This window comes from Rhododendron vialii, chromosome 4a (genome assembly GCF_030253575.1).
Source record: "Rhododendron vialii isolate Sample 1 chromosome 4a, ASM3025357v1".
Lineage (NCBI taxonomy): Eukaryota > Viridiplantae > Streptophyta > Magnoliopsida > Ericales > Ericaceae > Rhododendron > Rhododendron vialii.
The window spans coordinates 37558881-37619828 of record NC_080560.1 but is presented as its reverse complement, the minus strand read 5'-3'; the positions used below and the strand labels follow the sequence as shown (position 1 = coordinate 37619828).

Below are 60948 nucleotides of genomic sequence, written 5' to 3'. Positions count from 1 at the left end.
GATTGAAATCCTTAAAGGAAACCAGAAAGTGGCACAGCAATGCTTGATTTCCATCATTAAAACTGCCCCAAAGGTCCACCATGTTCACACATTAGAAGTACCAGACCAACCAACCATCGAGGATGTTGGAAGAAGCCCGGCTGAAAAAGTGCTTGAGGGCCTGGAGAAGATTCAGATCAACGAGACTGATCCTGAAAGATATTTTTTGATTGGGGAATCATTACCAGCAAACGAAAAGGCTGAGTCGATACGATTTCTGAAAGAGTATATTGATGTCTTTGCATGGGTACCTGAGGAAATGCCTGGGGTGGATGCAGATGTGATCTGTCACCATTTAAACATTGATCCTCTGCATAAGCCGATCATTCAGAAGAAACGAAGGGCAGCCGTACAGCATGTAAATGCTGTGATCGAAGAGGTCGATCGTTTATTGGAGGCCAAGGCAATACGTGAAGTCTATTACCCAGAATGGTTATCCAACACTGTTGTGGTAAAGAAGAAGAACGGAAAGTGGCGTGTCTGCGTGGACTTCACAGACCTGAACAAGGCATGTCCTAAGGACAGTTTTCCTTTGCCTAGGATTGACCAATTGGTTGATGCAACCTCTGGCTACGAGCGAATGAGTTTTCTCGATGCATATCGAGGATATCATCAGATTGCTATGTTTGAACCTGATCAAGAGAAGACTTCGTTCATCACACCACGAGGGTTATACTGTTACAGTGTTATGCCCTTTGGACTAAGGAATGCTGGGGCTACATACCAAAGACTTGCAACCATTATGTTCAAGAAGCTCATCGGGAAGACTTTGGAAGTTTACATAGATGATATGGTGGTAAAGAGTCGAGAAAAGGGAGGGCATATTTCTGATCTAAGGGAAGTGTTCGAAATCCTGAGGAAGTATAAGCTGAAACTCAACGCCTCGAAGTGTGCATTTGGAGTTGGTTCAGGAAAATTCCTGGGCCATTTGGTAACTTTGAGAGGGATAGAGGCAAATCCCGATCAGATTGATGCCTTACAAAGACTACAGAGTCCCAAAACTACCAAGGAAGTCCAAAGGCTGACTGGAATGGCAGCAGCACTTAACAGATTCATCAGCAGGTCAAGCGATAAATGCAGACCCTTTTTTCAGCTATTGAAAAAGAGGGAGGGATTTGAATGGGGAGCAGAATGTGAACAAGCTTTCCAGAACCTGAAGAAGTACCTGGCCGAGCCCCCACTGTTGTCAACTCCACAGCCTGGTGAGTCTTTAATTCTGTACTTAGCTGTTTCCGAGCATGCAGTAAGTGCAGTCTTGTTGAGGGATTTGGGGACCGAGCAAATCCCCATTTATTATGTTAGCAAGACATTGTTGGACGCAGAGACGAGATATCTGCCTTTAGAAAAACTTGTCCTGGCACTTAGGACAGCAACCAGGAAATTGCCACACTACTTCCAAAGCCATAAGGTTGTGGTTTATACTGAGTATCCGTTAAAGTCACTGCTTCGAAAGGCAGATTTTTCGGGAAGGATCTCGACGTGGTCCGTGGAGTTAAGTCAGTATGATCTCGAGTATCAGCCACGCATAGCAATTAAAGGCCAGGTGTTGGCTGATTTTGTGGCAGAGTTTTCCCCCACTGTTGCTCCCTTGCCTCCTACGAGAAAGGAACAGGCAGTTAAGACATCATCCTTGAAGGATCAACCCGTAGCCGAACAGGATCCAAAAGAATGGAAGTTATTCGTTGATGGATCAGCGTGTAGTACTGGTTCTGGAATTGGAGTTGTCCTCTTTCCTCCTCAAGGAGTTCTGATTGAACTCTCTGTTCGGCTTGGATTCAGTGCATCGAATAATGTGGCTGAATATGAAGCACTCTTGGCAGGATTGAGAAGTGCGAAGACCCTTAAAGCAGAACGGGTCAGGGTGTATTGTGATTCCCAGCTTGTTGTGAATCAACTGTCCGGCGAGTACGAGACTCGGAATGAAAAGATGGTAGCCTACGTGCAGGCAGCAAAAGACTTGGTTGATACTTTCGAGAGGGTATATATTGAGCAAATAAGTTCTGGACAGAATGCTCATGCAGATTCTTTAGCTTGGTTGGCTGCAGCAGTACCAACAGAGTTTAAAAGAAGGGTGGCAGTAGAATACCTCAATGAGCCGAGCATTGGGAGGAGTGTAGACTTGGTCTTGGACGTGAACCAAGGACCAAGTTGGATGGACCCAATAATGGAGTTCTTACGAGACGAGATACTCCCTTCTGATAAAAAGGAGGCCCACAAGATAAGAGTCAAATCTGCTAGGTTTTGGCTGTCCCCAGAGGGTAAGTTGTATAGGAAATCCTTTACAGGTCCCTATTTGCTATGCGTACATCCTGAGATGGTACAGAAGTTCCTTCATGAAATCCACGAGGGAACATGTGGGAGCCATGCTGGGGGCAGATCTATTGCCCACCGAGCAATTACTCAAGGCTACTGGTGGCCACACATGCAAGAAGATGCAAAGGTGTATGTAAAGATTTGTGAGAAGTGTCAAAAGTTCTCACCAATGATTCGAACACCCGCCGAAGATCTGGTGCCATTAACAAGTCCCTGGCCTTTTGCTCAATGGGGGATGGATATCGTGGGTCCATTGCACAAAGCAACTGGGAATCGAAAATTCCTGCTTGTTGCAACTGACTATTTTACAAAGTGGATTGAGGCAGAACCACTGGCCAAAATCACTGAGCCTATGATAGAAAGGTTCGTGTGGAAAAACATCATCACTCGTTTTGGGGTCCCTTATTCATTGATTACAGACAATGGATCCCAATTCCAGAAGAAATTCAAGGCTTTTTGTGCCCAATATGGAATAAGAAATTTTTATTCCACCCCAGCCTACCCTCAGAGTAATGGGCAAGCAGAGGCGTCTAATAAAACTATCCTAAATGGGATAAAGAAGAGGCTAGACAAAGCAAAGGGAAAATGGCCTGATGAGTTACCATTAGTTTTGTGGGCTCACCGCACAACGCCTAGGAGGTCTACGGGAGAGACCCCCTATTCGTTGGCATTTGGAACAGAGGCTGTCATACCTCTGGAAGTGGGTCTGCCGACCAACAGGACAGCTTTGGTTGAAAGTGGAGGCAATGACAGGGCCCTTGAAATCGAGCTTGATTTTGCCGAGGAGAAGAGAGAAAAGGCCTTGGTACATCTTGCTTCATACCAAGAACAGCTGATGAAAAGCTACAACAAACATGTTCATCCTAGAGAATTTGGTGTTGGGGACCTTGTGCTACGAAAAGTACTCGGCAACACCAAAGTTGCCAATGAAGGCAAGCTGGGGGCCAACTGGGAGGGCCCATATAGAGTAACTGAGATTATAGGCATAGGAGCCTATCGATTGGCAGATTTGGATGGTGATCCAATTCCAAGGCCTTGGAATGTTTATAATTTACGAAAGTTCTTTGTTTAGAAGTATTAAATCCTGTTTTGGATTTACACTACGTGATTGTGTGGGAATTACGAATATAATTTCTTTGTTCTAGTTTTGATTGTTTTTGCAAAGGGTACGAGTAACGCCCTCTTGAGTTTTGCAGATTATGAATACAATCGCTTCTTAGTATAACTGTTGTGGTATTTGTTTTTAATACGAACTGCGAGTTTAGTTTCCCTCATTCGTATTGGGGAGCAGGGTCTACAGTTATACAGTTCAGTACGTGAAACTGAAGTACAAGTATGAAACACTTGTAAACTTGTAAGATTTTACAAGAGATTTTACAAGTATGAAACACTTGTAAGATTTTTAAACCTTTAAGTACGTGAAACTTAAACACAAACACTTGTGTGATGTTCTAAGTACGTGATACTTAGGCGTTTTTGTGTGAGTACGTGATACTTAACAAGTATGAAACACTTGTATGGACGTTCAAAGTACGAGATACTTATATGGTGTTTTAAGTACGTGATACTTGAGAACCTATATTGGCTTGACTTAAATGTAAGCCACATTTAGTTCAGTACGTGAAACTGAAACACAAGTACGAGACACTTGTGTGATGTTCTAAATACGTGATACTTAACAAGTATGAATACACTTGTAAAGTACTTAAAACAGTACGAGACACTGGGAAACAAATGTTTTGAAGTACGTGACACTTAAACAAATTTAAGTATGTGAAACTTGACAGGCGTGAAAGATTTGCTAAAAAGTACGAAATACTTATGCAAACAAATGATACGACATACTTAGATTGAAACATTGCAGCTGCAACAACAAAGGATGCCGAGCAAAACATAAGGTTATGCCACGAAGGGCCAAATACCTGTGTTAACAAAGTATTCAAACTGAACAGGTGCCTCACAGGGCCAAAGTATGCTTATGGTCACGCAGGACCAGCAACCAAAACAATTCTTATACTTACCAAATCAATCCACATTCTGGACCTCAGGAGTGTTAGTGTTGATGTCAGTATTGGCACCATCTTCGACTACATTTTCTTCCAGGTTAATGGGCTCAACAGGTACATCCCGAGCAGGAGCTTCAGTAGGGACCACATCCGTGGGGATATCTTCCTCAGCATTAGCAAATTCTTCAATTTGCTGTTCAAAGTCTTCCTCTGGATGTTCTGTTGGCTCTGGAATATCCTCGATGTTCTGAACACGGGTGCTAGGCAGCTCGTTCTCAACCCAGAAGGGTGAATCCTCAGCAACCCCTAGTTTTGTAAGACAGGTTTCCCAGCTGGCAATCCAGACCTGGTCCTGTAAAGCTGGCATCTGTTCCACGTAACTGGCGGTTGTGGCATCATAACCCTTCTGGTAGCCATCTTCAAATGAAGCCTTCTTGGTGCTGTCTATTTCAGACAAAGCTTGATTTAGGCTCTCTTCGGCAACTTGCAGCTTGCCTTTAGCACCATTAAAATCTGCCTTGGCTTTGTCTCTTTCTCTTTCAAGCCGAGCAACTGTCCGAAGAAGTCGAGTGTTGTCATTTAGCAACCTGATTTGTTCGGCCTCAGCTTCTTGGTACTTTTGCCCCATGGTTACCATTTTTTGAATAAACTGGCAAAAACAGCGAGTGGTGAGTGACAAGTGTAGCAGTATATGATATATGGTATACGAAATATACATGAAGACTTATATGAAAAGATTGAGTCACATTACCTTAATTCCATTAACAAGACCAGTAGACACCAGCCGATCAGGAGACGACAGAGACTCCTTTTGCGAATCAACAGGGAGCATCAAACCTTGGGCCAAGGCTAGAGCAGTCTCAGATGAACTAGCACTATCCCCAACATGGACAAGACGGTCTCCCCTAGTAAAAGAAGGAGTCCATGTCTGGGGGAGTACTTGAGCAGTTGGTGACACAGGGAGATGGGTTTCTGTATCAGCCTGTGGGACAGAATCAGCTGGGTCATCAGACCTCGGCCGTTTGTCCCGATGTGCGTTAGCAGCATCAAGGGAACCTTCCTCCCCCCGAGGAGAAGATGATGATCTTGCTGATCCCCCCCTATTGCGACGAGGTTGTGGGGGCGGAGCGCCAGATGATGCTACCCTGTTGGTAGCACCTCGTCCTCGTGCGGGCACAGTAAGTAAGGAGCTGAGATTAAGAGGTTGACGGGTCATTGTACCTGGGTTACAAGGGGATCGAGAATAACCAGAAGAAGAAGACTGGCTGGTATCACGATATGCAATCAGCTGCTCGGATTGTTGTTGATTAGAGACTGATCCACGAGAAGATCTTCTGAGTCTCAAACGAGGAAGTGGCACGCCTTCTGAAATGGGAACTTCACCAGGTAGGCCAGCAACAGTAACCCCAGTTTGAAGTCTTGAGATACGTTCTTGAGGGGCAGTTGAGGTGGATGCAGCACTGGTACTAGGATGAGCAAGTCTTCTATCAATGACCCCTCTGTACGAAGGATCGTATCCCAGCAGTATATCAGCGTCTCGACCCCGACCAGCTGTTCGGGTTCCTGGTTCTCCTGTATACTTTAGTATCCTGTTAATGTCCCCTGCTCGGATGTAGCTCGGCTCACGTCTAGGACGTTTGTTAACGTTTTCAGCTGCAAGTTTCAAATTGAAAAACCAATTTAGTTCATGAGAAAGCTACGAGAAAGCAGTAAATGAAGAAATTGCAAAAGATAAAAAGCAAGAGCATACGTGGATAACCCCATATGTGGGGGCAATGGAGCCCTATCACCTGGCCATCTTCCCCTAAGGGCTCGAATGCTCCAGTCACATAGAGGAAGTCGATCTCGTGGTCACGAGCAGAATCTGGCAGATTGAGCACGAAGCGCTTTTCTGCCCTTCTAACTTTGAAATAGTAGGTATTATAGTCAGGGTTTAGTACAATACTGTACCACCACTGAATATCCCAAATTCCTAACTGGGTCCCCAGAATCCTATTCAAAGCTATTACACCCATTATCAACCTAAAGACGTTTGTTGATACTTGCATGGGGGTGAGACGATACCAGTTTAGGATCTGACGGAGTAGTGGGTGAAGAGGAAATCGAACTCCACCTTCGACGATGGCAACAATGGGGATACACATTCGATCCCAGGAACCTCCGTCTCTATCTGCGCCCAGGGGGGCGAGTTCGAGACCAACGTTCTCTGGAACGTTATATTCCCTCCTAAATGCCGCCATGGCAGTAGGGGTCTCACATAATTTCCTAAATTTACTGGGTCTCAAAGGATTCTCACCATCGTCAGCCATGGGTATACCCAGGAAAGAAGAAAGACTGAAAAAGGGTGTAATTGAAACCCTAGAAAAACGACCCACGAATCTGAGAGTGAGATCTCAGAGGGAAGCCTAAGAAGACGAAATGGAGTAAGAACGAGAATCTTACAAGAATAAATGTGACGATTCCCTTGAATGCAATTGAATTTGCAGGTGGCGGCAATGGCGGATAGCGGGATGCTTTCGCCTGATTTCTAGAAAGAGAAGGAGTGCGTGTAAATCTTTGGTAAAAACCCAAAGAGAGCTCTTTCAGGGGTTAAGGGGTGAGAGACGGAGACGAAACGTCTCCTCTCACACCGTTACAGGAAAAAGTAACGGAAAGCAGAAACCGTTCTGACGCCGTTTCATAGAACGTCAGTTCGAAGTTAATGCTAGGCACACGAAAACGTGCCACGTGGAGTCATTTACCCCGAAATGGTATAATGACATAGGCGCCAAAAGGCATCAATGAAGTATTGAAATCATGACTGCACGGGATCAAAAGAGTTTGGTCTAGATAGAATTCTGTTTCTAAGCGTCATATATTACCCCCGAACAGTGGTAAATACATGAAGCTGGGGAGCAATTGTAGGGAGGTATTCCCGAGCAGATACATTTAGTTACCAAACACGTGATGTTTGGGAACACGTGGTAAATACGACTGGACTTATCGCCGAGCAGTTCGGTGAACAGCGATATGGACCAGTGATATGAGAAGTCATGGCTATAAATAGACTGTTCGGTTATGATACAGCCGAACAGATGTTGTAAAGAACCTAGCACGTGATACGAGTGATCACGGGTTGAAAGCAATGCAATCGATATCCGAATAAATGGTACGTGGGACCATAGTTTGAATATAGACAGGACAGTCATCATGCTAAACAAGTGTTCGGCAATATGGACCAGTGACATGAGAAGTCAATGGTCCAGGAAGGTTGTACGGGCTCAAGGACCAGTTACATGTGAGGTAACTGGTCCAAGCCGTCTGTTCGGCTATGAGACGGCCGAACAAATATGGAACTCCAATCGAGAGTAGGAGCAGAGAGAATACTCTGGAAGATTCCAGAATAGTCATGTCTCATATAGGGATAAAGATCCCAAGAATATAGGATCTGAGAAAGATACCCAACGAGTATGGGATGTTCGGCTCTTAAAGGAAAAGAATCCTAAAAGGACTCTTTTCCATAAACTGATAAAGGAAACGAGACTCCTTGATATCCTGGGTTTCCTATACGAGTTAAGAAATCCTATGGCAATAAGGATGCTTGGACAGCAAGCATCCATAAATCTATAAATATGAGGAAAACCTAGAGGTGAGAGGTACGCAATACGTTGCATTATTATTGCTTTCCTACTGATAATTAGGGTTTAACTGCTAGTACGTGATACTAACAAAGGCATCGGAGAGCCTTTGCCACGAGAGGCAAAGGTGCACTCACCCCCTGTCTATTTTGCAGATTAGGGTTCAGACGTCGAGCTAGGGTTCCGGTGAAGAGGCACGAATAAGCCGTTGCAATCCAGTTGATCCGAAGCGTCAATTGTTTTCATCCCCCTACAACTCCTTTAGAAATCTTATCGACTCAGCCTTTTCGTTTGCTGGTAGTGATTCCCCAATTAGAAAATATCTTTCAGGATCAGTCTCGTTGATCTGAATCTTTTCCAATCCTTCAATCACTTTTTCATCCGGGCTCCTTCCAACATCCTCGATGGTTGGTTGATCTGGTACTTCTAATGTATGAACATGGAGGGCCTTTGGAGCTGTTTTGATGATAGAAATCAAACATTGTTGTGCCACCTTCTGGTTGCCTTTAAGGACTTCAATCCCATTTGAACCTGGGAATTTCACCATCTGGTGATAAGTCGAGGAGACTGCTCTCATTTTGTGCAACCACGTCCTCCCTATAATCACGTTATAGGAAGATGGGACATCGACCACCAAAAAGTCTGTTCTCAACACCACTGATCCAGCCCGAACAGGTAATGTTACCTTTCCAAGGGGCCAGACTGCTCCTGCACCGAACCCAATAAGAGGTGTTGTTGACTGTTCTAAGTCTGATTGGGCCAGGCCCAGCTTTTTGAATGCATCATAGTACAATACCCTTGTACAACTCCCCGAGTCCACTAGAATTCTCTCGATGTCATATTCCCCAACTCGTAGGGTTACGACCAATGCATCGTTATGGGGTATTTAGACCTCTCCCAAGTCATCATCACTGAATGCCAAGCTCTCATTGCATACATCAGTTTTCTCGCCCTCTCTTGTTTCCCAATCGCATCACGTGCTGATCGTGTTTGACCTGTCTTTGCAACAGCCTCACCTCACTCCTCGTATAAGGTGCAGCCAACCCATGTATCATATGGATCACGCCTTTAGGGATTTGCTCGTAACCCAGCTCCATAGCCTTCCCTTTCTCTTTAGGGTCCTCCTGGATAAACTCCTTGAGATAGCCCCGAGAGACCAAATCATCAAGGTGCCTCTTGAATATCTCACAGTCCTCGGTCATATGGCCCCAATCTTTGTGATAACTGCAGTGCTGATTCGTAGCACGTTTTGCATCTTTGTCTCCGCCTAGACTTGGGGGCCATTTAAAATATGGCTGATTCTTTATTCGATAAAGAATCCTGTAAATTGGCTCCTTCCAAACCGTAGTGATAGAAAAGAAGGACTTGGGGTCAGGAGCTTGCTTGTCCTTGTATGGCTCTTTCTTAGCCTGCCCGTACTCCCTTCTGTCTTTGTATGTCTTGGGCTCTGTCTTATCCACTTTTTTGGCAGGTGCCTTCGGCTGTTCGGCAACCGTCCTGCCATCCTCACGGAGTATGTCATCCTCCATTCTGGCGTGTTGCTCTATCCGTTCCATTAATTTAGCCAAGGTGGCTACCGGATGTTTATTCAATGAACGGCGCAGCTCTCTCCGAACAGGCAAACCAGTCTTGAACGTAGCAATCGCGTACTCCTCACTGCAACTTTCAATCTCGTTGAAAGTTTCCCAGTACTTCTTTGCGTAATCCCTGATCTGCTCGTTTTCCTCCTGCTTCATGGTGGAAAGACTCTGAAAAGTCTTTGGGGCCTTTCTGCTCGTCAAGAATCGAGCAGTGAATTCCTCTGCCAACTGCCTCCATCCTCGTATGGATCGTGGGGCCAGCTTATGAAACCAGGATAAAGCCACCTTGCCAAGACTGGAGGGAAACATCTTGCACAAGATGGAATCATCCCCTTCATGCATAAACATGGCCTGTTGATAATGCTGTATGTGAGCCACGGGATCCGTATTTGTCTCATAAAGTACGAACGCTCCGTGCTTCACTCTGCTCGGCAATCTTGCTTGTTGTAGCCTTTTTGTAAAGGGGGAGGTTGCAATATTACTCAGGGCCTTGCGCGCTGCTTCTCATGCAGTTACTGTCCCATCCTCTTGCTCCTTTGACTTGTGGGCCGAAGCCTTGACCCAATCAGCATCAGGTCTCTCGTACCTGTCTCGATGATGCTTTCTTGTGTCCTCTTCCTCGGGGGTAGAACTTTGGTCTCTGCTCCTCCTTTTTCGTGAGGAAGTCCTTCTCTCTGGTGTTCGGCTTCTACTTTTTCTTCCCCTTTTTCGTGGAGAAGCCTCATGACGCCCTATAACAGGACTTCTGCTCCTGCTTCTGCTCCTTCTTCCTCATGAAGGAGCTTTTCTGTATTGTACCACAGCATACCTACTACCTCTAGAATTTCTTCGAGACAGTCTAGAATCCTCCGGATGCTCCCTAATTCTTTCCAATTCTCTGATCTCATGCTCTCGTTTTTTAATCAGACGAGCATACTCCTCGACTTCTTGTCTCTTTCTATCAAGAACGTCGTCGCTATGGTGCACACTCCTGGAGTGCGCGATCTATTCATCCCTTTGATGGGATTTACTCCTTCTCGTGGATCTCGAAGCCGTCTCTCCATCTCCTCTATTTTTGGAGTTATCATGCACGGTAAGGGGGCGGTCCTTACTCGTGTTCCTCCTGTGCCCACCCTGGGGCTTTCTCGGAGCCCCAGGTGGTGATTTGTCCCTTCCTCCATCTAACACATCTTTTGGTTCATGCGGTGTTGCTGGAGTTACTTCCACCATGGTCGTATTTCAAAAGGGAATTCTTTCGTTTCCCACAGACGGCGCCAATTGTAGGGGGATGAAAACAATTGATGCTTCGGATCAACTGGATTGCAACGGCTTATTCGTGCCTCTTCACCGGAACCCTAACTCGACGTCTGAACCCTAATCTGCAAAATAGACAGGGGGTGAGTGCACCTCTGCCTCTCGTGGCAAAGGCCCTCCGATGCCTTTGTTAGTATCACGTACTAGCAATCAAACCCTAATTATCAGTAGGAAAGCAAGAATGCAAAGTATTGCGTACCTTTCACCTCTAGGTTTACCTCATATTTATAGATTTATGGATGCTTGCTGTCCAAGCATCATTGTTGCCATAGGATTCTTAACTCGTATAGGAAACCCAGGATATCAAGGAGTCTCGTTTCCTTTATCAGTTTATGGAAAAGAGTCCTTTTAGGATTCTTTTCCTTTAAGAGCCGAACATCCCATACTCGTTGGGTATATTTCTCAGATCCTATATTCTTGGGATCTTTATCCCTTTATGGGACATGACTACTTTGGAATCTTTCAAAGTATTCCCTCTGCTCCTACTCTCGAGAGCTCCTTCTTTGTTCGGCTGTCTCATGGCCGAACAGTCTACCTGGACCAAGGACTTCACATGTAACTTGGTCCAAATGTAATTAGAATGTCTCTTATCTGCCGAACAGATAGTTTACACCAGTGACTTGTCGTGTCATTGGCCTTTATTCAGCCGAACAGATTGTATGGACCAAGGACTTCACATGTCATTGTTCCATATCGCTGTTCTTCATACTGCCCGGTGATAAGTCCAGTCGTATTCACCACGTGTTCCCAAACATCACGTGTTCGGTAACTAAATGTATCTGCTCGGGAATACCTCCCTACAAAATGGAAAGGATACAAGGTTATAAGGCACCATGAGGAAGCAATGCAATATACAGCAAGAAACTTTATTGACGGGAATACTTGGATTCCCCAAACCGGTGTCCCGTACTATGGAGGTTTAGCATTTACTTATATGGATTGATACTTGGTCGAGCTCCATGTACTGCAGTACATTCTTGGATTTTCTCGCATTTGCTACGCAAACATTAATTAAAAGATATGGTTGAAGAATGGTATTACACTCACTACAAGAAATTACACCATTGCCGACTAAACTTTCCCGACTAAAGTAAATTTAGTCGCCAATTGTTGAACAAATACCGACTAAATAATTTTAGTCGGAAAATAATATTTTTGCCGACCAAATCCTATTTTAGTCGGGAAATAATAATTTTTGCCGACTAAAAAATGAATTTAGTCGCCGAATATAAATTTTTCCCTAATATAAAAAGCCAATTAATGAAAAACATTTTCCGACTAAATAATTTAGTAGGCAATAGTCATATTTGCCGACTAAAATTACATTTGGTCGGGGAATATCAATTTTTTCCGTAATATAAAAAGTCAATAAATGAAAAACATTTCCCGACTAAATAGTTTAGTAGGGAATGGTAATATTTGCCGACTAAAATTACATTTGGTCGGGGAATATCAATTTTTTCCGTAATATAAAAAGTCAATAAATGAAAAACTTTTCCCGACTAAATAATTTAGTCGGCGAATATCAATTTTCCTAATTTAATTAAAAATCAATAAATGAAAAAATATTTCCCGACTAAATAGTTTAGTAGGGAATAAGAATATTTGCCGACTAAAATTACATTTGGTCGGCAAATATCAATTTTTCCTAATTTAAATAAAAATCGATAAATAAAAAAATATTTCCCGACTAAATAGTTTAGTAGGGAATATGTATATTTGCCGACTAAAATTACATTTAGTCGGCAAATATTAATTTTTTTCCCTTTTAAACAAATTTCAAGGAAATATTTGTCCCGATAACATTGAGCACGATGCAACCTTCCCGATCGAAGCCGTTCTTTCTTTATCTTTTTTTTTCCTTCTTAATCATAAGATTTATGTAAATTTTTGGCTCGATCGGGTTAAGGAAAGCCGTTTATCGGCACGCAAATTCTTAAATAAAAAGAATTTTGTTGGCCGATCAAGTATCTATTCATATGCGGTTAACTTCATTCTTAGTATGAATGATCTATAATTCATATTACATCAAAGATAGATGATTTGGATTGCAAAAAAAGACCTCAGGCAAGGCTTGGTTAGTTCACTATAACACTAAAACGTCTCCGAACTCATTAAATATCTTTAAATCTTGTGGTCCCCGATATCGAGTGATCTTCGATTTTGGTGACAATGCTATAATTGGTAATAAGTGAAATCCTAACGGTTCAGATCAGGCATTATAAAAAAATTACTCGACAATTATGTTTACAATCTATACTTTGATTTACTTGATAGTCAACTAGGTCTTATGTTGCACTCATTATTGTAGAAGGCACACGATCGCGAGAAAATCATTACAATCAACACCGTTCATTTTGTTACACTTGTTGAATAATTCATTCTCGTAAATTTGTGGCTCGATCAAGTTTAGATAAACCCTTGTTATCTCGTTAAAGAATGATTTTTTAACCCATATAATAAAACAAAAATAGATTGGTTCTAACCGGGCAAAAAATACCTCAAATGGGGCTCGGGTGATAATGGTTCTAATTGTGTATTGGAGAATAGGTTCTGTCTTTTTATGAATGTGATTGAAATATTATCTTCTAGTGTGTTGGTAAAAAAAAAAAAGGGAAAAATTAAAAAAAAAAAAAAACCTCTAAACTTATACCACAATGTCCCATAGGCTTCCAAACTTAACGTATTTTCAATTTAACCTCCAAAGTTTACAAAAAAAAGCTTACAATTAAGCCTTTGCCATCATTTTCCGTCAAGTTACAAATAGAATTATGAAATATGTACTGTTCATCCAATGTTTAATATTTATTTGGACCTATTACGGATCCTATAAAAATGATTCAAATTGCGAGTCATTCTTAAAATGTTTTTTATAGGTTTCATAAAAAAATTAGCCCAATCCAATATGGGTAGTGCTCTCATATGAGTTAAGGGATCTCTTAGGGTGCTCATTGAAAGCTTTTAAAATCAAAAATTAATTATGACCATTTCGGATAAAATTATCAGAAAAATAAAATCTTCGCACCAATTGAAATAGATTGAAAATTGGAGTACTTAATTTTTTATTCATAGTTTTTTAAAAAAATTCACAAATAGATTGAACCGGATAAAAAAAATTAAGTGTTCTAATTTTCAATCTGTTTGGACCGATGAAAATATTTTATTTTTCTTATCATTTTTTCCTGGATGGTCATATAATGAATTTTTGGCTCTAAAACCTTTCAATGAGCACCCTAAGAGACCCCTAATTCATATGAGAGCTCTATTCAAATCGTATTGGGCTAATTTTTTTAAAGAACCTATAAAAAAATATTTTAAGAATGACTTGCAGTTTGAATAATTTTTATAGGATCTATAATGGATTCAAATAAAATATTAAACGTTGGATAAAACAGTAAAAAACTGAGGGTAAAACAAACAAAATCCAATGGTATAAGTATATTTATTACCGGAAAGTAAACAGAGAATAAAGGCGGTGGAGTGGCAATCTGGGTGTGTGATGAAACACAAGGTCTCAGGTTCGAGACCTTGGAGGCTTTTCTATCTGGAAAGGAAATCAACCAGGCAAATACAAAAGGTGCACAGGAAAGTGGAATATTGTGATACACTTTGGCCCTTTAATTTTTTTGTAATATCATTTGATGCCACAATGCGATTATTATTGCCGACTAAAAATTTAGTCGGCAAAAGTTACATTTCCCGACTAAAATAGAAACTGCGACCAAGTTTTTAGTCGCCCTGCTTAGTCGCTAAAATCATACATTAGCCGACTAAACCTTATTTAGTCGGCAATTACATTTGCCGACTCTCATTCCCCGACTAAATTGCCGACCAAATTATTTAGTCGGGAAAACCATTTCGCGACTAAAAAGGCTACATTAGGCGACTAAACATTTAGTCGGCAATTGTGTTTTTTCTTGTAGTGACTATTATTATGATAGAGGGTCTGTAAGTTAATTTCAGTATTCATCTTTGTTACTAACTTCAAATATGTCAAGTATTGTTGTGATGTGAGCATGTATATTGGCAGATTTGTCTTTAGGATGTGATGTGAGCATGTTTAATTATGTGACTCAGGGTGGTGTGTGTTCATTGTGTGTGTGGGCTGGGGGCTTTCTGAGTGCGTGTGTTTGCTTCTTTTCTCACTTGTTTCTGTTCTTGGGTGGGAGCTGAGGCATATGATGGGGCTTTTTTGCTTCTGTGTGATTCTTCTCATTATATTTCGAAAGGCAAATTTGGAATTCATTTTTTTGCTTGCAGGGGCATACGATGGGACTTAATTGCCTTTGATGCCCATCTCAGTCAACTGGGGGTAACCACTGTTTTGGGTGAAGAGTTTTTTTGTGATACAGTGAGATATGTTGGCAACTCTTTTGGATGTCTTGCTCTAGAAGTAGCTTGTAACGTAACTATTCATCCGACCGTATTCTCACTATCAATCCACTTCTACCTTGAAGTATAATAAAGTTCATTTATTATTCTTTGTTTCATTCTCCATTCACTTCAATAAATTTGCTTCCAGAGAAGTCCTGAAATAAGACAATGAACTCCACCACCACGCACATCCACATTCCAGTATATAAACGATTCTCTGTCGATTATCGACAACAGACAAAACAAACGACAAACAAGTACTCCATCTCTCTCTCCTATAATTGTTGCGCTGTTGTCAGAGACGATGAGGATCTTGTCAGAGTTGCGGGCATGGATCGCGAAGGTGTTGCTGCCGACAACAGCGCAGATCAAGGAGCTTAGCATTGACATTCGTTCAAATTAGTATAGATTGCGTAAGGATTACGAGCTAATATGTAGCATCACTTTAGGCTCCGTTTAGTTACCAGGAATGTTGTACCGAAAAATTATTCTCAGGAAAAATTAAGTAAAGTGAAATAAAAGAAAAAGAAATCTATTTTCCTGTGAGTGTTCATTTGACAATTATTTTTTGTAGAAAAACTAAAGTTTAGTGATTTATTTGCCGGGAAAAGACACTTATGAGAAACTTCTTTATTTTTATTCCCGTGGCTAATTTTAAATAATATATACGGAAAATGTATTTTATCTAATGCAAAACCTTAACATGAAATTAAAAAATCGACATACAATTCCATATTCAATTTGCTATATTCTGAATGGTCATGCAAATCCCTCATTTAAATTGACATTCTTTAATAATTAACCGTACAAATGAAGTTTAAAAAATAAGTAGATGATAACTAAATAAATAAATATTAAACAATTGTGCTTAATTAGTTGCCGATGCAAAAACTCACTAAAAATTAGTTAGTACAAAACAAAATTGAAGATGACAAGATAAATAAATACTTCCAAAAACAATAAACTATAAATCATTTTCCACAACAATTATCTCAGAAAGCACTATAGTAGCCGAAATTGTAATTGCTCACGTAAATTTCAAGTGTCGTTCTAAGAACCTAATTCGTATTTTTTTGGTATTGGCGTCATTCACTTTTTTTCTTACCCGCCAATTATTTTGACCCCACAATGGAGAAAACTTTTCCCGTGACGCAAAATCCTATGCTTTTGGCCGGATCATTTTTGCAAGAAAGTAAATCTTGCAGGAAAACTTAAAAACATGTTTTCCATTACTTTCTTGTCAACTGAACACTATAAAAGTTATGAAAAAGTTAATTTTTCCATCATTTCCTGTACTTTCCTGACAACTGAACGGGGTCTTGATTGTCAGCTTAGCTTTGGCATTCATTCCACAGCCAACACGAAATTGGCAAATATAACTTTATCTCTTTAGTAAATTTTGATAGTATAACATATCCTCGCTCTGCATGTCTATGCAATGCATTCCAAACAATTATTAGAACCTAAATGCGAACAATTGTACTGAGCACGTTATTCGTGCGTCGTGACACTAGTATATTTGATATATATACTCGAACGCTATGGTATTGAGCGAGGTTTTGAATGATAAATGGAAAAGAACAAATGAGATGTGGTTCGAAATCGAAATCAAAACTATAATATATCAAACTCACACTTTTATTTCGAACCCAGCTAACAATATTTCTAATTGCAAACTCTCTCTCCTACGATTGTTTCTCTCTTTTCCCCTCATACAAATAAACACATAATACATTGCTAACCTCCAATTTTCGTAGCCATAAATCACCCCTAATTAACCAGTCTCCCCACTGGTATGGAGTCACCCACTTTTGAAGCCATTGAAGACACAGAGAACCAGGCTCACCTTTTACTTCATTGAGTACCAACGCCAGAGAAGAAACAAACAAGAAAAAACACCACTAGAATAGAACAAATAGCCATAAACACTATTAAAAAGCAATAGTACCACCTATCACTTCTATTCGTCCGTTATGTTTCCAATCATCAAACTCGTATGGCTTTTTTCGGGTGTTTACGGTAAACAACATTCAATATCGCCAAGCAAGTCTCTGCAAGATCTTGTACGCAGTTGTTTATACCTGTTAATGGGTTAGGAGCAGGTATTGGTCGTTGAATAAAATCCTGGTCACAATCAAAGGGTGTGTCGAACATGCTGTTAAGCATAGATCCCATCTCGAAAAATTGGGAAACATTTTTTAACTCCAAGAGTGATAAAGCATGCTTGAGGTCATAGATGCTATCGTTGTAGAGTGTAGAACACCCCTCGAGGGAATCCCTGGTTGTGTTCTCCATTTTGGTAGTATTATCCGCAAGGATACGATCAATGTACTCAAGTATTGCAGTAGCGTTGGAAATAGTTTTGTCCATGACGATGCGGAGAATTCCTTTACGATGCGACTTAAGGTTGGATCGAGGATTGGCCTCAACTGCAGCGACGCACAAGTTGTAGTGGCCTGTTTCATTGCACAGATGCCGAACCAATCCAAGGTTTTTGTTTAGTGTCTTGAAACCATCGCCGTCTTTCTTTGGAGCATCTTTCAATGGTGTTGCAAGCGCTGCCGATGGAGAGACGAGCGAACAAAGGGAAAGGAAACACAAAATCAGCGCAAAACTAACCTCAACTTTGGCCATTAGTGCTGGACCGGCCTAGATAGTTGAAATCAAGCACAATACATAGGAGAAGAATATGTAGGAGCCCTAGCCCTAGGTTTTTATATATATGGAGATAATTAAAGGAGAGGAGGAATGATAGCTTTTATTGGTGGATTTACCATATTTACTTGAAGGAATACCTTTTAGCAAAAAATTACGCACTTAATTTGTCCTTCCTAAATTGTAGTTAGATACGAACACAAATATGACATGACCCGTGAATAAGAAAATTAAATGGGACGAGTATGGATTAGACTCACGTTACATGATGATAACTGTTTAGTTTTTCATGTGATCAACTTGTTAACCTGAAAATACGCAACTCAAACATGACACGAAGCCAACAATGCAAACTCATAGCCCGTCGTTGTGTTTCATGATAGATTAATTATGAATCCTTTGAATTTCCTAACCTTGAGTACAAAAAAAGAGAAGAGAATTTCCTAATCTAAGAAGATTTAATTTTCAAAATCATGCTCGGTCGATTCGTACGGTAACATATCAGTATAATTATGCACATTATTATACAATTTCATTACCTTTTTGATGATCAAAACCAGCTAAATATTTCCTAATCACCGTATTTACATGCGACAAAACTCCAAAATTGGAGAAATTTTTGTGTATCAGGTGGGTACCACATGACCGTGCCCACGTGGTGCCCGAGCTAGCAGCTCATTCAAACCATTCAAAAGTGTATTGGACGGTCCTGATTGAAAATTCCTCTCACCTTTTTTTTTTAGCTCGGCTAAAGAAACTTTTTATAAACTCGAAAGGGGTACATTGAGAAGAAAATTCTTCTCTCCTTTCACCCCACCACTCTCTCTCCTCTTTCTCTCTCTACATCCAAGTCATCCAAAACCGAAATGTATGGCTCGGTCCGCCGAACGGGCACCATGTGGTACCCACATATTATCCAAAAATTTCTCCCAAAATTGATTAATTAAATTCATTTAGGCTAGTGTCCTATTTACTTTACTTCGGCAGCAAAACTTCTTATAAATTTAAAACGTTCTACTAGCCTAGTGTTTGAGTTTGAAATTCATGTTGAGACTTGTTCTATAGTTTTTAACGTTATGATTTGCTTATTATTGAATATTTTTTGTTTGTTTTATCATTTTCGTGATTATAATACCCTCAATCTTTTTAATGGGTTAAATAAGTTGTTCAAGCGCGGCATTGCTAGAATTTATAATTTTAATATATCCGGAGACACTTAAAAAAACACTTCATAGTTCCCGATCGAATTTTGATGATCCGAGCCGCTCAATGTGATCAAAACGTGATTTTAAGTGTGCCCAGAGAAATCAGCAAAAAAAAAGACCAGAAAGGGCTTCATCCGAACAGTTTTTTATTGAACTTTATTGAACGGTCCAATAAAAAACAGCTCAAATCAAGCCCTTCCCGGTTAGTTTTTTTGCCAGTTTGCGGGCACCCTTATAATCAAGTTCTGAACACATTGAGTGGCTCGGATCATCAAAATTTGATCGGGAACCATGAGATTAAGATTTGGAGTGTTTTTTTAAGTGTCTCCGAAACCACCCTGTTTTACATACATAACAAAAAAAATAACATATTAAGAGCCTTATCAGTGTCAACCCGAAAATAATACGATTTTAAGTAGGTCAAGTTAGGCCCCATTCTGCTACATAAGGCGAAGGTTTAAAGAGCAACATAAGAGCATCTGCATCGACCGAAAGAGATTTTTTTGGTATTATATGTTTTCTAATCTTATTGGGCATTTCTTATCTTCTTAGGTTTTTATTTTTGGACCCATTAGACTTTGTGGCATGTTTAAAACTGAGTAAAGCGCAACAAACCAAAAAAATCAAACCTTACCATGAACACGAATAAACTCCAAATTTGATTGCCACAAATAACCTCTTAATTAACCAGTAGATTGTTCTGATCAGTCTCCCAAATGTTTTGGACATTTTTTTGAACTTAGAAGACACAGAGTACCCAAGTTTTGTAAGAATATTTCCGTTATTGGCCCACATTACGAAATCATATGGTAATTATATATTGACGAGATTATGAGCCATATCTTTTCCCCTAAGAAATTATGTGATTGGTCAAATTAATGGAGTAGTTTCCAAGAATCCATTTATATGGAAAGTAGAATAATCGTTCGATGGAAAGTAGAATAATGTTTAGTTTGGAAACTGGTTCTCTCTCTGCTTATAAAAGAGCATGCAGTCCACCATTAAATCAAGTCACCATATTGCTAGAAAAGAGAGTCAAGAGAGAGAAACCTTTTTTCCAATTGGGGGTTCGCAGGTGTTATAGAGCGGTTCTCGAATCAAGAAAGTTCATGGCCAATGAATTCGGGTACGCTCCCTCATATGTTTAATATTTTATGCATTATGTTACAGTTGTGATAACATGATAGTTTTAGATCTTGGCTTAATGAAGTTGTTAATTATCTTAACACCATAAAGAATAAATTTACAAGTTTGCCTTTTACTTACCAACGCCAGAGAATAAATTAAAGAAAATTAAAAGCAAACAAACAAACATATAGAGGAGGAATGATAGCTTTTATTGGTCAACGGAACTTGAAATTAAGGAATACCTTTTAACAAAAAATTATGTACTTCGTCCTTCCTAAATTGTAGTTAGGCACAAACACAAATATGACACGACTTGTAAATAGAAAAATTAAACGGGACGACGAATACGTGTTAGACTCGCATAACATGTTAATAACTGTTTAATTTTTCATGTGATCAACTTGTTAACCTGAAAAGACACAACTCAAATATGACATGAAGCCAGCAATGCAAACTCATAGCCCTCAGTTGTGTTTCATGATAGATTAATTAGATTAATTTTGACTCCTATGAATTTCCTAATCTTGAGTATAAAAAAAAATAATAATAATTTCCTAACCTTAGAAGATTGAATTTTCAAAATCATTCTCGGTTAACTCGTATGGTAAGATATCAGGATAAATATGGAAAGGAAAGACATGCACATTATTATGCAATTCATTACCATTTTTTATGATCGAAACCAAATAAATATTGAATTTCCCAATCACCGTATTTAGATGCTACAAAACTCCAAAATTAATTAATTAAACTCATTTAGGCTGGTGTTCTATTTACTTCGGCAGCAAAACTTCTTATAAATTAAAAACATTCTAATTGCCTAGTGTTTGAGTTTGAAATTTATATTTAGACTTGTTCTATGGTTTTAAATTTTATGATTTGCTTATTATAGAATTTTTTTTGTTGGCTTTATTATTTTCATGATTATGATAGTATTGAAAATACCTTGAATCTTTTTATTGGGTTAAATAAGTTGTTCGTGTGTGACATTGCTAGAGTTTTATAACTTTATACATAATAAAAAACAGTGTCAACCCGAACACAATACAATTTTAAGCAGATCAAGTTAGGCCCCGTTTTGCTACATAAGAGCAAAGGTTTAAAGAGCAACATAAGAGCATCCCGCAGCGACCAAAGAGATTTTTTCGGTATTATTATTATATGTTTTCTAATCTTATTGGGCATTTCTTATCTTATTAGGTATTGGTTTTTGTTTATATTTTGAAACGGAAAAGATATTATTAATGATAAACTCGACAATGGAAACATCGAGGGCGAAAGATATTGGTTTTTGTTGACTCATTGGACTTTGTTGAAAGTTCAAAACTGAGTAAATTGAACCAAACCAAAAAAATCAAACCGTACCACAAAGAACTTGTTCGGTCCCGTTCCGATTTTGAAATAGGCATTCTCAAGCCGAATGAACCGGTAGTTTGTCAAAAATTCGGACCAAATCAAACCAATTTTACCCCTACTATAAAATTCGATCTTCCCTTGAGTTCTATCTTAATCTTTAGGAGGGACCATTTGGCCGATCAAGGCTAGGCTAGATTAATTTCAAAATAGTCTCATGGATGGATGATCATCTAAATAGTCTCATGCAACTAAAATAGTCCTTTTCAGTAGCTAACTAAATTTTCCTTTTGATCGGCAAAAGAAATACTTATTGTTGGGCCCAAAGTACCTTCATAAATTTAATTACACATTGTCACTCCCCGCAATAGCTCTAAAAACATACTTTCGAGTGCGATGTTAAATGTCATAAAAGACTTAATTGAAACCCTCCTTAATATTAACTGGCTTTAGGAGAGATGGTGAAAAAGCGGTCCGACAAGTGAAATCAGAGTCAGAAAGCCATGGGTTCAAGTCGCGGGAGCCTTATCGTGAGGGATGGATTGTTGGGCCCAGAGTGTCTCCCATCAATTTGGTTATACAATGTCCTCCCTACGAATGCTCTCAAAACAAATTTGCGGGTGCGATATCGAATATTATAAAAGACTTAGTTGAAGCACTCTTAAAGACTAATTGGTTTTAGAAAAGATGTGGAAAAGAGGTCCGACACTTATAACTATAGCTCGAAAGGTTACATCAAGAAGAGATAAGAACGCATCACAATTTAGCCAAACATCTGAGTAATATCCAATAGCTAGCTAACTAAGCAATCATTTTCATAGTGCAAGCTGGCTGGCCACCCCTATGATATTGAGGTAGCTCTAGCAAATGTTACGATCCTAATATTTCACATCGGCTAAGTATGAGATTAGCCCTGTGCATATAATCTTTTGGGCACCCTCCCCTATGATATTGTGATCTCTCTTTGAATGCCAAGACAGATCTCCTTGATTACTCTCCTTTTTACTTAAACACAAAAACCCTTTGCAAACTATGGCTACACTTCTTTCTTCACTTTTTCATTCTTATTAATTTTTTCATCTGATTGTGGTTAACAGTATGGTCATGGTACCATCATCTTCGACCACCCATAACGTTACGGTTGCCAAAGATGGCTCTGGACAGTTTCGGACGATATCTGAAGCTGTGTTAGGTGCGCCGACCGATGGAAATAACACCTACTTCATCAATATCAAGCCAGGAGTGTACGAAGAATATGTGTCGATACCAAAAGCAAAACCGTTTTTAGCCATGATCGGCAGTGGAGCCGACAAGACTAAAATTACGGGCAACCGAAGCCACAAGAACGGTTTCGGAACCTCCAAATCGGCTACGCTCGGTAAGTACAAGAGATGATCAAATCCAAACAAAGTTGGTTTGTTTGTTCATTTCCAGTTTCCACATTCTTCTTGGTCAGTTCATTTTTCATCATATATAGTTCTTGGGATTTGCTCCGAACTTGGTTACTAGGTCCTAAGCTTCTCAGAAGAGTACCAATCACATGACACCGCTGAAGATATGGCTTGAATGCACATTTACTTGATGATCCCATGCACTAAGCATTTTGTCATCCTTCCCTTTCAAATATTAAAATCTGCTTTGTCCTCTTAAGTTGAAGAATGATGTTCATGTTTTATTTTCACTTCTATTCATAATGAGGCTATCTGCAAAGCTTTCAAACTACCAAAATTCGTCATGGTCAATCAGTAAATTTTATGTCTTTTTATTACTTTTATTCGGTTTATATATATCGTGTATTATATCATTATTTTAATGATCTGTGAAGCCTAAACTGTTCTGTTGGATTCTGAATACGGGATGGACATCATAAGCTCGACTCCGTTACAATGGTTTTAGGTGGACCCGGTTTCTAAAGTCGCCACTATTTATGTACAAAAAATTTCTTTATGTTTTTGTCACCGTTGAACTAAAATTCTTGAGCCGCCTATGATTGGTTGGATATATAATATGCGCTGCCCCTGTGGGATATTCTTCTTTAACCATATTGCTATTCTCATACAGTCTCACTCTCTCTGCTACTTTGTTACTCTAACTTTTGCCCAAGTTAACAAATATTTTTCTTATGAATAAAAGCCCAAATAAATTTGAATTCTCCACCACAAATAATGGACTTTGTATTATCTTCTGGAGTATTTCCTAAGCGCCATGGGTAAGTGTAGGGTGTGCATGTGCTAATATGTACATAAAACTCCTGCGTGTTTCACATGCGTGTTAAGAATTTTTCTGGGCATAAGTCTTGGGTGTCTTTCTGATTTGCGGACATTTGTCGGCTAAATAACATATGATTGCATGGGCAGAGAGGCTTTTCCTAACAATGGTGATTACACCAGCTCCTTTTCCAAGTTAAGTTGGTATTTGTATTTGCCCTTTCATATTAATTGGCACAAACGTGCAAGCTTAGCATATCACCCATGTCTTATCTAGTTGTGTTCTAATATATATCTCTATGGGCCTATTTGCTCTTTATTCTTGCCTTTTATGTTGATGATTTGAATCATCGCCCGGGCTCCGAAGAAGTATATATTAAGCTGTAGACTTACAACTAGCTCCGGTGAAGCTAGCTTTCTACCTTTGATAATCCCTAAATAACTGTGCATGGGAATTGGTTTGTTCATGTCTTATATATAGAAGGTTCGGGAATCCCTCAAATAGTGCTTACTTGTTGACATAACCAAAAGTATCAACTAGAATTGGAGAGTCATATATGATAAATTGAAGTTGTAGGATATGAATTGAGAAGATAGGTTGACTTCAAATTGACCTCTGACCTCCCAAATTGAAGCTAAGTTCATATTTTGGGCCTTTTGGCAATGGATTACGTACATTGTTTGGCTTCGATTTGAACTCTTTCTATATCCAGAATTAGAGGTAGCTTATTTTTTTCTTAAATGCAATAGAATGTTAGCTAGTATTTTGTGAATTTCTGTTGAGCTCTAAATTAATTTATATCAACTCTGACCAAGATGTTCACCTTGAAGTTTTCATTCCGTTATTTGCAGCAATGCAGCATACACCTCTTGAACAGTTGGACAAAAAACATTTTGCCAAGGGCTCACGTGATTGTGATCCTTGCTTTTATTTATCGTGATCCTCACTGTTATTTGTACTGATTAATGTCCATATTGATGCTTTGTTTTATAGTTGTGGAGGGGGCACACTTTTTATTACAAGACATAACCGTTGAGAACTCGACCGGACCGGGCACCCAAGCAGTGGCTTTGTACTGTCATGCTGAGTATGCCATTTTTTACAAGTGCAAGATAACAGGGTATCAAGACACATTATTTGCAGACAGCACACAACAATTTTATCGAGAATGTGACATCTACGGCACAGTCGATTTTATTTTTGGAGATGCAAGGGCATTATTCCAAAACTGCAATCTGTTTGCCCGTGATACTGGCGCGGTGTTCACAGCCCATTCTCGGGATAGTGTGAAGGAATCCTCGGGATATGTGATTCAAAATTGCTCTCTAAAAGCTTCGCCAGAAATTGCAACCAACGTAGCAACCAACATCTCGGAGATGAACGCCTATTTGGGACGACCATGGAGAAAATTCTCCACAGTGATTGTCATGGAATCGTTCATTGACGCCATATTCAACCCATTGGGATGGGAGCCGATGGGAGGTTCTCACGGCGAGCTCGTGACATACCGAGAGTACAACAACCGAGGAGGTGGCGCAAACGTGACGGGACGAGTGAAATGGAAAGGATACAAGGTTATAAGGCACCATGAGGAAGCAATGCAATATACAGCGAGAAACTTTATTGACGGGAATACTTGGATTCCCCAAACCGGTGTCCCGTACTATGGAGGTTTAGCATTTACTTAGATGGATTGATATATACTTGGTCGAGCTCCATTTACTGCAGTACATTCTTGGATTTTCTTGCATTTGCTACGCAAACATTAATTAAAAGATATGGTTGAAGAATGGTATTATACTATTATTATTTATTATGATAGAGGGTCTCTAAGTTAATTTCAGTATTCATCTTTGTTACTAACTTCAAATATGTCAAGTATTGTTGTGATGTGAGCATGTTTAATTTATTGGCAGATTTGTCTTTAGGATGTGATGTGAGCATGTTTAATTATGTGACTCAGGGTGGTGTGTGTTCATTGTGTGTGTGGGCTGGGGGCTTTCTGAGTGCGTGTGTTTGCTTCTTTTCTCACTGTTTCTGTTCTTGGGTGGGAGCTGAGGCATATGATGGGGCTTTTTTGCTTCTGTGTGATTCTTCCCATTATATTTCGAAAGGCAAATTTGGAATTCATTTTTTTGCTTGCAGGGGCATACGATGGGACTTAATTGCCTTTGATGCCCATCTCAGTCAACTGGGGGTAACCACTGTTTTTGGTGAAGAGTTTTTTTGTGATACAGTGAGATATGTTTGCAACTCTTTTGGATGCCTTGCTATAGAAATAGCTTGTAACGTAACTATTCACCCGACCGTATTCTCACTGTCAATCCACTTCTACCTTGAAGTATAATAAAGTCCATTTATTATCCTTCTTTCATTCTCCATTCACTTCACTAAATTTGCTTTCAGAGAAGTCCTGAAATAAGACAATGAATCAAACTCCACCACCATGCACATCCACATTCCAGTACATAAACGATTCTCTGTCGATCATCGACAGCAGACAAAACGAACAACAAACAAGTACTCCATCGATCTCTCTTTCCTGTAATTGTTGCGCCGTTGTCAAAGACGATGAGGATCTGGTCAGAGTTGCGGGCATGGATCGCGAAGGTGTTTCTGCTGACAACAGCGCAGATCAAGGAGCTTAGCGTTGACATTCGTTCAAATTAGTATAGATTGCGTAAGGATTACGAGCTGATAATTGTCAGCTTAGCTTTGGCATTCATTCCACAGCCAACACAAAATTGGCAAATATAACTTCATCTCTTTAGTAAATTTTGATAGTACTAGTGAATTGGCACGTGCGTTGCACGTGGTATATGCGGGTAGTATGTCATTAGCAGATGATGAAATCAAAATACATGATTGTCGAAGTATAAATAAATGTGTGTAATTGTCATTTGAGGAAAGGGAAAGAAAAAGGAAGATGTCGGATAAAAAAAAGCATATGAAATGAAAATACATGGTCTGATGTAGCCTTACAAACATCTTTGTAGAATTGTTGTTCTTAAAAAAAAAAAAATTAAAACAATGTGTAGTATTGGTCCAAAAGTTGCACTCATAAGCTTCCACCCAAAAGAATTTTGGCACAAGGCATTTTTCCTTTTTTTTTTTGTTCTTATGTTCTTAAAAAACATAGCGCCGATTGGCTCCGTCGCTAAGAGCATCTCCAATAGGAAATGTCAAAGTTGAGATGGCATCTCCAACGGTTACTTTTGGCATAAATGGACAATCCAATAGATATGCCTTTACTCATGCCAAAGCTGAGGTGGCTTTGACACCTCCCACTCCCATGTCATGTCAATTTTGACATCTACCTCTATACATGCCAATTTTCAAAAACTACCTTTGAAAGTTCAAAAAGAATTCTGCCATTTGAGGTTTTCTTTTTCTTTTTTTTCCTTTTAAGTATGAGCTCAATTTTTTGACATAAGGGTTGGAGAGGAAATTTGACATTTCCTGTTGGAGATGCTCTAACTACACCAACATCAAGAGTAGATTGGATCTAAAAAATGAAGGATTTTATCTTCCCACAGCAACAGGAAGAAAGCTGTTTTTAAGTTTTAACCTGTGTCATACAAGGAAAAGGAAGAAAGCTACGAAGGCATAAATGGTTTGAACCTATGTCAAGCTCATTCCTCCAGCACTGAGACTTCAAATCTTTCATCCCAACAGAGGAGCATCGAACTGCAATGAAAATTGAATAAACAGAAGAAATTATCAAAATGCAAAAGTGAGGCAATATAGAAGTAATTGAAAATTATGAACCTGAGTAAAACTGAATTTTGACAGGGTTTCAATTTCAACAAAAGCTGAAAGAACAGGCATGGATATCAAAATCTGAAAAAATAACTTGCCAGGAAATAAGTAGACGAATTTCCTCTTCACTTTTCCCATGGATTCTTCATTTTTCTGATTTACTGCATGAAGTGTAGCTCACGTGATTCACAGAAGCGTTTATTTTTTGCTTTAAGACTCAAATCTTAAATCAGGACTCAAGTTTTTAACGGAAGTGCCCCAATTGGAGTTGTTCCTATGGCTGAACAAGGAGTGCAGCATATTAGTTATCAGTAGTCTCGCAACTGCAAACTAATGCTTTATAACGGCATAACTCAAGAACCCAATTGACCCAGATCAGCGGCAAAACTAATGCAAGCAAAACCCCGTTAGCTATATAGTAAAAAACCGCAGCCTCAGTCGGGTTTCGCATTTTACCAGTTTAACCAACAACCAGAGTGATAGTAAAAAAAAATGAAAAATAACCAAATTAAAACAAATTAAGGGAAAATGCTAGGATTGGGAAGTGTCATGAAGCAAGCAAGAAGGCACAGGAGGTTTAAGAAACAAGAAAAATCCCTCCTCCTTATTATAATGGATCATAGCAACCATAATAGTGTCGCACTCTATGCTTATGTCCAGAGTTTGAGTGCACTATGATGTCACATTCATGTGTGACATTTGCATTATTTCCTTCTATCCATATTGCAGCCACCTGGTCAGCCGATGGGGAGTTGTAAACCCTTTGGTCGAGCTTGACGTCAGTCCTTATGTGTATTCTATATGAATCCAATGAATTTTGGTCTAGTCTCCTAAGAAACATGGCATAAGGGTCTGCAGAGAGCATATCCATTAGTGTTCTAACAATGTGTGGGTTAAGTGGAGTTTTTTCTTTTTATCCAACTGGTTTTCCATAATGTTTAACCTATTTGGGAGTTTATTATCAATATCATAGAAGTATAGTTGGAAGTAACAAAGAGAAGTAGCTGATGGAATCAAAGATGGCAGTTCATGGTAAATTTGCCCTTGTGCACGAAATGTGCAAAATCCTCCTGTTGAATTAGCAAGTCCTTTGTCTAGCGTGACGCCAAAGGATGTGAACCGAAGATGCTATTATAGGCACAAATGTGTTTGTGGAATTCCAAAGCTTCAACAGTTTGAGAAGTGAACAAGTTTTGTAGGCTTGATGGGACAATGGGCTTGTCAGAACTACTTCTCCATTGTGGCAGCAAAAAGTTGGAGGCTCGTTTTGGAACCTTTTAGCCCGACAAAATCGGCAAATTGCCGTGCTCCGCAATTCATGTGGTTGGGAAAGATGGACTTGTCACCTTCGTTGTCCTATGAAATCCAAACCTTGTCTCATCCATTTTCTTTATTTTAACAAAACAAAGATGGGAAAAAATCAAACGCCATAAAAGGGAATAGAGAGGTAGTTCATGATTAATGCTTAAAGTGGACAGGTAGTTGGTAATGTTTTGGCAATGGTTTGTGCAAAGGTAGAAGTTCCAAACAGTCATCATATGTTGTTTTTTGTAAAATTAGTTGGAAAGGAATAGCTGATATCTCAGCATTTCCATAGCGTGAATTCATAGTCTTTTTTTTTTGTGTGTGTTTGTGTGTCTGTCATTGACGTGATTTCCTGATGTCTGAGTTGGAAGTTTGGTACCTGACATCTGCCTAATATGAGAGAAATTCAATGGACAGTGTCTTAAACATATGATGCAGAGTGTTTTTTTTTTAAGGGGATTTGTTGTCTTCTAAAGACCCGCTTTGTTGTAAACTTTTTTTTTTTTCCATTTCTGATTGCTAGTATACACCGAGGCAGGCCAGAGTCTACCCTTCTTTATAATTGTGATCAAATGACTAAGTCATCTAAATCTAAGCCTCTCTCATTAAATAATGTGTAATGGGGTACAATACGTAATCCCATCAATAATTTTTTGCACATATACACAGTCCACTGGCATGCCATCTAGGGAGGGCAGTCAGTGGTGATGAAATAAACAGTCATTCAAAACGCGACTACAAAAAAAAATTGTTTACGCACCTATCTTTGTCCCGGTAAGAAAAGTTTTCTGTAGACATATTCTTCTTTTCGGGTTCTACTGAACGGTATTTTCGACAAGTGTCTGTACTATTGAAGTGAAGTCTTAGTGTATCCTTTCACCTTACTTTTTTTAAAGCATCCCGACTTCTATTGTTATAGTTTAAGTGCTCTCATGTTCGACATCTTCAACTGGTCTTCAAAGGCACATTTTGGCAAACAGTTGGTGTGCGTAATTAAGGTCAAGAGAATTGGCGACATTGGTGGACGAAGGGGGAAGGGGAGAGTCTGGTCTGCGAAGGGACATTTTTGCCAAACAATTGGTATGCGTATTTATGGTCTACAGAGGTGGACAAAGGGGAAAGGGGAGAGGGGAGAGTGTTTGCAATCAAAGACATGGTGGAAATTTGAATGCATGACTTACCTGTCTTGGCCTTGTGTTGGGATGCACTTGGGTTCAGTCTGGTACGTTGTTGTTGTTGGAGTCTTGGTCGGAGGCTACCGGAGCAATTAAGCAGGAGAACGAGGTGCCAGAAGGATGGTGCAATTGTTTTTTGGGAGGCTAGGGGAGTAGGAGGTGAAGGGGCTTCCAGAAGGAGGATGGATTGGTTTTGTGGGAGGCTAGGGGAGGCGGTTGTTGTTGCGTGTAATGTTTCTGTTGGGGTGTTGCATTGTATTGCTTGGAAAGAACTGTTCATTGGAGTGTTTCGGTTGGGAAGAGGTGTGGGGTGGGGCAGGGATTAATTGCAATGCAAGGGGATATTTGTGGAAATGAAAGAGTAGGAAACACTTTCGTACATTTAAAAGTACTAGTAGATGTGGCTGGTTTTCTGCTCTTCGATGAGTGAGTTTGTGTTCAGTCGTCCTTCCATTCGAACCTTGACATGATCATTATTGGGAAAATCGTGACAAAGCTAAAAAGATTATAAGTTTTGGAATTAGTTAATTCAACTTTTGAAGAAGACAACAATAATATACATTAATAAGGAAAAATACCCCCCTCGGTGATCTCAGTTTTGAATTAGCAAGTCCTTTGTCTAACGTGACGCCAAAGGATGTGAAACCGAAGATGCTATTATAGGCACGGATGTGTTTGCGAAATTCCAAAGCTTCAACAGTTTGAGAAGTAAACAAGTTTCGTAGGTATGATGGGACGGATGGGCTTGTCAGAACTACTTCTCCATTGTGGCAACAAAAAGTTGGAGGTTCATTTTGGAACCTTGTAGCCCGACAAAATTGGCAATTTGCCATGCTCCGCAATTCATGTGGTTGGGAAAGATGGACTTCTCGCAGTCGTTGTCCAATGAATGACATATTCATAAATAAAGGGTAAGGCATTTGTGGAAAGTATATTCTATTAAGGTTTTAATCAAATAACTTGTTCTAAAGTACTAACCGTTCATTTCGAACTCCATTAGGTTGTCCTCCAAAGGGGGATTTGGCGATGGATTTTGTGTTTGTCCATCTGAGAATTCATAACCAAGATTTATGTTTGTAGAAGTATAATGTGCAGTGCGTTTCCTCTTCCTATTTTGCATTGTCTTCTGAATTTTTTCTGCTCAGTGTAGGTGTAAACCTAGCATATCTCTTCCTTTGATGAATGCGGCGCCGGCTGATTTCATCTTCGCCAAGGCAATCCAAACATCATCTATGAAGTACATGTAAATTTACAGGGAAAGGGAATAGAGAGGTAGGTCACGATTAACGCTTGAAGTGTAGTGTAAACTCATAGTTGGTAATGTTTTCCCGATGGTTTGTGGAAAGGTAGTTCAAAACAGATGGTTTTTTTTTTTTTTGTATCGACTTAATTTTCTGACTTCTGAGTTTGAGGTTTTCGACATATGATCAAGAAAAGATCATCCTAGATAAGAGGGAGAGAAGAGAGCAATGGCAAGAAGTCTTCTATTACGACAGTGGTGCTACATTTCTCTCTAAAGCCAATAATGTAGCAGATAATATAAATAAAAGGGAAAAACAGTGAGTATGTGGATGTTACCAACAGAGTGTTCATCTTCTACTAACCTACCAAAGTAATTAAGTGAGGAAGCAAAAGTTCAGGGCGTGGGCTTCCTCGGGGTCTCTCAATAAAGGTGATGCGCTGATCATAGCAGTATCGTAAACTTTCACACCTGCATCATTAGCCCAAGCTATCAGACTTGTTCTCCACTTTACTGCATGAATTCGGCCTTCACCAGAGTGCAGAACCTGGAAAGCAAATTGACACATATATAATTTAAGTAACTAAAACCGTTTCTGAATACCTATTTATTCATTCAATGGATAGTGTCGTAAGCATATGGCCTTGATATGGATGATGAAAATCTGCAGATAGAGAATCGGAATTTGGTGGAGGGTAACATTTAGAGATGGAGTTATTACTCGGGACCACAGGGACTATGAGTTCTCTTCTCCAATACAGGTCATACTTTCGTATATCAAGCAATTGTTTTGTTTTCTAAACTTTGTTAGTGCTTTGTGATGTAGAGAGATGTGAGGAGAAACCAATTTCACATGTAAAAGGTACAATGGCTTTTCTGGAATCTGTAGCAGGCCGAGCAAAATGGCTCGGGCCATTCCGAGCGTGATCTAGTATTACTTTCAACTCCAAGACATCTTTCTTTGGACTTTCGGATCAGCAACCGTAGCCGAAGGTCCCTGTCGCCGAGGGTTCCTCTAAATTACTCCTCCTTTCATGCTCCATTCCCTACACCTGCTCGGGGTGGAAGATACGTTCGTTTGGATAGATGCCAAAGGTCCCACAACATGCTCGGCACCGAGCATGGCTTGGCCAACGATCCAACTCACCCGCATCAGAACAGCAACCATGGCTATGATGATGGTTGTGACGTCATCCGAACGGTTATGAGGACAATGATGGTGGCACGTGAAGGTGCCAGCTCATTTTGAAAACGGTTGCAAAACCTTAAACGTGATGCAACAGTGACATCAGCCGACACGTGTCAAGCGTTGGTGCAATCTTGGAGACCAAGCGAAGGGTTTCTTATAAATATCCCATTATGCCTTCTTGGAGGAGGTATGCACAAACAAAACCCTAGCTCTTAATCTCTAACTCTTCCTTGCAAGCAAAACTGACTCTTGCATCGGAGGGCCATCCCGGAGAACCTTCGGTGTGGTCCCTTAGTCGTGCTTCATTTTTGCAGGACTGAGCAAAGGAGACAGGAGCTAACCCAGAACCACCATTCAAAAAGGACGAACCATCCGGAACGGAGCCCCCACAGAATCTGTATTTTTTCAAAAGTGGAGTAAGTTGTCTTTGGGTTTGGCATTCTCCGGAAATATTTTTCCACCATTTTTCAAGTAAAGTCTTGGTGTATCCTTTCACCTTGCTTTTATTATAGCATCTCAACTGAGACTGTTATTGTTAAATTGCTCGTGTCATGTTTGGCATCTTCATTTGGCCCTTATAAAACCATCTTCCAACCGAAAGACTTAAAAGCCACATTTTGGCAAACAGTTGGTGTGCGGAGTTATGGTCTACAGAGTTGTCGTTATCGGTGGACAGTGTCATTGGAAGGGGGAACATGTTCGCAAATTAATCAAAGGTACATTTTGTCAAATAGTTTGTTGGCGAAATTGTGGTCTATAGAATTGTCGACATAAGTGAGGCAGCAAGGAAAGCAGGGAGGAAAGTTGAATGCTTGCCTTACCTGTCTTGGACTTCTAATGGGATACACTTGAGTTCTCTCCGATGTGTTGTTGTAGTTGGAGCCGTGGTCTTGGGCTGGCGGCGGCGGTTGTGGAGAACATGGGCGCATGAAGGGAGGCTGTAGTGTTTTTTTGGGGGGCCAGGAGAGGAGGTTGTAGTTTTGTATGGTGGAATCGTTGGAGTTTTGAATTGTAACGGTTGGGAAGAGGTGGGGTGGGGGAGAGATTACTTGTAAGGGTGAGGAGAGGCGTTTGGGGATTTGTCTGGTAAGATCGTTGGGTGTTGCATTGTAACGGTTGGGAAGAGGTGTGGGGTGGGGTAGAAATTACTTGCAATTGAAAGGATCATTTGTGGAAAAGAAAGAGTAGGAAACACCTTCGTACATTTAAAAGAAGAGGTAAATATATATATATAGATAACATATCCTCGCTTTGCATGTCTATGCAATGCATTCCAGACAATTATTAGAACCCAAATGCGAACAATTGTATTGAGCACGTGATTTGTGCGTAGCACGAATCGTGACACTAGTATATTTGATATATATACTCTAACGCTATGGTATTGAGCGAGGCTTTGAATGATAAATGGAAAAAGAACAGAAGAGATGTGGTTCGAAATCGAAATCAAAACTATTCAAACTCACACTTTTATTTCGAACCCAGCTAACAATATTTCTAATTGCAAACTCTCTCTCCTACGATTGTTTCTCCCTTTTCCCCTCACACAAATAAACACAGAATACATTGCTAACCTCCAATTTTCGTAGCCATAAATCACCCCTAATTAACCAGTCTCCCCACTGGTACGGAGTCACCCACTTTTGAAGCCATTGAAGACACAGAGAACCACGCTCACCTTTTACTTCATTGAGTACCAACGCCAGAGAAGAAACAAACAAGAAAAAACACCACTAGAATAGAACAAATAGCCATAAACACTATTAAAAAGCAGTAGTACCACCTATCACTTCTATTCGCCGTTATGTTTCCAATCATCAAACTCGTATGGCTTTTTTCGGGTGTTTACGGTAAACAATATTCAATATCGCCATGCAAGTCTCTGCAAGATCTTGTACGCAGTTGTTTATACCTGTTAATGGGTTAGGAGCTGGTATTGGTCGTTGAATAAAATCCTGGTCACAATCAAAGGGTGTGTCGAACATGCTGTTAAGCATAGATCCCATCTCGAAAAAATGGGAAACATTTTTTAACTCCAACAGTGATAAAGCATGCTTGAGGTCATAGATGCTATCGTTGTAGAGGGTAGAACACCCCTCGAGGGAATCCCTGGTTGTGTTCTCCATTTTGGGAGTATTATCCGCAAGGAGACGATCAATGTACTCAAGTATTGCAGTAGCGTTGGAAATAGCTTTGTCCATGATGATGCGGAGAATTCCTTTATGATGCGACTTAAGGTTGGATCGAGGATCGGCCTCAACTGCAGCGACGCATAAGTTTTAATGGCCTGTTTCATTGCACAGATGCCGAACCAATCCAAGGTTTTTGTCTAGTGTCTTGAAACCATCGCCGTCTTTCTTTGGAGCATCTTTCAATGGTGCTGCGAGCGCTACCGATGGAGAGACGAGCGAACAAAGGGAAAGGAAAAACAAAATCAGCGCAAAACTAACCTCAACTTTGGCCATTAGTACTGGCCTATCCGCCTAGTTGAAATCAAGCACAATACATATGAGAATAACGTGTAGGAGCCCTAGACCTGGGGTTTTATATATATGGAGATAAAGGAGAGGAGGAATGATAGCTTTATTGGTGGATTTACCATATTTACTTGAAGGAATACCTTTTATAAAAAAAACTTACGTACTTAATTTGTCCTTTCTAAAAAATTGTAGTTAGATACAAACACGAATATGACATGATCCGTAAATAAGATAATTAAATGGGACGAGTAAGGGTTAGACTCATGTATAATGATAACCGTTTAATTTTTTGTGTCAACTTGTTAACCTAAAAAGATCCAACTCAAACACGGCATGAAGCCAGCGATGCAAACTCATAGCCTGTAATTGTGTTTCATGATAGATTAATTTTGACTCCTATAGATTTCCTAATCTTGAGTAAAAAAAAAAAAAAGAATTTCCTAATGTAAGAAGATTTAATTTTTAAAATCATGCTCGGTCAGCTCGTACGGTAGATATCTGTGTAATTATGGAAAGGAAAGACTTGTACATTATACAATTCATTACCTTTTGGTGAGCCCATAGAAATGGCTACGCTTTTATATGAGAGAGAGAGACAGAGATATTGGGGTTACGAGAAGAGAGCTGCTACTCCCCCGGCCCCACCTCCTTTTCCCGAAATTCCCCCCCCCCTCCCCCCCCCCCCGCTCGCTCTTTCTTTCTTTCTTTCCAATTTCTTCTTTCTTTTCTTTTTTTTCCTTTTCTTTAAAGTTTGATTTTTTTTTTCATTTAATTTCTTTCTTTCTAGTTTGAATTTTTTTTTTTTTAATAATAGATTCAAGTCTAATTCTAGATTTTGTAAAGTAATTGAGAAAATAAAAGTGTTTCAATTGATTATGTTTATACGACTGTTTTTTTTTTTTTTTGTCCTTTATAAATTAAAAAATATAGTTACGAAAATAAGTGTTTCAATTTTCAATCCATTTGAACTAGTGCAAAGATGTTATTTTTCTGATCATTTCATCCTAAATGGTCGTAATAAATTTTTGGCTCCAAGGCCTTTTAATGAACACCCTAATCCTAAAAGAGTCGTGAAACTAAATAATGAATCTTAAGGTGCTCGTTGAAAGGCCGTAAAGCAAAAAATTCATTAAGATAACAATTAGTGTTCGGAAACTAATTACGAAATGTATTTTGCAAACGACATACTAATCCAAAATACAAATGTTATATTTAGGATTACTTTTTTTTAACTATAGTACAATTTAATAAATTTGTTAACCATTATTTAGCATAAATCCTATTAACTGATTCAGTAATATGTTGCTTCAAATCACGTCTCTACTCCATAGGATTGCAAATGGCTGGTTTCTATTTTTTTATAACTAAAACAGAAACGTTTTAGGGGCTTCATAAGGGCTATTGTGCCAGTGAGGGCAGCAGAGCCCCCGGGTCCCCCTACTTTTTAATTTATTTTTTTATTTACTTATACCTTATTTATTTAATTTCTATAAATACACCCTTTGTATATTTAAAAATATAATTGAAGAATTAAGTGCTTTAATTTTCAATTCAGTTAAATCAGAGCAAAAATCGTTTTTTTATTATTTTATTTTAAATGGTCATAATGAATTTTTTGGTTTAAAGCCTTTCAACAAATACCCTAAGACTCATTATTTAGTTTCAAAACTCTCTTAGGGTGTCCATTGAAAGGCCTTGGAGTCAAAAATTTATTAGGACCATTTAGGATGAAATGATCAGAAAAATAACAACTTTGCACTGGTTCAAACAGATTGAAAATTGAAACACTTATTTTAGTAACTATTTTAATCGATAAAGGATAAATAAATAAATAAAAATAAAACAGTCGGATAAACATGATCAATTGAAACACTTTTTTTTCTTTCAATTACTTTACAAAGCCTAGAATTAGACTTGAACCTATTATTAAAGAAAAAAAAAATTCAAACTGAAAAGAAAGAAAAGGAAATAAAATGAAAAACAAACGAAATTGAAAATGAAATGAAAAAAAAAAACGAAACTGAAAAGAAAAGAAAAAAAAGAAAATCGAGTTAAGGCCGGGGGGGGGGGGGGGGGGGGGGGGGGGGGGGGTTGTGTCCGGGAGGGGCGGGCGGGCGGCGGGATTAGCAATTTACTTACGAGAAGGGGAAAAGGCAGGAGACTCCAACGATGTACAGTACTACCCCTGTAAGTTCTTCTCTTTTTTTGTTGTCAATCAGTCTGGTCCCGTAAATTCATGGACAGAAAATCGAGTTAATATAGGAGTATAAAGTGTTCCACTTTTTTAAAAAGTAGGTTTTTAAAAAGAACGGTAAATTTCAAATCCAAAAATTATGTATTTACGCTAATAATTTTTCTACCAATGTGAATCTTATTTGATAGATTTCATTGAGATCTTTTATACGGTGCAAAAAAAATCAAAAAAATATTTTTCATTTTCATTATATTTGAGTTTAAAAATTGAAGAAGAAGAACTTTTATAAAAAGAAGGGTTAGTGGAACTCCCTTAACGATATTCGATTCAACTAAATTTTTGTAAGGATACTTAATTAAGAACATCTTTTAAACAAATTAAATTACTCGAATTACTTGTGTGTGACTCGAGATAGATTCCACACAACTCCGTGTACAATTGGTATATACCTTTTGGTGAAACCATAGTTTATTGGGAGAATTTTTCATAAGTTCACTATAGCACTTCAATTCCAAACCCATCTAGTCCATTTCTAAGTTTCATAACCCACTAAGTCTACTAATAATTTTAATGACAACAATACCCCACCTAAGAAATAAGGGCCTTGTTTGGCTAATACGCGCCAAATTTTGGCTTTACCGGCGATAGTATTACCGGCATTAATTTAATGCCGTTAAAAGACACTTTTAGCGGCATTAATAAGACCGCCGGTAATAATTACCCTAAAACGGCGGTAATCCAAAAACTGCCGTTTTTAGTGACTTTTACCGGCGGTTTTTTAATTACCGCCGGAAAAAGTAGAATGTACGGTTATTTTTATTACCGGCGGTTTATTACCGCTGTTTATAATAAAACAGGGCCAGACCATTATATGGTCGAGATCGTGCTCAACCTTACTCCATGAGCATCGAATAATTTCTCGAGGGAACTGGCTAAAACAACTTTGTTTGTCTATTGGAATAGGTAATAATTGCCCAAACATATGAATCCCGCCTTGAGATCTACATAAATGTTCATTATAAACATTCAATTTGTTAAAATATTTTTTTTAGGAAAATGATATTGACACTCCAAAAATTGATGTAAGCACTCCAAAAAACAAAGGAAAGTGACTTTGGATTACACTGATTTTGGAGTGCCTGCATCAATTTTTGGAGTGCCAATATCATTTCCCTTTTTTTTTGAATTCTTGCAAAATTCAACTCAGTCAGACATCAGTAAGAGATTAATCAATGCATTCAATTTTTTTGGTCCTGCTAATTTTGAGACTAAAAAAGAAATGAATTGATCAAGCACTTATAGAAGAGATTAAATTCTTTCCACCGGTGGTGGAAAACCTCACTTTTCTACCACCTCCTTTTTTGGTCTTTCCGTGAACTTAGTGTTGATCTGAATGTAAACCCCACATAATAGTGTTTCCATGCAAAAAATAAACTTGATTGGACATTGATAGGAGTATCAAAAGTTGAATTATATTTTGTAAAATGGACAGTTTATCTTTATTATTATTGACAGAAATTAGATCGTCCATTTTATAATCAAAAATTCAAATTTTGATATATCTAGCGACTTTCGATGAAACTGATTTTTTGCATGGTAATACTATACTACGGGTCTTATAATATGAATGGTCTAGATTACAATAATAGACGCTTGGTGAGGCCCACAAAGGACGGTGGTGGAAAAGTGGGGTTTTACATCGATAGTGGATAGAATTTATTCTCCTTATAGAAACCTCACTAAGTTGATTTTTGTAAGCACGGTCAAAAAATACTCGTACGTATTTGAAACAAATTCAACGGCTCCAATAGGTTGGGGAATGATCACATGTTTAAACCTTTAATTGGAGGGAAAAAATGTGTTTAGAAAAAAGGGGCATAAAATCATACAAGAAACAAACATTCTTGTTCTAGCTTGTTCCTCCTCAACATATCAAAGAGGAGGCATCAAAATTCAAGGCCAGGTGACCCTTATGATCAATAATTACCTATACAAAACAACCGAGTCCATGGCCTTCAATTAATTCTTAAAAACTAGAAGAACTAGAATTAATTCTTAAACATAAGTTTATTAATATTCTCTTCACAAATTTATCACTTCTCGAGTTCAAATCTGGACTCTATCCCTAAATTAATGTGAGATATTATGTCGTCATTATTGCTTCTGTTCGGGGACATGACTTTACTTGATCAACAATGGTCTCGAAATACCATATGTTGTTGAAAATTATTTTGGAAACAGAGAACCAAAATTTATTTAATTTAATTTTTTGAACAGAAACCAAAATTTGTTGATTGTCAACATTTTATTGCATCTATATGTTAACAACTACGATTTTGTCTTATATATTCCCTTTTTTCTTACTCATTGTAGCTTATTGGGCTAGCTCCATCATAGACATGTCAATTAACCAACCAAATTTGCAACAAATTGTAATCTACAAGCTACATATTTTAATTTGTTGAGGAAGAACAGTGGTAATATGGAAGAAAAACAGACAAAGTATTTTTATGCATTCCTACATTTAGGCTCCATTTGTTTGGGGGTAAAATATTTTACCTATTTTTCAGTATTTCGTTGTGTAAAAAGTGAGGAAAACATTTTACTTGTAAAACATTTTTCATTAATTGGATGAAGATGACTTACCCTTAAATCGTCCATAAGTTATTTTCTGAAATGAACCCGTTGCCTTCTACTGTAATTTTCATTGCTTAGTTTCATCGATCGTGAGTCTTGACTAACGTTCAATTCCAATATTTTCAGATCTCTCCACCGTTTAAGCCTTCTCTCTCCCTCTACACTATTTTGTCTTTTTTCTAAAAATATTTTTCAAGTGCCAACCAAACACAGAAAAATAAAAGTTTGAAGTTTGTTTTCTGAAAAAACATTTTACATTGTAAAATATTTTACATCAAAATAAACGGAGCCTTAGTTCTATTGAGGAACCAGCTAGCTTGAAAAACTTTATTTGTTTGTATGTGGCCCCATGGGTGATAATTGAGCATGGTAATTAAGTTACAAATGGTTCCCTTATTTCAATTTCCATGCCTCCTAATGACAAAGGCAATTAATGTGATGGTTAGACCTTTCAGGAAAAAAATGCGGCTAGAGAAAAGGGTAAAATCGTAAGATTGAAGGGGACCTTTCATTGCCTTCAAAGTTCATTGAAATTTGAACAACTGCTTACTATCATAAAGTCAGGGTGTGTTCCACCCTATTTTCTTAAAAAATAAGTGCTTATTCTTGCATTCCAAGGTCGCTCTCTCATAATATATTACTTTTATTTTAAAAACAAGTACTTATTTCTAAAACCGGAACGGGGCCTCCACCAACTGAAGCTGATGCCAAGGAAATGAGGTCTCGATGACATATTGACATTGACCCCCTGATTTTCTATGGAAATGCTTCATTGCCTTATCCTGAGGAATCAACTAGCTAGAAAAGCATCGTTAGTTTTCTGTAAGATGTCAATCCCTTTCTTTCTAACAGTGTAGTATTTTTCTTGGAAAGGTCTATCCATCCATGTGAATCTCACTCCACAACATACCAAAGGGGTAGGCATCCAAATTGAAGGTGACCGGTCATTGGTACCTGACATGGTTAATACTCCCTCCGTCCCATTTTTATTGTCTATTTTCGTTTTTCGTGTCATTCTTTCAACGCTTATATCTCCCAATCTACAATGTTTTTCATAATTTTGAAAACTTTGTATTATAGATCTAATCGAGAACTATCAAACAAGATCCATATTGCATATTTTTGGAGATTCATATTAGAAGATATAAGCGTTGAAAAAACGGCACGAAAAATAAAAATGGGACGGAGGGAGTAATTGCCAATATGACACTTAGCTAAAAGTCCTCACTTGTGCTTTCAACTGTTTGGTAGTCTGTCCATTCGTTAAATTTTCTCCAGCTTTAATGAGGCATTCATCAGTGAAAGTATTATTTTTGGTGAGATGTTATAGTGATTTCAATTTGTGTGGCATTATATAGATATTATCCATCATTTTGTGGGCAATCGTCAGCAAGATCCTTGTATGATTTTATCTATTTTTTCTAACCACGTAATTTTTTTTTGGGCAAATTTTCGTAGTCATCCATGTAGTTTTACGGTTGTCTCACTTTCGTCCTTCTAGTTTCAAAGTGCTCCAATTTCGTCCCTGTAGTTTGTTTTACATTCCAAATTGGTAAAATCGTTAACACCGTTAACGAAACTAACGGAAAAAAAAAATGTTCCAATTTTCAATCCATTTGAATCGGTGCAAATATTTTATTTTTATGATCATTTTATCTTAAATTGTCAAAATGGATTTTTGGCTCTAAGGCTTTTCAATGAGCACCCTAAGAGAGCACTGAAACTAAATAAGGAGTCTTTGGGTGCTTGTTGAAAGGCCTTAGAGCCAAAAATTCATTACGACCATTTAGGAGAACATGATCAAAAAAATAAGATCTTCGCACCGGTCCAAACGAATTGAAAATTGGAACATTTATTTTTTTTTTCCGTTAGTTTCGTTAACGGTGTTAACGATTTTACCAATTTGGAACATAAAACAAACTACAGGGACGAAATTGGAGCACTTTGAAACTAGAAGGACGAAAGTGAGACAACCGTAAAACTACATGGACGACTACGAAAATTTGCCCTTTTTTTTCTTTTGAAAGGTCTAACCACGTGAATCACTCCACAATATGTCAAAGCGGTAGGCATCAAAATTGAAGGTGTCCATTTGTACCTAATACTACTGTCAATAATTATTAATTACCTAGACAATGACATTAACTAAGTCCTTCGACTTTAACACTATCCCGTTCTATGTCACTTTTCTGAAATATTTTTGTTGCGCACTCTTGGCCATGCGATCTCGAATCTCTCTTTTTGCAGGATTACCAAGGTAGAGCACAAGGATGTACATCAAGCCCATTATCTTACTAGACGGGCGCTAACAAGTTTTGTGCACAACACAGGCACAGTAGTGACAGGAATTAACCTGTTTTGTAATAGAGCTATAGTGATCTATTTTGCAATAGAGCTAGTGTTGCTCCGACCTAATCGTTGTAGCTTTATATTTTGGGTTGTTTATATTGTAAACTATTATGCTTATATGAATTTCTTTCTGTTTCTCAATAATAAATAAGCTAAATTTTTTATTTCATGTTTAGAAAAAATTCTCTTCACAAATTTGAACTTTCTTAAGTTCAATGCTTGTCTTTGTCCCTGAATTAGAGTGAAAGCCTAGGCAAATTTACGTCCGTTGGGGATCAGACTTAATTCATTGATAGTGGCCTCGAAAAAAGTGTGATTTGGAATTTTTTTTTTCCTAAAAATGAATGACAAAAAGTTGTTTATTGCCTTACAGTATGTTTGAGGCCTTCCACTTTCAAAAGCATCTACAACAACTATGTTTTTGTCATTTTTATCACACAACGGTTTCGCTGAAATATATGTACCCTAAACGTCATGCATGTTCAGAAGCTAACGAGATGTCAACACCCATTGAGGTCATCTATTCCTCGTCTCCGTGACATCATGACATTACCATGTAAGAGCATCTCTAGTAGTTAATTTGGTTAAAAATTGTGTATTATATGACATAAAGTGTATAAAATGGGTCCCATTTATTATTTGTTAAGTGTGTATAAATTTAAAGAATGAATGTGTATTATAGTGGTATAGTTAATTAAGATGTATGTTAGCGTAAAATAACAATAAATCTAAGGACACATACATTTATACACAAATCTTGCACATACATTTTTATAGGGCCCACTTCGGGTCTCAACAATATGATCCGAACCGCTCATTATTTTAAATAATTTTTTAAGAGTTTCTGTAAAAAATCAACTCGATAGGATATCGATAAAGGCTTTTTGAGTAATTTTCATGGACTAGAGTGGCAATATTTGTCTTTGACTATTATCTTTGTTTAATCAATGGTGGTCTCGAAATTTGTGGGTATGAAATTTTTTCCTAAATACAATTAGCTAGTCAATATTGGTTACTGGTAAATAATTATAGCAGATGGCAAAACACCAGACATAAAATATAGCGCTTTTTCAAAGACTATTTATCAAGGGATTGAGCTTAATGAACTAATTAAATTTAGAAAAAAGGGGGTGGTTCAAGGGACACCCAAAAAAACACCTAAAAAAACACCCAAAATCTCAATCTTATAGTCCCCGATCGAATTTTTATGATCCGAACTGTTCAATGTGTGCAGAATGTAATTTTTTAAGGGTGCCCGCAGTAAATTAGCAAAAAAAATGGACGGGAAAGGCTTGATTTGAGCAGTTTTTATTTGAACCGTTCAATAAAAAACTGTTCGAAACTGTTCAGATCAAGCCCTTCCCGGTAATTTTTTTTGATGATTTCTCATGGGTACCCTTAAAATCATGTTCTGATTATATTGAGCGGCTCGGATCATCAAAATTTGATCGGGAACTATGAGGTGTTTTTTTAGGTATTTTTTTGAGTGTTTCCGGAACCGCCCCTAGAAAAAATATTTCTTATAATGTTTCTCTTCACTCCTTACAAATTGTGTACAACTGGAGTTGTATCTCTTTTTGGTTGAATGAAATTAGAAATTGAGGTCCTATCATTTACAGAGGAGGATTCCAAGATACCAATCCTATGATATCAAAACACGAGGGACCTGATACGTAATAACGGAGTAGGTTGCCGTTGTTTTCACTTTTCACAGCCTGAAAGCTTTAGCTAGTTCATAACTCCCAAGAGTCATCTTTACCTCATTCTCATGAGTAATGACTTCACGCGTGTACCGTGTGATGTGATCACAGTCTTTATTTCCTTATAATTCACTAGAAACTAGCTAGAACAACTTCATTTTTTTCAATGTTAAAAGCGCATACTAGTAGCTCACCACAGGTCCAACAAAAACAATCAGAATCGTTCATTTTTGGAGAACGACTTTTTTTAGTTATTCAATCTCGGTTTTATGTTGATTTTATCACGGTTTTTTAAAAAGTAGCGTAGAAACAATAATGGCTCAATAGACCACAGTTTCAAAACCGAGATGAATTGTCAAAGATCTCGGGTAGAAACCGTGATCTTTCTTCTTTTTTGTTAGAGGCCTTATTGTGCTAGTTGGATACGATTTTGTCATAGTTATCACCATTTTTAACCCATTGTAGCTTATCGGACTCCATAATTGGACATGACAATCCTAGTGAATAAATTGTTAGAAAAAGGTAAGTACTAATGACGAATTTTTTTCCCATATGAAACCCAGCAGGAGCAAGAAAATGAGATTTTTTCCGCATATGAAAACATCTTTTGTGACAAATTTTTCCGTCACCAAAAGGAATAATTGGTGACAAAAAATTTCGTCGTCAAAAAACACAATAGGCGAGGAAAAAATTGCCACCAATTATTCGTCATCAAAAGGTACTATAGGTGACGAAAAACAGATTTCATCACCAGGTGAGAATCCTTGACGACCCTTGGTCAACAAAAAAAATTTCATCCATACTAGTTTTTCTTCACCCATCTTATTTGTGAAGAAAAAAACATGTAATCTATGACGATTTTCATTTGCCTCCAAAAACCAAATTTCTTGTAGTGCAAAATTTGTTCATTGTCAATATTTTATTGCCATCTATGCAAGGGCTTATCGTTCGGGAAACACCTATATGTTAACAACTAAGATTTTGTTCTATTTAATCCCTTTTTCTTACCCGTTGTAGCTTATTGGGCTCCATCATATATAGACATGACAATTAATCAACAAAAACTAGGAATCGCTTGTAATAGAAAAGCTACTTATTTTATATTTTTTTTTAGGAAGAACAGTGGTACTATCGAATAAAAAAGACAAAAGTACTATTTTTATGCATTCCTTCGTTTAGTTAGTTCTAATATTTAGGAACCAGGTAGAGCTTGAAAATCTTTATTTGTTTGTATCTGGTCATGGGTAATAGTAATTGATCTAGCATGGTAGACCTTCTTTCGGTTGCACAGAGAGCCAAAGAAAGGGTCAACCATTGAGAACGTGGAAACGAAAAATTACGGGGTAATTAAGTTCAACCATTGCGTTAACTTAAAAATGGAAACTGATGTGTGTGCAAGTTCAACCATTAGTTTTTTCAATTGCACATGCAAATTTCCGAAAAAGGTCACTATGAACTAAACTGCACTTCGATGGCGTGAATACCTTTGCTTGAGAGAGACTGAGATCGAGGGAAAACAAAACCTATAAATTTCCACAACTAAAAACTTTTATTTTTTGGGTGTTCATTTTGAGAAACGGGAATCATGGGATTATATTGGAAGTAAAATGTGTGGGGCTCCATTTTGGGTGGTTCGTCCTCTTTGAATGGTGGTTTGGGGATAGCTTTTATCTCTTTTGCCCAGTCCTGCAAAACGAAGCACGACTAAGAGACCACACCGGAGGCTCTCCGGGATGGCCCTCCGGTGTGAGAGTTAGTTTTCTTGCCAGGAAGAATTAGAGATTGGGAGCTAGGGTTTTGTTTTAGCGTACCTCCTCCAAGGAGGCATAATGGGATATTTATAGGAAACCCTTCGCTTGGTCTCCAAGATTGCACCAACGCTTCGACACGCGTCGGCTGATGTCACTATTGCATCATGTTTAGGGTTTTGCAACCGTTTTCATGATGAGCTGGCACCTTCACGTGCCACCATCATTATTCTCATAACCGTTCGGATGACGTCACGAACATCGTCATAACCATAGTCGCTGTTCTGATGCGGATTGACTGGACCGTCGGGCAAGCCTTGCTCGGCACCGAGCATTTTGCGGGACCTTCGGCGGCTGTCAAAATGATCATATCCTCCTTACCGAGCAAGTGTAGGGAATGGGGTATTAGAGGAGATGTAACTAGAGGAACCCTCGGCAACAGGAACCCTCGGCCACTGTTGCTGACCCTCGGCTATGGTTACTAGATCACGTTCGGAACGGAACAAGCCATTCTGCTCGGCCTACTACAATAGCCCCTCAACCCATGCCGAAGCTTTTCACTCGGTATGGGTTGATTCAAAACTTGGCCGAGCTTGAACCTTCGGCAGAAGAATCCGAGCCCCACATTGGGTAACAGCTGTCGAGTATTCGAACGGGTGTGTCAGTTGAAAGGACATCTAGGCAGACGAGGAGACGGCTGGCATGGGCAAGGGCTTCAGTCGCCACGTGTCGCGTAGAGGTTGGCGAGGGGTTCGGCGGTGAAATGATGGGCGGGAAATTCGAAAAGGCCTGCTCTGCTTATAAATACCAGTGAAGGAGGAGAGAGAAAGTTCTTCTGCACTTTCTCTCTCTAGCGCTTAGACCTTCTCTCTCTTCATTTCCGTTCCAGAGCTCAGCTTGAATCCAAATCCTCAACTTCAAGCCCCAAATCAACTGAAATCTTCAGGTATGTCATCGATTCTTGTCGTTTTAGTCTTTCTCTCGCTTTTTATGCTTATTTTCTGGGTTTTTGGGATGATTTTCGAGTTTTTTGTACTGTATGAATAGTGGATTTCTGGGGAGAACGATGATGTTCATCCCTGAACTCATCCTGTTCTTCCGAGCCCCCATAGGACATCTGGGGCTCAGCCGAACGATTTATTTATTGGGGATAAATTACCGAACGTTCCCCAGCCTTCTTATTTTGCCGAACGTAGGAGAGTCTTTGTAGGAGTACCGAGCCCACTATAGGTTAGAACATGACTCGTGAGCCGATAAGATGAACCGAACTTCCAAACGGTTTTCTTTGCCGACGCAGATTTCACTAGCTTAATACCCCTTTGTTCTTTTCCTAGGTCTGGCTCACGAGGTCATCGACGTGTCATCAGACTCGGACTGCTCAGAGACCGAATCCGATCGTCAATTCCTCAGCGAACTTATCGAGTGGCGTAGGTTGAGGAATAGCCGAGCGGTTGTGTCTTCTTCAACAAGGATGTCGGCAACTTCCCCAGTATCTGACGATTCTAACGCCGAGCGAGATTATGAGTATGCTGCCGACGACTTCCTTACGGAGCCCGAGATAAGCTTCTCTCCAGAAACCCAATCCGAAACCGAGCCACAAGTGGGTCAAGAAGCCAAGTCAAGACTTATGTCAGGAGCCGAAGCTTCGACATCGGCTGTAAGCGATGCCGACCTTTTCGACAAGGGCTTGCTATGTCCCTACGCTCATTATTTCAGCGGCAGCCCTGGAGAGTATGCCGCCTTCCGAACGAAATACAACATTCCAGAGGATGTTCTGATTCATAGAGTCAGAAGCACAGACATAAAAGACCATAGGGATCACCGTCCCGAACACATAACCGTGCCTTTAATGGCCATTTGTGAGGCCGGGCTTCGGTTCCCAATTCACCCCTTCCTTAGGGAAATTCTTTGGAAATTTAGTTTAGCACCCCACCAGCTTGCAATCAACAGTTACCGAATCATTATGTCGGTGATTGCCTTGATCGAGAGTCACAATTTAGATTTTACCCCGACGGACCTCTTTTTCACATATACCATGTCCAGACACGGGAAATCTGGCCGTCGGTATCTGTCGACGCGTCCCAAAAAGCAGCCTCTGATAGACGGTCTCTCGGACACCGACAAATGGGCTGACTTTTACCTTGAAGTGCATGGAAATTTTGAGTTCGGCGACGGTCTTCGTCGGTTCGCCGTTCCAAAAGTGGCTGATACAAGAGGTAACTTGATCGAACGTGTTTAAGTTATCTATTACGCTTTACTTTCTCTTTTCTTCTGCTTTGGGTATTTCTTGAATTGCTACATTTTTTTGCAGAGCTCGGCCCTATTTCCAAGGTACTCAACACCAACTCTCGGGAGAAGGAAAACGAGACGCTGCTTGCCCAGGTTTGTCGACACGCTCCGACCCTTCTTGATTACCGACCCTCCTACAAAGGTGTGCTGAGGAGGAAAGAGAAAGGAAAGGAGGTAGCTCAGAGCAAGAAGAAGACATCCAGTGCTCCCGCTGCCGAGGCTGTTCAAAAGAAGAGAGGAGATTCCCTTTCTGTCGGACTCCGAAAGAAGAGGCAACAAGGAGGGGTGAGATTGCCGAAGATCGGATTTACAGCAGAGGAGTGGCTTACTCCGTTTGATTCTGTCGAACTTCCCCAGCCCTCTTTCGAAGATATGTCAAGAAGGAACATTCCAAGGCCTGCGATTCCAACGAAGACGGCTAATCCTGGCCGAAGCCGAAGTTCTTCCGAGCAGCAAAGCCAGAGGGAGAAGAGACAGAAAACGTCAGAGGACGTTGTTCTGCCGACCATCTCACAACCCGTGCCTCTTGACACTCTTCAAGCCCCTTCAACAAAGGATCAGGGGAATTTGGTTGAACCCCACATTGATCTTACTGATCCAGCCACCGAGGCCGCTGTCCTTCGCCAATTCAGCCCTTCATACACTATGCCTGATGGCAGGGTTCTGCTTCACAATGACTCGGTTAAGGAGGAGCCGAACCTTGCTATCACTCTTCTGAGAGGGCTAGCTTTGCCGAGGGATTACGATCAAGTTCCAACCGACCTTCTTCCGGGTCTTGGTGAGATGTGTTCTCATCTGGTGCAGGTATCATTTGCATTCTGTTTTGTTTATTGTCAACTAACAGTGGAACCTCTTAGTGAAAGTCTTTTCTTCTGTATTTTTGCCAGGCTGGGCAAGCTGCCTTGAAAGCATATGACAAGGCCACCAAAGTTACTGCCGAGCGAGAGCGATACAGGTCTGATCGAGATTCCTACCGAACCAAGTGGAGGATCTCTGATCAGCAATCAAAGGATGCTAAAGCAGAGGTGGAAAAGCTGAAGAAGGAGCTTGCCGACATTAAGGCAGCTGCCGAGGCCAATGTTGCTCGGATGAGGACAGAGGAAAAAGAGAAGCTCAAGGCTGCCGACGCCAAAGGCTATGAGGCCGGAATAAACCGAGCCGCGCTGGAGTACACCCAGATTGCTCACAAGATGGTGAATGACGAGCTCGAGGCTCGGCTTCCTGACTTCTTCAAGCTGGGTTATGTTGCAGGAGCCGAGGCGATGGCTGCTGTAATGGCCATTCAGGCCGATTCTGGCTTTCTAAAGCAACTTCCGGAGCCGACCGTGCCTGATTTGGAGCTTCCGTACACCGAGGATGAGTGCCTACCGTTGCCTCCTGAAGATGATGATGAAGAGATGGCTGAAGCGGCTATGGCAAATCCTCAGGAGAAGACTGGAGGAGATGAGAGCCATGCCGAGGTTCAAGACAAGGCTGCTCAAGATACCCCAGTTTAGGATTTCCCTTAGGCTTTTGTTTTGTTTCAAAGTATTTTGAACTTTGCTTTTGGACTGGATGGCACCGAACATTTTGGGATTTTGCCATGCCAGATGTAATAGTTTAAAAGGGGGTCGGCATCGAACGTTTTACCAAGCCGAGCCCTCTTGGCAGGAGATTCTGAATTTCAAGTTCAAGTTTGTGTTTGAATGACTTAGAAAAAAAAAAAAAATTCCAACTTTGTTATTGCACTGAATATTTCTTCCTGCCTTAGAAATATATTCTGGTTTTGGCTGCCGAGGGTTAAACAACCTTGGTTTAATTTGAAAGTTTTGATAGTTACTCATATGATAGCCTCTACTTTGGTTTAAGGCTCGGCTTAAAATGCCAGTCTTATGCCAAGGTAATAGGTAGAGTAATTGTTTGATGTGGCCATTTAGTTCAAGTCAAATTATGAACATAGCCGTAGTGAGGATAAACTTTCAAGTTCATCTATTGCTTTCTGTTTGGACGTTAAGTTGTCCGAGTTGTTTATGATTTACTCGAAACAGCCCCAATGCTGGTATAAGGCTCGGCTCAAAATGCCAGCCTTGTACCAAGGCAATATGTTAAGTAAATGTTCTAGGGGTGGACATTGCCGAACCTATTTGCTTAATCGAGTTGTGGCTGGAAATCAAATTGTCCGAGCCATAATCGTGTTTGCAGTAAAGAAATCCGAACGTCGCTGTAACTGTTTAGAATACCGAGCTTATACTGATTCATACTTTGAATCATTGTAATCAAATACAGAGAACATTGATGCTTCAGAAGTAGGAGATACTTTTCATTAAAAAGATTGCCAAGATAAGTACAGTACTTTGGTAAGAGAAAAGTAATAGACTTGATAGGTGGTGTGATAGAGTGCGACCGACGAGAGAGTTCAAAGGTAGGCCTTCCTGAGGTTCAGGGCATTCCAGGGATTTTCAATTTCCCTTCCTTCTTTGTCTTCTAATTTGTACGAGCCATTGCCGACCTCTTTAATCACCCTGTAGGGTCCTTCCCAATTTGGTTTGAATTTTGTTTTTTGATTGGCTCGGACAACCTTCCTCCAGACCCAGTCATCGGTTCTGAACTTCTTAAGCCTTACGCTTCGATTGTAGCCCCGAGCGACTTCTTGCTGATAGTTGGCTAACTTGAGCTGAGCATCGTCTCGCTTTTCTTCGGCTAAGATTAGCTCGGTTGCCACTGCATCATTGTTAGATTCTAGATCAAAAGTTTCGGTGCGCAGGGTCGGGAACTTTGATTCCAGTGGTATGACAGCCTCCATGCCGAAGGCCATTGCAAAGGGAGTTTGGCCGGTAGAGCGTCTGGGAGTGGAACGGTAGGCCCAAAGGACCCTAGGAAGTTCTTCGGCCCATTTTCCTCGTTTAGAGTCCAGCCGACGTTTGATGCCAGCGCAAACAGTCTTGTTAGTGGCCTCGGCCTGGCCGTTGCCCTGGGGGTAGGATGGGGTTGAATTGAAGAATCTAATTCCGAACTCAGCACAGAGTCCAGTCAATTCCTTACCGACGAATTGGGAGCCGTTATCCGATACAATAGCATAAGGCACGCCGAACCTTGTGACGATGTTCCTCCAAACGAATCGCCGAACGTCTGTTTCAGTTGTTGTGACTAACGGCTCCGCTTCCACCCATTTTGAGAAGTAATCCGTTGCAGTGATCAAGAACTTGAAGCCCCCAGGGGCAGTTGGAAGTTTGCCTACTATATCCAAGCCCCACTGAGCAAAGGGCCATGGACTAGTGATAGGTTTGAGAGATTGAGCGGGCTGCCTTGGTATGGGGGAGAAAAGTTGGCAAGGTTTGCATTTTCTGACTACTTCTTCACAATCCTTCTTCATTCCTTTCCAGAAGTATCCCTGACTGAGAGCTCTTTGACATAGGGAACGGCCGCCAGAGTGACAACCGCAGCTGCCAGAGTGGAGCTCGGTTAAAATAATTGGGACCTCGATTGGGTGAACAACTCGAAGATATGGCCCAGTGAAGCTTTTTCTGTAGAGTTGGCCGAGCTCAGAGATCCAGTAGTAGGCTGCTTTGCTGCGTACACGGTGGGCCTCCTTTTTGTCAGAGGGAAGGGTATCATCTTTGAGAAATGAGAAGATTTCATCCATCCAACTTGGGCCGAGGGAAATGTTGTATACTTCTTCCGATACTTCAAAGCTCGGCTGGTGAATCTCGCCGAGGCTGATATGTCGGTATTCAGATGCTTTGCTTGCCGAGGCCAAACTTGCAAGAGCATCGGCATGAGCGTTGTTCTCTCTGTTGATCTGTTCGATTTGGAATCCTTTGAACCCTCGGATTAGCTCTAGAGCGGTAGCTTGATACTTAATCATCCTTGGGTCCCGAGCTTCATAATCACCTGTTATTTGGTTGACGATCAGTTGAGAGTCGCAGAACACTTGTAGATCTTCAACTTGTAAACTTGCGGCGGCTCGGAGACCAGCAAGCAGAGCTTCATATTTGGCTTCGTTGTTTGTGGCTTGGAAGTTGATTGTGATAGCACTTTCATGAAGGATGCCACAAGGATTTACAAGAACGACCCCTGCGCCCGAGCCGTTGCTGTTTGATGCCCCGTCGACGTGCAACTTCCAAACGTCGCCGCTGAATAAGTTCCAAACTTTCCGAGCCTCTTGTTGTTCCAGCATCCCGTAATTAGGCTTTACTAGTGTTTCCTCATCCGGGCTTCCAGGGGTGAATTCAGCAATAAAGTCTGCCAATACTTGTGCCTTGATTGCAGTTCGAGGCTCAAAGTGGATATCAAAATTTGCTAATTCGACCGCCCATTGAGATACTCTGCTAGATAGATCAGCCTTCCTCAAGAGGTTCTTAAGTGGAAACTTTGTGAGAACTATGATGGGGTGCTCTTGAAAATAAGGGAGCAATTTCCGAGCTGCTGTAACCAATGCTAGAAGAAGCTTCTCCAATGGCAGATATCTAGTCTGTGCTGGGAGCAAGGTTCGGCTAGAAAAGTAGATTGGTTGGTCTTCAAGACCTTCCCGTCGGACAAGAGCAGAGCTCACGGCGTGTGGAGAGACAGCTAGATAGAGATGAAGAGTTTCGAAAGCTACTGGTTTGACAAGAAGTGGGGCCGAACTAAGATAAGATTTTAGCTCGGCGAGGGCTGCATCACAATCTTCCGTCCATTTGAAACTTCGTCGGCTTTGTTTCTTGAGAGTTTGGAAGAAGACATGGCATTTATCCGACGAGCGGCTAATAAACCTGTTGAGAGCCGCAGCCATCCCCGTTAGCTTCTGAATTTCCCGAGGAGTGGATGGTGGTTTTAATTGCTGAATAGCTAAGATCTGGTTCGGATCTGCCTCGATACCTCGCCGAGTAACCAAGTAGCCGAGGAACTTCCCTGAGCTAACTCCGAAGGCGCACTTGTCGGCGTTAAGCCGTAGCTTGTGCTTTTTCAAGATTGCAAAGACTTCGGCAAGATGAGAGAGGTGATTTTCGGCCTTGAGACTTTTCACCACCATATCGTCGATATAAGCCTCCATGATTTCTCCGATGAGAATTCCGAACAACAGGTATACCATTCTTTGGAATGTGGCACCAGCATTCTTAAGGCCGAACGGCATAACCAGGTAGCAGAAGAGGCCTCTGGGTGTGATGAATGCCGTCTTTTCCATATCATCGGGATCCATGGCTATCTGGTGATAGCCTCGGTAAGCATCCAAGAAACTCAGCCGAGCATGACCCGCTGTTGCATCTACCAATTGATCAATCTTTGGAAGGGGAAGACAGTCTTTCGGACAAGCATCATTCAAGTTGGTGTAGTCCACGCAAACTCTCCATTTTCCATTCTTCTTTTTCACCACCACAGGGTTCGCGAGCCAAGTGGGGTATTGTACTTCTTTGATGGCACCAGCCTCAAGGAGTTTGCCGACTTCTTCGTTAACCGCGTCGGAATGAATACTAGCAGACTGCCGAGGCTTCTGAATCACAGGCTTTGCTGATTTTGAAACTTTGAGGGAGTGCTGAATGAGCTTTGGGTCAATACCTGGCATATCGTACGGCGTCCATGCGAAAACTTCAATGTTGTTCTTGAGGAACTGCAAGGTTTCTTCACTCTCGGCTTGGGTCAAACCAGCGCCGAGCATGAAATAACGTGATGCATCCTCGTTAAGTGGGATTTTGATGAGATCCTCGATTGATTTTTCTTCAGGAAGAGATCCGACGTCTTCGAGAACTGGTTTGTCAGGGACTTCAACCCAATGTACTCTTTTGGTGCTTGATGACTTTCCAATGGTCGAGACGTAACACTGTCTGGCTTGTAACTGATCTCCTAATAGATCTTCTTGTCTGCCGTTGGCGCCGATGTACCTGACCACCTGGTGGTAGGTTGAGGCGACGACTTTTATTGAATGAAGCCAATTTCGGCCGAGGATCGCGTTGTATGGGCTCGGGGCGTCCACAACGACGAACTCCAGATTAGAAGCGACCGAGCCCGTAACGACAGGGAGGGTAATCCGTCCAAGAGGCCAAACGGGAGTGCCACTGAATCCGATCAGAGGGACTTCAGCCGGGAGAAGGCATGATTCAGGAATTTTGAGCTCCTTAAAGAGAGACAGGTACATTACTTCTGCCGAGCTTCCTTGATCAATCAACACCCTTTTGACAGAGTGAGTTGAGATTTGGATTGTGACCACCAGAGCGTCGCTATGGGGTGTTTGGACACGTTGTAAATCTTGCTCGGTGAAGGTTATTGACCAAGGACGCTCAAGCATTTTGACTCTTTTTGGAGCACGATTGATGGAAAAAATTTGGGTAACTTTCTCAGCTTTGGCAAGCTCTTGACGAAGCTGTCTTGCTGCCTCCTTTGTTGTTGACCCATGAATAACATTGATTACTCCGACTGGACGCGGAATAAGGTTTTGTCCGACAGCGTTCGGCTGTCTCCTCGGCGTCTTTGTCCAATCGATATGATCATCAAGAAGTCCTTGTGCCGCCAGATTTTCCAAAAGTGCCTTATAGGGAGCGCAAGCAGTGGTGTAATGCCCGAGCTCATTATGGTACGAACATCTCTTCCGATTGTTGTTGTTTCCTTCTTCGGTGTTCAATTTGGGAGGGTTCGGCCAGACAAAGAACGGTTCCCTCTCTATCGTACGGAGGAGGAAATAAATTGGCTCTTTGAAAACTGTGGTTTCAGCTACATAGTCATGAGCTTTTGGCCCCTTTTTGTCTGCCACCTTGACTGTGTTGACCTGCTTCTTCGGCTGGACAGCGACCACAGGCTTCGGTGGTGCGATTTGGGGCGTGGGGACATGAAGGCTTTGAGGTATAATTGAGTTTTGTCCTCCTTGAAGTTCACGCTCGGCAAGGAACTCTTCGTAGGAACAGAACTGTTCTACCGTCCTCATTAGCTCATTCATTCCATGAGGCGCCCTTATTGCCAGCTCATCCAAGATCTTGCTTCCAGTTTCCAAACCATTCTTAAAATTCCTTGCCGCCCAGTATTGATCAACACCGGGTATCTCGTTAAATAGTTGCCAGTATCGTTCGGCATACTTCCGAAGCGTCTCGCCGGGCCTCTTTCTCATCTGGGCTAAGGCATCTTCTTCCTTGGCTTGCTTGTTGCCAGTGATGAACCGATAGTTAAAAGCTCGTTCAAGCTCTTTGAAACTATGGATCGATCCAGCCTCCAACTGGTTGAACCAAAGCAAGCCGAGGCGCCCAAGACTTGAGGGGAATGCTTTGCACATGATGGCATCGTCGTCGGTGACGCATGAGATGGTGCTTCTGTAGCTGATGAGGTGGGTGTATGCCTCGGTCGTGCTGGGATCGAACTTCTGGAATTTTGGAAGATGTAGACCTAGCTTCGGCAAAGTGGCTTGGATCTTGGCCGAGAAGGGTGACTCTGTCAGCTTTTTCAATTGGTACTCGTGGGTTGGCCGAGGGGGAAGACCTTCCCGAGCGTTTCGAGACTTCTTTGATGCTCGGCATTCCTGTTCCCTTTGTTTTCCTTCGTTCTCTTCCTGCCGACGTTGAAATCCCCTCTCCCTCTTCTCTATGGGGACCTTTCTATAGTCTTCTTCTGGGAGATTTTCGGTATGGTAAACCCTTCGTTGGCTAGGGCGATCGCTTTGCCGAACGACGACACTTACACTTCTTTCACGGTTTAGCCTCCGAGCGCTGACTGAATTTGTTGCTCGTTCTTCATAGGCCTTTTCCCGAGGGACTTCATCATGTTTGATCCGATGGCTCTGGGCACCTTTCCCGTTTCTTCTCGGCGTTCGGCTTCTTTGCCGTTCGGATTTGTATGGGATGAGAGCCTGATCGTTGTCTTGGAATTCCACGGTATCGTAGCTTTGGGAGCCCTGGGAGTATTCGTCTCCAGCCGATGAACTGGAGAAAACAGTATGCGGGCTCCCCTCTCGTCGTCCTTCTCTGCCTGTATGTCCCGCACCATTGCCGAGACGTTTATGAACTGGTGAGAGCTGCTGCCTAAGGCGAGCGCTATCCCCAGTTCGATGGCCTGTCAATGGTGGGTCCAGGCGGTCGTGGACTGAGATTCTTTTTGGCCGTGCATCAATACCCAAAGGCGGAGGGGGCGGCAAATTTCCTCTCCGGCGCCGACCCTGAGATCCAGAGTGGGAAACCGTTGGAAATTCTTTGGCCTTAATTTTTTCGATCTCCATTCGTAGGACGACTACATCGGCGTTGGTCTGTTCTTGTTGCTGCTCTAGCAGTTGAACGTATGCTAGAGCATCTTCGCTCAGACCTACTGGACGTTGAATGGAGGAGCTTACGCCTGGAGGAGTAAATCCAGGAGGGTGAGATGGGGAGGCAGCGTTGATACCGGTCTCAGAGGTGATGTGCAAAGAGGAGCTGAGGGGTTGAAAAAGAGGAGGTGGTGGTGCTCCGCCCATTTTTCTTTGGAGGAGATTAGTGGAGATCTCGAGGGGGTGAGGTTTTTAGGTACGAACGAGGCGATCGAGGTGGAGGAGCCGCCGTGGATCTGAAAATCAAGGTTCACGTCGGGTTCACCAAATTGTGGGGCTCCATTTTGGGTGGTTCGTCCTCTTTGAATGGTGGTTTGGGGATAGCTTTTATCTCTTTTGCCCAGTCCTGCAAAACGAAGCACGACTAAGAGACCACACCGGAGGCTCTCCGGGATGGCCCTCCGGTGTGAGAGTTAGTTTTCTTGCCAGGAAGAATTAGAGATTGGGAGCTAGGGTTTTGTTTTAGCGTACCTCCTGCAAGGAGGCATAATGGGATATTTATAGGAAACCCTTCGCTTGGTCTCCAAGATTGCACCAACGCTTCGACACGCGTCGGCTGATGTCACTATTGCATCACGTTTAGGGTTTTGCAACCGTTTTCATGATGAGCTGGCACCTTCACGTGCCACCATCATTATTCTCATAACCGTTCGGATGACGTCACGAACATCGTCATAACCATAGTCGCTGTTCTGATGCGGATTGACTGGACCGTCGGGCAAGCCTTGCTCGGCACCGAGCATTTTGCGGGACCTTCGGCGGCTGTCAAAATGATCATATCCTCCTTACCGAGCAAGTGTAGGGAATGGGGTATTAGAGGAGATGTAACTAGAGGAACCCTCGGCAACAGGAACCCTCGGCCACTGTTGCTGACCCTCGGCTATGGTTACTAGATCACGTTCGGAACGGAACAAGCCATTCTGCTCGGCCTGCTACAAAATGTAAACTGTTATATATTGGAAATCACGGGAGAAACGAAATAAAGATTAAAGTCATTACAGATTTCAAAAGTGGTAAACGAAAACCATGGGTTTAGATTGGAACTGTAATGGGAACGGAAATTTTATGCATGATTAAGATTGAAGTCAATAAAATCATGGGAAATCATGGAAGCCAAATGGAAACTGTTATGCATAAAGTCATTACAGATTTCAAAACTGTTGCATCTATACTATATATTTAAAAAACGGAATTACAAATTTCAAAAGGCATAATTTTAAAATTGTTGGCGGAATGAAATTAAGATTAAGTTTAAGATTAAAATTAATATTAACACCCAATCAAATCCGCCACTTGTTACAACGTGACGCCTTCTCACTAATCCTCACTTTTGTTTAATATATAGTATAAATTTGTAGAAGTCACGTTTAGGTTAAAATTTGATTATATATATATATATATATATATATATATATATATATATATATATCACTTCAAGTGGAAATTAGATCTATTTTCTTGGGTCTAGAATAGTAAGTTGAAATTAGATCTATTTGTTGATTTATGGGATAATTTTGTTGTATTATTTATAAAGTAATTTGGATCTCTCTCTCTCTCTCTCTCTCTCTCTCTCTCTCTCTCTCTCTCTCTATATATATATATATATATATATATATATAGTGTATATATATATATATATATATATAGACACACACACACACTCACATGAATCTTCATATAATAGCGCCTTTAACTTATTAAGTGAAGGACATCCCTTTCCTGACCAATTTGCGATGATCCGAGCCGCTCAATACGTTCAAAATGTGATTTTAGAGGTATCCACGAGAAATCAATAAAAAAAAAGAATGAAAAGGGCTTGATCGAAGCATTTTTTGTTTGTATTTTATCGAACGATTCAAATAAAAATTGCATAAATCAAGCTCTTCCCAGTCATTTTTTTCCTGATTTCTTGCGAGTATCCTTAAAATCAAGTTCTGAACATATTGAGCGGCTTGGATCATTGAAATTTGATCGGAAAAGGGGACGTCCGTATTTTATTTAAAATGAGGGCACCCTTACCTGAAGCTTACTGATATATATAGGCTTTTTGACTTTTTTGATCCCTAAAGTATTTTCGCTGTACCACTTTGGTCCCCAATATTCCAATTGCTAACATTGCATCCCCAAAGTATCAATTTTGTATTTAAATGGTCCCTACGGCTCACGCCGTTCATTCCCTCCGTCACAACCAAGGGCAAAGTTGGTATTTCACCTCAAAACGGTGTCGTTTGGTTGGAAACGGCTTTTTGACTTTTTTGGTCCCTAAAGTATTTCCGCCATGCCAATTTGGTCCCCAAAATATTTTCGTCATGCCAATTTGGTCCCCAATATTCAAATTGCCAACATTTCATCTCCAAAGTATCAATTTTGTGTTTAAATGCTCCCTGCGGCTCACGCCGTTCTTTCCCTCCGTCAATTTAGTCCTCTGGGTTCCGAGGTTTTGGTTTTTATGACCCTCTAGAATAAAATGATCAGAAAATTAAAATTTCGCACCGGTTCAAACGGGTTGAAAATTGAAACACTTGATTTTTTGAGATTGTTTATATATTAAAAAACATGGTAAAAAAAATTAAATGTTCAAATTTTCAATCTGTTTGAACTTGTGCGAAGATTTTAATTTTTTGATCATTTTATCCTAAAGAGTCATAATTATTTTTTTGACTTTAAAGTTTTCAATGAGAACCCTAAGAGAATTATGAATAAGAAAAATCTATGTTTCCAACAAAACGACACCGTTTTGAGGTAAAATACCAACCTTGTCCTTGGTTTTGACGGAGGGAAAGAACGGCGTGAGCCACAGGGAGCATTTAAACACAAAATTGATACTTTGGAGATTAAAATATTGGGGACCAAATTGGCATGGCGGAAATACTTTGGGGACCAAAAAAAGTCAAAAAAGCTGTTTCCAACCAAACGACACCGTTTTTTAGGTGAAATACCAACTTTGCCCTTGGTTTTTGACGGAGGGAAGGAACGGCGTCAGCCGCAGGGACCATTTAAACATAAAATTGATACTTTGGGGATGCAATGTTAGCAATTGGAATATTGGGGATCAAAGTGGCACGGCGGAAATACTTTGGGGACCAAAAAGGTCAAAAAGCCAATATATATATATATATACAAGATATTACCCACGTACAAGTTTTTTTTTTGGAATTGGTCCCATCCTTCTTTCTTTTTTCCCACGTACAAGTTGTATCGCAGAGCTTGTTTGTGAGTCTGTGACTTAACCAGGCGCTAAGTGGGTTATTCATTTTCCGAGCAAGGATGGGATCATGGGGGTCTAGTAGCGGAGACCGCCATGACAAAAATTTTAAAAAATGCAATTATTAAATGTAAAAAAAAAAAATTTATGCCCAACTTATATAGTTTCACCATCACTAAATTTTTTTAGTATACATTTCGCGGGTAAAATCCTGGTTCCGTCCTTGTTTCCGAGGTGGGTAAAGTAGTGTTACTAGTATATAGGAGTCCAACCCCAAGTGGTTTGGCTAGCTAGTTGACTATATAGAAAAAAGTAACTAAAGCGTTCGTTTCTAAGAAGTCGCAGATTTGAGCACGATGGTTAAATGTGAGGTTTGTCTGGTTGTTAACTTCAAAGGCCAAAAGGAGAGGGCAAGGTGACCCAGACATATGGTTTCGAAAAGAAAGTGTTAGGAGTCCACTCTTTTCCAAGAGCTACGAACCACTCTTAACCATTTGTGACTTAACCAGGCGCTAAGTGGGTTATCCATTTTCCAAGGTGGGTAAAGTGTTACTAGTATATAGGAGTCCAACCCCAAGTGGTTTAATTGGCTAGCTAGTTGACTATATAGAAAAAAGCAACTAAAGCGTTTGTTTATAAGAAGTCGTAGATTTGAGCATGAAGGTCAAATGTGAGGTTTGTCCAGTCGTTAACTTCAAGGGCCAAAAGACGAGCATAAGGTACCCAGACATATGGTTACGAAAAGAAAGTGTTAGGAGTCCACTCTTTTCCCAGAGCGACGAACCACTCTTTACAGAAGTGCCCTGAACCAAAAGTAATGGGAGCATATATGCCCACAGCTCAGCATAGGCTGTAGCTTTAATTTTTATTTAATTTTTTCTCTTGGCAAATGTATTTGAGACTTCGTAACGAGTAATTCAAGCAAAATATTAGTGCGTATAATCCAAAAAGTTGACTGAGTATCAGCATAATAGTTCATGTTATAGGGCATCAGAATTATTTGTGCCATTTTTTCTATTCTACTTTTGAGTCAAACATTGTTTTTTTTTTTTTTTTTGGTTTATTGATAACTTGACAATAAGTACATCGAGTAAGGGTTGAAAATTCAGCCTCACAGCTAAAAAATATAGGTCATTTAATTTTATTTAAAATCATGACAACTTAATTAGGTCAGGCCCCATGCACTATTAAATCATGTGTCAAAATTAAAAACCTAACGAACAATCCTGAACATTTTAAAGCTCGGCTCAATTCGATTCATTTGCAGCCCTAATCCTGTAGATTCTTATCTTCAAGACTATACCTCTCTAATTCGGATTAGGTTTGGATTTAATTTTATTTTTTATAGGGGAACAACAATATATAAACGGGGCGGTTCCGGGGACACCCATAAAAACACCTAAAAAAACACCTCATAGTTCCTGATCAAATTTTGATGATCTGAGCCGCTCAATGTGATCAGAACGTGATTTTAAGGGTACCTATGAGAAATCAGCAAAAAAAATGACCTGGAAGGGCTTGATCCGAACAGTTTCGAACAGTTTTTTATTGAACGGTTCAAATAAAAACTGCTCAAATCAAACCTTTTCTGGTCATTTTTTTTGCTAATTTTTCGCGGGCACCCTTAAAATCACATTCTGCACACATTGAACGGTTCAGATCATAAAAATT

The 60948-nt window shown here is 40.2% G+C and overlaps 1 protein-coding gene across 1 annotated transcript; it reads left to right on the top strand.

Moving 5' to 3' along the window:
- The first annotated feature begins 24736 nt into the window (after positions 1-24736).
- LOC131323986 (probable pectinesterase/pectinesterase inhibitor 25) lies at positions 24737-25464 on the top strand. Its single transcript, XM_058355819.1, has one exon. The coding sequence runs from the start codon at positions 24737-24739 to the stop codon at positions 25457-25459; it is 723 nt and encodes a 240-aa protein (XP_058211802.1). The 3' UTR covers positions 25460-25464.
- The last annotated feature ends 35484 nt before the right edge of the window (positions 25465-60948 follow it).

What these genes read in the sequence shown, in the direction of transcription:
- LOC131323986 (XM_058355819.1), top strand. Translation starts at nt 24,737, where the DNA reads ATGTCCATATTGATGCTTTGTTTTATAGTTGTGGAGGGGGCACACTTT.